Below are 72,089 nucleotides of genomic sequence, written 5' to 3' on the forward strand. Positions count from 1 at the left end.
AACTAAAATTCAATGGTGTAAAACTACCATTTCTTATGCCCACTAATTCTGTGGGTCAGGAATTCAAACAGGACAGAAGGATGTCCTATCTCCTTGCCATGTCTGGGGCCTCCTCTGGAAGATTCAAAGACTGGGAACTGGAGTAGTCAATGTAAGCCAAAACCTCAGTCAGAACATCCACAGAGAGCCTCTCCATGTGTCCCCACCCAAATCTCATCTTGAATTGTAGTTTCCATAATCCTCACTTGTTGTGGGAGGGAACTGATGGGAGGTAACTGAATCATGGGGACGGTTACCCTCATGCTGCTCTTCTTATGATAGTGAGTGAGTTCTCACAAGATCTGATGGTTTTATAGGGGCTTTCTCCCTTTGTTCGGCACTTCTCTCCCCTGCTGCCTTGTGAAGATTACCATGATTGTAAGTTTCGTGAGGCCTCCCCAGCCATGTGGAACTGTGAGTCAACTAAACCTCTTTCCTTTATAAATTACCCAGCCTCAGGCAGTTCTTTGCAGCAGCATGAGAACAGACTAATACACCTGGGCTTCCTCAAGATGTGATGACAGGGTTTCAAGCACGAGCCCTGAGAAAGAGAGAGAGAAAGAGAGAGAGAGAGAGAGAAAGAGAAAGAGAGGATTGAGACCAACTCACGCTAAGTCATTTTATGACCTAGCTTTGGAAGGCTGCATATCAAAGCTCCATTTTGGGACTGCAGCCATTTATAGGGCTTAAATATTATATTTGTCCTAATGAGTCCAAAATTTATTCCACTTTCAAAGATTTACCCTAAGCTTTGATGTCTCCACTTACAACTGATAGGTTTTTCAAACTTATCAAACGTAAAAAAGGTAACCGTAGATTTCCCCTATCATCCTCTAGTCTTATACATTTCAGAAACTAACATGATCAAGCCAAAATCCTGAGAATTGACTTTGTATTTTCCATTTCCCTCTGTTCCTTCCCTCCAATTCATCAGTAAACCTGGGTTCTATCTACAAAATACGCTTCAAATACATTCTGTTTATTTTTTCATCATCACCTTAATCTGAGACACCAACATCTTTTTCCTGGATGACTAAGGTAGCCTCCTAACTTGTAGAAAGCAACAGGAACATGTTTGTGAACATGTAAAGTTTTTCATACCCTTTGATCAGCCTTCCCTCAATGTCATCTAAATAAAACACCCAGGACTGTGTTGGGGTGAAAGCTCCTTGTCTCTGAACACCACTGGCTTCCACCTTGCAATGCCTCTCTGATGATAGGAGCCCAGAGAAATGGCTCCCTATTACGTTTGTCTCAATGGAATTATGTACTATTAGTGAAAAAATATTCAGCTTGCCTAGAAAAGCATGGTGAATGTAAAAGAGTATTACATCTTTTTCTCTGTTAACCTGACAACGTTTTTCAAGATACACAGATCTTGTTAATTAGGTACATTTCCCTTGATTTAATAATTTATCAAAAATTGCTTACTGAATGCCTTTTGTATGCCAGGCCTTATTCTCTAGTTGCTGGGGAAACGGGTAAACAAAACAGAGCTTCAAACAAGGAAAGGGCAGACAACAAAAATCAAATGTGAAACGTGTCAAGAGGTGATAAGAGCTGTGCAGAAAAATAAAGCAGAGAAAGGGAGGTGGAAAGTGGCAGGACAAGCACAGGGTGTGCGCTGGTTTCCATCTGTTGGTCAAGAAATGCATCCTTTCAAGATGACGTTTGAGCAGAGAACTGGATGATGTGAAGGAGCAGTTATGTGGGTATCTCAGGACAAGTGTTCCAGGCAAAGGGAATAACAAGTCCAAGGACCCTGAGGCTGATGTGTGCTTGGCATATTCAAGGAACCACAAGGAGGCCAGTGCTGCTGGAGCAGTGTGACCAAGGAGAGGCTGGTGAAGGATGAGGCCGGAGAGGTAGATCAGAAGGACACTGATGGTTCATTGAGCAGACTGTGTAATAAGGCTAAGAGTATTTTAATGGAAGGGGTGCTCTTGTTTTCCAACCTTTGGTGCATGCCAGAGGTAGAGAGGGTGTGTTATCAGCCACAAAGAAACCTCCAGTGTAGTAGGCATATGTGTGACATTGGTTTCCCTTATGAACCCCAACATCTATTCAATATATGCAAAGCACAAGATGCAATACCTGGATGTAGCAGTTTCCCAATAAATGAAAACTGTTATTGTTTCTTATCAAGTTTGGAGTTCATTGGAAAGTCTAGGTTCAAGTCCCAAATCCAGCACTTACATCTTGTCTGTGTGACCTCCAGCAAATCACCTAACTTCTCTGGGCCTCTCTGACTATGGTGTCAATAAATGGATTGATTGACAAAATACATGGCATAGCATAGTGCTTGGTACATATTCAGGGCTCAATAACTTTCTTATTGTTATCATCAGGGAGTTTCTAAGCTCCTCCCTTTGTTGCAACAGCATGGAAATGAGAGATATCCTACAGACATAGTGAACATTTTTATGGGCATTTCTAGACCCTCTTCCCCACAACTGTTTTCCTTGCTTTATTAGTGTCTCTGTTCACTGGGCCCCCATCACTCTGTATTCCTTGTCCTGCTTTATTTATCCTCCATCACAGTGATTGACACAAAATCTGCTGGACATCTACTTCAGTACCATATGTCTCCTTGGACTAAAATACAAGCTCCCTGGGGGCAAAAGGAGCCTTTTCTTCTTTAGTTCATTGATGTAGCTCCAATGCATAGAATAGTGCCTGGAGGATAGTAAGCTCACAAGTAACATTTGCTGAATAAATAAATAAACAAACACACACACAAAAAACAGATTTCAGAGGGGCTCTTCCATCAGAAAGAATAGGTAACACCCTAAGTCACATACCTTGGCCTAGCCATTTAGCACTCTGATTTTCCTAATACAGAGCGACGTTCCTTTACATCATTATCATGAACATTAGGGAAGCGAACGTCTTGGATTTCAAGTCTGACAATTTGGAGAGCTCTAGAGTTAAACCAATTTACTTTACCAGAACAAGCAGCCAACCCTATCTCTACACCAGCCTCATGTGGCCCCTTGGGGCCTCACTCTGCCAACCACTCTGTGAGCTGAGACCAGGTAGTGAGTGCTGTAAATTTCTTCCATTAGTGACTGCCAAACAATCCTTTCCTCCACAGAATTGGCTTCTCATTTAATTAAGTCACATATTTCTATTTGTAATTTCTCCAAGGGGTCATTTCAGATATTTCACTTCCTGAAATTATAGTGATTGTATATTTTAGGCTATTTGCAACCCTGCCTTATCCACCAGAGATTGGGCGTAGAAAGATGGAAGAGACGTAAGATTTCCTTTGGCTGCATTTGGTCTAATCAGTATGAACTTCACGAAGAACATCTTGCTCATTTCCCCAGAACCAAGAGAGACTTATGGAAGCTGTTCTACAAAATAGCAATTGTATTTTATTTGTCATCACTGTATTTTCTTGGGGAAGTGTGGCCTAGGGTTATTTTTGCACTGGGTGGCAGGTTTGACTTAAACCTTCACACATGCTGCCTGGGGGTAGGGATTTATTCCGGCAAATAGCAAAGAGCAGGTCTCTAACAATTCTTGTGATAAAAACTTCCACTTCGGAGCTGTAACGTTTTGGGTTCTTCTGGTTAACTTGAATGCAGCTGTGCGACCCAGCTGGTCACCTTGTTTTTCCTCTAAGGTCTGCAAGTCAACCACTGAAACCACTGAGAGTCATCGATGGAAATTGCCAGTGTTTGCAAAATGTCTCAGAAAGAAATCTTACCTTTTAATTCTTCCTAAAGTAAAACGAATGAGCTGCATTCCGTTCCCACCTTATTTGAGTATGAAAATTCAGCTTAGCAAAATGCTAACCCTCAGCCCGGTGGGATCAGAAATTTTGTGCCCCGGGAGGTATCCCAGGAAAGCTGCTTTTGGGGGGAGCTCTGGCTGGCAAAGCATGGAAGAGCATGCAGGATGCTGCTGCCTTCTTCCAGGCAGGCAGAGTGTAAGGGATGAGATCAGCTTTCCTGACTAGAGATCTAATTTAAATAATGGCGGATTTATATAATAGCAGATTCATTTGCTGTCTCTAGATCAAGATTGCCAGAAACTGCAAGGGTAAGGTTTGCATTCATAATAAAGCTGGGGGCGGGGGCGGGGGTGGTGGTGGTTGTTTCCACTAAAAGAACTGTCACTCATCCTGGGACAGGAAACGTGGGCATCCCTTCGGAACTGAAATGGAGAGGGACTTCCTACACGCTTTATCCCGGGGCAAGAGGTCATGGGCAGGGTAGGAACAATTCTGACAGGTAAATGTGATCAGTGAAACCTCTGGGTGCACTGGGGATGTGCCCTGGGGACAATGGGGGTGTGTGTGTTGATTTCAAAAAGTTATGTAAGTAAAACACTACAATGCAGGCCCAGGCCCAAGGTGGTGGAAAGCAAGCCCAGGTGAGTGCAGCAATGAGAGGTAGTCTTCCTCCGCCACCCCACCCCTGTGTGATCCAGGGAAGTCAGGAAGGGGTGGAGAGATGGGAGTCATCAATGTGTCCCTCCCATCTCTACTGGAAGTAAATCTTTCCCTTTCTTGATCTCCACAGTGGATAGTGGCCCAAGGGTAACAAACATCCAGGATAATTCACTTAGATTAAGTTGACAGACAGGAAATAATAAAAAGAGATTAAATTAGCCGTAAGGTTGTGAGTGTGTGTATCTGTGTGACAGATAAGGTGGTCAAGAGAGAGCTATGGGGTAGCTGAGAAAGTTGACTGTGCTGACACTCTGGAAAGGTGAGCTCACCTTGAGAGAATCCCAGATATGTATGAGGTTCTTCCTAAATGGAAAGCATGCAGTACAAAACGCAGAAATGGCTTTTAGTTCTCATAACAGATGCCTCCCCCAAGCTGAAACCCAGGCTGGTGCCCTGCAGCTGATACTGGATCTTTTATGTTGTTCTAAATTAAATTCAGAGCAATTCAGCCTCTGCCACGAGTACTATTATGTGGGCTTACTTTCACTAAATCTATGTTTATGGGAACATAAAATACATGTTGCTCCTATCGTCAGATTTTATTATTGATGATGATCTCTGATCCGTGCCCATCAACTGCCCTTTTAATCACTGTCAGTCGTTTAAAATAAGGTCCTTCCTCCACTCAACTGTATTTAGGGCTAATTAAGAGTAAATAACTATTCCCAGCAAGGAAGGCAGAATCCAAGCAAATCTTTGACAAATGCAGCTTTCCCTTTGGAGAAACATATTCTTGTCTGCTGCCAGTAAATATTCCATACAACCAAAAGAAACTCTGCATTTTCCCCCCATGGAGAATGTCATACTGCTTTAATACAGGTAGGGAAAAATAAATACCATTGAAGGCCAGGAAGGAAAACACAAGAAGCATTTAATTGAGAAAAAATATGTAATTCTCCATCTCTTTCAGTGTATCCCAGCTCCATTTGCTTGCCGTCCTCAGCTGTATGAAGCAAATGAATGCAATCACAGGCTTTTAGCTCCCACTCAAGTCTGACATTTCCCCTAAATCTTCCCTCCTCCCTCCACTCCCACCCTCTCTGTGATGCAACACAATTCATTCATTATACTTTGAAGGTTACAGTCGATTGCTCCAAGACAAGAATGCAAAATGGATAGGACCAGACTTCCTGCATTTCGAAGGTTCATCTTGATTTCGGTTCCACAGGCTCTTCGGAATGTATTACCCAAAAGACTCTGTTAAATTTTGCTTTGACTGGACCTTTGAATTTCCCCTTTTCATTTAAAGATGAGAGTTGTGGCTACTTTGCGAATTATAGATTTTAATATTTCTTATATTTCCATTTTCCATTGGACTCTTACAGCTATTTTTGTGAATTTCTTCTAACTGATAAAAGTTAAAATGAAATGCCTTCCCACCCAGGAGACGAAGAAGAAAGGAGTGCATTAAAAGACACATAAGTTCAGAAAAATTGGGCTGGATGAAGAAAAAAAAAAGTACACTTTGAGCTATCCATATGGAAATATAAGAAATATTTCTTATATTTATCCCTATTTATGGAAATGTAAGAAAGCTCTATTATAAAATGTAGAGTTGGAACAAATTAACATAATGAAGAAACAAGCAAGGGTTTTTTTTTAAATGCAAACACATTTAAATAAGAAATTTTATATGCATTCAACAGAGTGGTTGAACAGCAACAATGTAATGCTCTGTACAGTCCTTCTTACTCATTTCTCCAGCTAGTTTCTTTTTTTATTAAACTTTTAAGTTCATGAGTACATGTGCAGGTTTGTTATACAGGTAAACTGCATGTCACGGGGGTTTGTTGTACAGATTATTTCATCACCCAGGTACTAAGCGTAGTACCCATTATTTTCCCTGATCCGGTCCCTCCTCCCACCCTCTACCCTCAGGTAGGCCCCAGTGTGTGTTGTTCCCCTCTTAGTGTCCATGTGTTCTCATCATTTAGCTCCCACTTGTAAATGAGAACATATAGTGTTTCGTTTTCTGTTCATGTGTTAGTTTGCTAAGGATAATGGCTTCCAGCTCCATCCATGTTTCTGCAAAGGACATGATCTCATTCTTTTTTTTATGGCTTCATAGTATTCCATGGTGTGTATACACCATATTTTTTTTATTCAATCTGTCATTGATGGGCATTTAGGTTGATTCCACATCTCTGCCACGTGAATAGTGCTGCAATGAACATACATATGCATGCGTTTTTATAATAAATAGAACAATTTCTATTTCTTTGGGCATATCCCTACTAATGGGATTGCCAGGTTGAATAGTAGTTCTGTTTTCCAGCTAAAGTTTCTTAACTCTTGTTTTTGTTGATTCTCCAAGGAGGCTAGAAACATTAATAATCTTTAGAATTATTTTTAATTGATTCACTTAAAAATCATAGGCAGATTCCAGCTTACTAACTGATAGTTGGCACCAATGTGCTAAGTTTTGCTGCATATTGATTATGATATCCTGGTTCAATTATTCTTTCCACAACTCTTTGTTAAGTACGTATCATCTGTCAGGTAGAGCTCCAAACGCTGAGAATACAGAAGCAAAAAAAGTGAAATACAGACTCAGCCTGCAGAGCTTACATTCTGATAAGGAAGATATCCAGTAACAAATGGGCACATCACATTTCATGAGTCATTTGTGCTATGAATAAAGGCATAGATCTTATCAGGTGAGGCTGGCTAATTTACAGAAGGTCACTAGGAAAGGCCTTATCCAGTAGGTGACTTTTGAACAAAGACTGTAATAGGAAAGGCAGACAGTGGTAAGAGATAGGTTAGGGAGATGAACATGACCAGCCTTGTAGACCATGGCAAAGATTTGGACCTTGAATTTCAGGGAGAATGAAAGGCTTGGCTCATCAAAGTTTCATGATTTCATGAAGATTTCTCTGGCTATATGGAGAACTGGCTCTTGGGTAAGATTGCCATGTAAAACTTAGGATGCTCAGTTAAATCCGAATTTCAGATGAACAACAAATAATTTTAGTATAAGCATGTCCCAAATATGTCATGCGGCATACTTATACTAAAAACAATTTATTGTGAGGCCAGGACCCCTAAAATAAAATGCTGCAGTCACTGACCAACCTGAGAGTAATCCTTGCGTGGTTCATTATTCTCTTGTCTTTCCAATCCCTTTTCCTCCCACTCTCCAAGTAAACTCTTCCAGCCTGATGCTCATGGATTTCCAGTGAAGGTAAGGCTGTGACTTTGGCCAATGACTTTTTCCCCATCTATCTCTCTCTCTTTTTTCTTTTTTTTTAGATGCGCAGGCTGGAGTGCAGTGGTGTGATCTCGGCTAACTGCAACCTCCACATCCCAGGTTCATGCGATTCTCCAGCCTCAGCCTCCCAAGTAGCTGGGACTACAGGTGTGTGCCACCACAGCTGGCTACTTTTTGTATTTTTGGTAAAGACGGAGTTTCACCATGTTGGCCAGGTTGGTCTCAAATTTCTGAACTTGAGTGATCCGCCCATTTCCCCAAAGTGCTGGAAATACAGGTGTGAACCCAGTTCCATCTATATCTTTAACAAGCCCCTGCTTACTTCCTCATTGCACAGCCTCTATCTAGGCTTCTGACTAGTGGCTCTGTCCTCCCTTCATGACATGCTAGCATCTCAGAGTATTGAGATTGTTCTCCTATTCCCAAGGCAATGCTGCTGGAACTTTGTGAGGACACACACACCCACAGACACACACACACACACACACACACACTCAGAGAGAGAGAGAGAAAGAGAAAGAGAAAGAGAGAGAGAGAAATTGGGCCACTAGTCATTGTTTCCTAAGCACCCAGGGCTAACCTGCTAAGTGTACTTGTGTATACTTAGTCAGATCGTGACTCTCCCTGATCAGTAGTAGCTATGAGAACAAGATGATCCTCTACACAATAGCAACATGCATTAATAAATAAGATATCACAAACCATTGCAGACAATGAAGGCTCATTCTTGAGACTACAGGTCAAAGATGGAGAGCCAAGCAGTAGTTTTTAACGAGAAATGTAAGAGGCAATTTTCTGTTTCTTAGCATTTAAGAAAGCCAAAGTTATAGACAGCTGAAGAACTAAAGCCGGTTTCCTAGCGTAACGTATTAGTAGGCTCAGGCCACCGTAATGAAATCTCACAGATGGAGTGATTTAAACACCAAACATTTATTTTCTCAGTTCTAGAGACTGAAGTCCAAGATCAAGGTATGGGAAGGTCTGGTTTCTTCTAAGGCCGGTCTCCCTGGCTTGCAGACGTCTCTCTCTTTCCTCATGTGGTCCTTCCTCTTTGTGCACGCATCCCTGGTAGTCCTTGGTGTCCAAATTGCCTCTTCTTATAGGGACACCAGCCATATCAGATTAGGGCCTACCCTAATGGGCTCATCTTAACTCAATAACCTCTTTAAAGACCCATTCCAAATACACAGGAGTCACATTCGGAGGCACTGGAGGCTAGGGCTTCAATACTTGCACTTTGAAGTGACACAATTCAACTCGTAACAAGTGAAGATACACTTATAAGGACAGTTGGAGTCCCCAACAGCTGAGGGACTGAAAATCCAAATCGGATTCCCAGAACAACAGAATAATAGGGCTCTCTACTAGTGGTCAGGACGAGAAACAAATGAATGGAACACAGGGTCAGATACTCACCTGGGCCTGGCATCCCTCCAGTCTCAAATGTGAAAAGTCTGTTTTCTCAGTGGATGAGTAGTCACCTGCTCTTTTCTCATGGGGAGTCAACTAGTCCATAAGGAATATAGAAAGATTAGGAAAGCGTGTATAACACATCATTCAAAATTTAATTCTAAAGACCCCCTGATCTGTAAAGTTTGATAATCATCAACCATAGAATGTTAAAAGGGTTTGAAGTGGTTTTATGACATGGCAAAGGGTGTAATAAGCCTTTTGATAATGGCAGAGTAGTAAGCACAAAAGAAAAATTTGGAAACCACTATCCAGACTAGTGATTTTAAAATTGTTCAAATAATATTAATCTGATGGCAGAGGAGAGCAAATGCTGGCTGAGAGAAGAATGCCTCAGTCAGCTTGGACTGCCATAGCAAAATACCATCACCTGGGTTGGTGCAGACATTTATTTCTCACTGTTATGGAGCTGGAAGTTGAATTTCAAGGTGCCCAGTCAGGTCCTGGTAAGGGACCTCTTCCAGGTGGCAGTTAGCTGACTTCTTGCTGGTTCCTCCCATGCTGGAGAGATAGAAAGCTCCAGACTCGTTCTCTTCCTTATTTTATTTTATTTTATTTTATTTTATTTTATTTTATTTTAGACAGAGTCTTGTTCTATTGCCCAGGTTGAAGTGCAGTGGCGTGATCTTGGCTCACTGCAACCTCCACCTCCCAAGTTCAAGTGATTCTCCTGCCTCAGCCTCCCAAGTGGCTGGGATTACAAGCACACACCACCATGCCTGGCTAATTTTTGTATTTTTAGTAGAGACGGGGTTTCACCATCTTGGCCAGTCTAGTCAAGTGATCCACCCGCCTCAGCCTCCCAAAGTACTGGGATTACAGGTGTGAGCCACGGCACCCTGCCTCTTCCTCTTCTTATAAGGACACTAATCCCATCAAATGGGCTTCCCCCTCATGACTTTGTCTAAACCTAGGCGCCTCCCCACAGCCCCACCTCCAAATACCATCACATTGGCCATGAGGGCTTCCACATGTGAATGTGGGGAAGGGGACACAAAATTTAGTCCATAATAAGAAAAGAGAAATGGGTGATTGTACTTTATCATAAAAATATATTTTAACTCTACATTCAGTTCTATAACAGTGTTTTTTATTATTATTTTGATAAAAAGCCTATGTTACTTTTGTCTCTCAAGTCCTTCAAGAAAGTTCATGCTCCAACAAGGGGCATCATGTTTATCATGGAACCAAGGCAGAAAGGTCGGAAGGGCTCCCTGGTAAAACTCCAACAGGCCTACGCATTGGCAGGAACGAACAGTGGGATGGAGCCACAGGCCCTGGCCCCTCCTCTTCCAGTGTGCAAACTGAGATTCCGACTACGAGGTGGGAATCACACCAGCAGGGACTCTGGCTTTGCAGATGGTCCCTGTTTCCCTTTTTACCCAATAACACTGTGCCTTACTCACCCTTCAAATTGTCTGCAAGCCTAAATTTTCGTAGCTCTGTGACAAGAACCCCGTCTTTAACTGAACTAAGGAAAAGTCCCACAACAGAACTTTGCCTGACCTCTGGCATCATCTTCTCAGCTCCCTGCTTATCTGCGCCTCAGCTGGAGACTCTTGACCTCACAGGCTTATGTGTCTTCAAATAGAAGGGAGTAAGACCCTTCAGATAAAGTCTAACTCACAACCTCATTAAGCCTTGGCCATGGGTCTTGCTCCAGGCATTCTATGAGTACATGAAGGTCTAGGATCTAGTGCAGACAAAGACAGAATTCCTCTTTTCTCATCCCAAGGTAGTAGCTCTACAAATCTCCCTGAATATCCCAGAAGCTCCCACCATTTCTTTGTTAGTTAATATTATCAGTTGTCTGTGTACAATTAGGATGCATAACAAGCAACCACAAAACCTCTGTGGTATAAAACAATAAACTTTTTTTTTTTTTTAAGCTCATGACTCTGTGACTTGGCTGGACAGTTCTGCCGATTTTGGCTAGGCTTAAATAAGCAGTTCTTCTTCTTTTGGCTAGGGGGGACTCATAAGTCTGCACTTATGAGTCGTGCACTTGCTTTTAGTTCATGTGGAAGGGTCTTGGCTGAGATGACTGGCTTTGCTCCACATGGTCTCTCATCCTCCAGCCAGCTAGGCCAGGCTTGTTCTCATGATGGAGAGAATAGAGAGCAGAGGTGTTATCAGCCCTCATAAGGCCTGGTTCCGAGGCAAGGCCACATTCTATTGACTAAAGTAAATCAAAAGGCCAACCCAGATTGAAGGAACAGGAAAACAGACTATACTCTTGATGGAAGAAGCAGCAAAATCACATTGCAAAGGGCACAGATTCAGGGATGGGTAGAGAATTGAGGTTGTTTTCTCAGTCAAAAAGTAGGCACTCTGAGCCATCTATTTTAGGAGCAAAATTCTATGTTCATTTTATCTTTTTCCATATTGGTTACTTATGAAGGCCAAGGAATCTCATTGGAACTCAGGACAGAGTATTGCTGTGGGAAGATTTTAAGCCCTCTTTGGATACGCATTTTAGCAACTTACGCACACTGGTTGGGAGGAGGAAGGGGTGTGCAGATCTTCTCTAATAATGACTGCCTTGAAGTCTGGTGGTTGACTGCTGACGAATTTGCTCTGTTAGATTGAGCCGAATCCTGGATAGAAGTGAGATAGATTTGTGAGAAATTTATTAGAGTTGTGACAATTTGGCATCTGCTAGGGCAAAGATTTCAATCATGTGGAGAAAGAAAAGATTGTCAAAAATGTGGAGGAAAAAGATTATGTAAGTCAGTGATGCTTAGATATATAGCAGGAAAATACATCATATTTTGGAAGCTAGTTTAAGAAACTTCAGTAATTATGAGTCAGATTTATAGCTCATAAAATGTAGTTTTTTCGGGAGATCACATCTCACAGTGAAAAGAGAACATGCTAAAGAAGTGTATCCCTTCATTTTAAACTAGATGTCATTACCTTAGTCAGATGTTTACTTCTCTTTATCTACAACTCAAGATGAATGTTGGGGAAAGGAGAAAAAGGACTTCTATCATTTTAGGAATAGTCATGCAAAGTAAATTTCAGAATCTATAAGGAAGGGACACAGAACTATGTTAATTGGATGTAACATTTCATATATGAGGCCCTGTGATGGGCACATTCTGTCATTTAATCTCCACCATAATATTGTGGGAGAGGCACTACTAGTCCCTGATTTTACAGGTAAGGAAGCAGAGGCTCAGAGAGGACAACTGGCTTGTCTCAATTCCCACCACTAGTTAGATCCGAAGACACCAATTCAACCTTAATCTCTTGTTATCCATTTTTCCTTTTTCTGACTGCAATTATTCCACTGTAACAGACAACTACTGAGACAGCCAAGTGGGAGGGGAATCTCTGGAAAAACTCCAGGCAGCCTGTGCACTGGGAATGCGCACTGGGGTGGAGTCACAGATGTTCGCGCCATTTGCAGTGGGGAGGAGCCTGACCCCTCCTCTTCCTGTGTGGAACCTGGGATTCAAACCGCGAGACAGCGAGCACTCTATCAGGAACTCTGGCCTTGGGGAAAATCCCTGTTCCCCCTTTCTTCCCTTTTGACCCAAAAAAACTCTGCTTTACTCGCCCTTCAAACCGTCTGTGAGCCTAAACTTTGTGGTCATGAGACAAGGACCCCGTCTTTAGCTGAACTAAGGAAAAGTCCTGCAACACTACCATCTTGGATAACCTCTTTCAAATCTTTGTAATTTGAAAATTTTAGAAGTTATTGAATTGGTTTTGTTCTTTGTGTGTTTGTTTCCTCAAAGACAGAGAAAGGAAGCCTCTTTAATGCCACATGAAGGCCTCACTTTTTCTTCCTAGTCTTGCTCTGGAATGATCTTTGTTAAACTAAAGACAGAGACCCACCCTCAGGGGCAAAAGCCAGCAGGAATGATAAGTACCAGTGATGCTGTGACTCCATAGTTTACAAATTTGAGGAAGAGCTTCGGTCCAGGGCAGACTTGGGGAAGAAAAGTGACAACCACTCATCTAGGCAGATATCCTGGGGTGCTGCTGGGGTGATGGTGCCAGCATCTGTGGTAAGGTAATTCCGAAGAACAGCAGGACTCATTCATTCATCCCACAGGCCTTCCCAGACAGTTAGGGGAAAGACTTTCAGATGCATTTCCTGTTAGCTAAAAAAAAAAAAAAAAAAAAAAAAAAATCCCATAGTGTGTATTATCCAAATAGTATTTTTAAAATTCCTTTTTGTGTTTCCTCTAAAAGTACTTTCTTTTGCAAGAGATTTTCCGGATGTGATATCATCCTAAATATTCTTTGACCAATTTCATCACCAATTACTTCAAATCTAGACAGTTTGTCCAGCTTTACAAGGTAGTTAGGGTCACTCCAGGAACCAAAATAGTGATGACAGGAACACTTTGATTCCATAGCCAGTGGGAGTCACCTGCAATCTGTCTGCTGGATGAACATTTACTACATAACTCAGAGACAGAATTAACTGACTCTGGAGTCATGAGGAACATGTATAAATAAAGCAGTTAAGAAAATTACAACTGGAACCTTGAAATAATGACTTGACTCACTAGTTCTTCCTGAGTTCTTAACAGTAAACTGCCCAAAATTGTTGCAGAAGTTGACATCTCCAAAATTGTCATTTGGTTTCCTGAATAGAGTTCAGAGTTCAGTACTTCCTACTTCCCTGTCTTAGTTTTTCCTTAATGATTCTCAACCAGAGAAAGCAATACCCCCTCAATCCCTGCTCCCAGATTCCCCAAGGTGGGGTGTAGGTACAGAAAAAGTTAAATCCAGCTTTACACAGATTTGCTCTTCTATAAGATTCTTGCCTCAAAGATAAGAGAAAATGAGAGAGAATGTTGGCATCTTGTTGATGAGTCATTAGAGACAATGCTAAGTCATTCTTAGAAAAGGATAAGGAAATAGACATTCAATATTGAAGTTTGGAATTGGAGACAGTTCCAGAACTTATTATGGAAATGACATTTGCCATAGATAAAATTTAATTGAGAAAGACAAGTCTCCTGAGAATCTTTTCGGTCCTGTGAAATTTGGCAGCTTCTATCAAAAGAGCGGGAGGTAGAGACCAGCACCTTCGGCCAGAGTGGCTGGTAATTGATGTCTGTGTCCCTGGTTTGAAAATCCCAGCTTTGTAATCAAAGGAAACCCTGGCTGGCCCTGCCCACTCACTGGACTCAAGAGTCCTCAGCAGTCCATGGAGACACCAGTTACAACCTTAACAGCATGAGGAGGAGGAGAAAAGCCCCCCTATCCATGGATAGTGAGAGAGTGGCTGCTGGAGCCTTTGGAACCACCCTGCCTGGGAAACCTGGGAATCTCCCCTCTCCTGACCAGACCTAGACAACACAGGTAAGATTATAAATGGCATCAGCATTTCACAGACCCAAGAAAAGCTCGGGAGGGCAACAATGAGTGAGATCTTGGCAATATTTTAGGTAAACTGGGGCTAGCTCTATAGCTGCCAAGTGACCGTGATTGTGTGTATCAGAAGAATCGCACCCCACTGTGGAGGCGAAGTTGATTTAGCTCTGGCAGCTGTCTCTTCATTGATCATCGGGCCTGACCTGACCCACGTGGCTGGCTCAGAGGAGGCCCTTTCCCTCCCAGACCAGCAGCCTCTCTTCTTTGACACTTTGTTCCCAACAGATACAACTTCTGTTACTAAACCTCCTGGGATATGAGGCCGTTCCTCCCACCTCCCCGCACCCACTTTCTACAGAAAAGGGATCAGGATCAACCAGGCCTTTGAGCCACATTTCAACTCTCAACAGTGATTTGTTTTTACAATAAGGAGTGAGCCAGCACATGCTCCTTTGGAATTTGAAAGGAATTCCTTTGCCCAGAGGGGTGATGACTTGGGCATCAATTCCCACTTTCCTGCTAAATGCTCTCCTTAGGCAGTAACCCAGAAAAACCATGCTTAGTCATCAACAATCAAATGTTTAAAAATCATGAACTTGTCTGAATCACCTTTCTGGTAAGGAAATAATCAACTAGAAGTCAGTTTGAGGCAGTTGTTGAAGAATAGTAAGCAACCCTCACCTTCAAGTCAGCTGCTTGTTTTAATTAGTGACAGTGGGAAAGCATTAACAATTAAGGCTTACACTAAGAAAAACAAAAGAAAAAATAATGCAGTATCAGGGGGAGATGCAGGAAAAAAGGAAAAAGGAAAAATGAACAAGATTATGAAAGCCTGCTGTTATTCATATATTTAAAAAATTCCACGTTTTTATAAAGTTCAGTTTAGCAAAGTTTTTTTTGGAGTGTTTACTGTGTGCTAGACAATCTGCTAAGTTCAGGAGGTAGCAAGATGAATAAGACCAAGTATTTCTCCTAGAAAAACTATGCTAAGCACATGGTAGACATTCAATAAATGTCAATTCTCTTTTTTCTGCTAGTGAGAAAAATTCCGTATTCATGAATATTTATTGTGATTGCTAAGGGGTTTTTTAAAACAATCTACTGTGGCAGAGAAGGCTAGCTATCCTCCTAAATACATTCTCCTCTTATTTGGGCACAGTGATAGACTACATTTCCCAGCCTCCTTTGCAAATAAATGAACCGTGTGATTATATTCTAGCCACTGCCTTGTGATCAGAAGTAATGAGTTGCTTCTGTGCTTAGGATTTGTAATATATGGTCATAGCTTCACCATGTTCACATTTTGGGCTACCATGGCATAAAAAATAAGTTGTTCTTTATCCTGAGGCCCTTCTCTGAAGAATTCTTAAACAGGAAGATAGGCATGATCAAATTCACTATGAGTAAAATCCTTCTGGTAGCTGGTAGGAGATGAATTGCAGGACCAGCAAGGCCATAGGGCAAGCAGAGCAGTTTGCTGGCTATTACAGGAATTCAGGAGAAAAATAACGAGGGCCTGAAGTAAACTGCCTCTGGGTATGAAGAAGAGAAAGCTAATTAAATATATTATTGTCAGTCCTCAGTTGCTAAAAGTTACTTGAAGGCAGATGAGGATGGAAAATGTAGTAGCTTTGTCTCGATCCCATAACTCACTGGACACAGCCAGGGAGAAAGGCTCCCACCACTTTTTCCACTTCCTCCTCTTTCTCCAGCTTCTCCTCCTCCCCAGCTCTGGTAATTTTCTATTTTTCAAACATCAGGATACACCCTTGAGTGAACATACAAGGAAGACAATGTTAGTGGAAACTCCAAATTATATGATTGCACTCCACAGCCAAACCATAGTCCAATACCGCTACAAATTATTTATAAAAATGCCTTTAGTCAGCAATTCTATGATTAGCCTTTGGAAGGAATCTTGCTGGAGAAAAATACTAATCAACAGAAAGCATGCAAAAGGAATACTTAGCAGAGTGCTTTACACTAGATTGGTTAGACTAGGAGACAGGAAAAAAGATGAGAAAAATAGTTTAACACAGAATTTATAACAATTTTTGTAATAAGAGGAAGATGTGTAATTTTCAATAAAGAACAAATTGCAAAAGGCTTAGGCATCAGATTAATCAGGCACCAGAAAACTGCAAAAGGCTTGATGGTCTAAACCATTGCCAGGATACTGTAGAGATGCATTTACATCCTTGATCTTAATTAGGTAACTTACATCTTTGCAATAGTCTGCCATAGCAAAGCATGCTAACATTGTCAGTCTGAACCTCATAATTGGAAATATCTTTTGACTTTGATTTTATAGATATCTTTTTCCTTAATGAAACTGGGGAGGGAGAAGCTTTGCAAAAGTTCAGAAGTATCTTGTTTCCCATTATGTAGCTTTAATGTCTTTCCTTTGACCTCACTTTCAGCTGTAAGAGTATGGCACATCTTTAGCTACATATGAATATTCCTGGCACTTAATATTTGATTGATTTGTAAATCCTAAATTCACTATCCAAACTTTTAGGAAAAACTACAAGTCTTACTTTTTGACAAATTTGACTTGGGAAAGAGGCAAACCATTTTGGCAGTCTGAGAGGTTCTAGCTTTGACTATAAGGAAAGGAAATTTTTTAAAAAATACTTTTCTGTCTCATGGTGTTCTTAGTAGAGAGAAGAATGTTTATTCTTTGAAGATAAAATGTAGAGTCAGATTAAGAAGGGAAACATCTGCCAATAGAAACAGCAATGAGAATTAGTTATGTGTCCTGGAAAAAAATAAGATTTAGCCCAACTATGTTGATATTACTTAGTAAGATTGGACAACAAAATTGGCAACAATTATTTCTTATTGAACTATTTTATGGAAATCCTATGAAAGTAATTGAAAATTGAAATATTAAATTGCTTCAGCAGAAAGAATGTGTATTTCTTTTCTTCTACCCTCAACATTTTGCAAATCTATAGTAAGAGCTTGGAAGAAGAATACAAAAAAAAAGCACCTCAATATGTGGAACAGATATGGAAGTTAACTGTGAAGCAAGGTTTTATATAGCAAACTTTTTCCCACTGACTTTCTTCTTAAAATGGAATGAATATATTCTACTGCTTCAAAACAAAAATGACTTCCAGATGGAAATAAAAATTGAACCCAAGAATGCAACATCTTTTCTATAGCATACATTTAAAGTAAATTAAATTGGCTCTGTTACTCACATTAACACAAAAGATACACACGCCAAAAGTGAAAATTATAGAAATGTCAAGCCATTGTGAAAGGGAATAATGCCTTAAGATGTGGCATTTCCAAGCATCTAAGTCTTCACAATATGCTCATAATTCCTATAGATTCAAGTCTATCCCACTTCAAGTTTCTTCTTTATGATTTGTTTTTAAGCTTGGTGTCACTTACTAATCTCTATCAATTCAGTTTACATTGAATTTAGGGGTCATTGATCAGTAAATTACTGAGATCAGTTATAACCACTAGGGGAACAATCCACTGTGCCATGATGGTTGTTTATACTTAAGTTGTGGTCGGCAAACCTTTTATTACAAGTCTTAGTAAAGAAACTAAGATTAGGCATCAAGAAACTTTTATCACAATTTAATATTGCTATGATATCTAAGCATCCACTCTAAGTAGGAATGTTTCATTCAATTACAAATAGACCAAAATAATCAGCCGAAAATAGATGGGACTTCTTTTAAGTATTTCACCACAAATAGATTGAGAAGTATTGGTCTACAATGAATTAGGAGATATAATCATCTTCCAAGTGTGGGGACAGGAAGATGCCAGATGGGTAAAAGAGAAATATTTTGATCCTCCCAAAGTTTATTTTTTAAAAAACTAAAAGGTTTCCAAAGAGCAATGGGCACCACTAAAAGCTTAATCCACCTTGTAAATATATAACTTGGAGTATAGTCAGGGGAAAGCCAGACCCAAATTGTCAGTCTGGCAGCTAATTTTCAAAATTCATTATTAATAATGAGTAACACAATGCATAGTCAATAAAATCACTCAAAATTATATTATCCAGAGATAATCCTGCAAAATTTTGAGGAATACTTTCCTCAATTATTTCTCATATCATACAGTTGACTTAATTGATCATAATTATTTTCAAATTCAATATACTTCTCCATCAACATTGTTAATAACTGCAGAATATTCCATTTTATTAATATTCTATAATTTATTTAAACAATCTGCTACTTTTAAGTATTTAGATTATTCAGGTTAATTATATGTAACACCATGTATCTTTTTCCATTCTTTACTTTTAATCTATTTGTGTCCTTATATTTAAAGTATGTTTCACATACGCAGCATATAACTTGGTCTTACTTTTTTTTTCTACCTTTATTTTAGGTTTGGGGGTACATGTGCAGATTTGTTATACAGGTAAATTGCATGCCACTAAGGCTCGGTGTACAAATGATCCCATCACCAATGTAGTAAGCATAGTACCTGGTAGGTAGTTTTCTAATTCATGCCTTCTTCCCGCCCTCCAACCACAAGCAGTGGCTTTTTCAATGCCTATTGTTCCTATTGTGTCCAATGCCTGTTGTGCCAATTCCTTCAATGCCTATTATTCCCATCTTTGTGACCGTGTGTATTCAATGTTTACCTCTCACTTGTAAGTGAGAACATTGCAGTATTTGGCTTTCTGTTCCTGCATTGGTTTGCTTAGGATAATGGCCTCCAGCTGCATCCAAGTTGCTGCAAAGGACATGATTTTATTCTTTTTTATGGCTGCGTAGTATTCCATGGTGTTTATGTACCACATTTTCTTGATTCAGTCCACTGTTGATGGGCATCTTGGTTGATTCCGTGTTCAATGAACATGCAAGTGCATGTGTCTTTTTGGTATTGATTTTCCTTTGGGTATATACCAATAGTGAGATTGCTAGGTCAAGTGTTAGTTGCAAGTTCTTTGAGAAATCTCCACACTGCTTTCCACAATGGCTAAACTCATTTACGTTCCCACCAGTAGTGTATATGTGTTCCCCTTTCTTTGCAGCTTCACCAGCATTTGTTGTTTTTTGAATTTTTAATAATAACCTTTCAACTGATGTGAGATAGCATCCCATTGTGGTTTTTACCTGCATTTCTCTAATAAGTAGGGATGATGAGCATTTTTCATATATTTTTTGGCAGCATGTATCTCTTCTTTGAGAAATGTCTGTTTATTTTCTTTGCCCATTTTGTGGAGTCATTTGGTTTTTGCTTGCTGATTTAAGGTTCTTTTAGATTGTGGTTATTACATCTTTGATGAATGTATAGTTTGCAAATATTTACTCCCATTCTGTAGGTTGTCTGTCTGCTCTCTTGATAGTTCATTTTTCTATGCAGAAGCTCTTTAGTTTAATTATGTCCCACTTGTCAATTTTTGCTTTTGTTGCAATTGTTTTTGGGGACTTAGTCATAAATTATTTACCAAGGTCAATGTACAGAATGGTATTTCCTAGGTTTTCTTCTAGGGTTTTTATTGTTTTACATCTTACATTTAAGTCTTTAATCCATCTTGAGTTAATTTTTGTATATGGTGTAGGGAAGTGGTCCAGTTTCAATCTTCTGTATACAACTAGCCAGTTATCCTAGCACCATTTATTGAATCCTTTCCCAATTGCTTGTTATTGTTGACTTTGTCAAAGATCAGCTGATTGGAGGTGTGTGACTTTCTGTTTTCTCTGTCCTGTTCTATTGATCTGTTTTCATACTAGTACCATGATGTTTTGGTTATTGTAGCCTTGTAGTATAGTTTGAAATCAGGTAGTGTGGTGCCTCCAGATTTTTTCTTTTTGCTTAGGATTGCCTTGTATATTTGGGGTTTTTGGTTCCATTAAAATTTTAGAATAGTTTTTTTCTAATTCTATGAAAAAATGTCATTGGTAGTTTAATGGGAATAGCATTGAATCTTTAAATTGCTTTGGATAGTGTGGCCATTTTGACAATATTTATTTTTTCAATGCATGAACATGGAATGTTTTCAATTTATTCATGCCATCCCTGATTTCTTTCAGTATGTTTTATAATTCTCATTGTAGAACTCTGTCACCTCCTTGGTAAGCTGTATTCCTAGATATTTTATATTTTTGTGGCTACTGTGAATGAGATAGCATTCTTGATTTTGCTCTGAGCTTGAATGTCATTGGTGTGTAGAAATCCTACTGATTGGGCTGGGCACGGTGGCTCATGCCTGTAATCCCAGCACTTTGGGAGTCCGAATGGGGCAGATCACCTGAGGTCGGGAGTTAGAGACCAGCCTGACCAACATGGAGAAACCCTGTCTCTACTAAAAAGACAAAAAAAAAAAAATAGCCAGGCATGGTGGTGCATGCCTGTAATCCCAGCTACTTGGGAGGATGAGGCAGGAGAATCTCTTGAACATAGGAGGCAGAGGTTGCGGTGAGCCAAGATTGTAGCATTGCACTCCAGCCTGGGCAACAAGAGCGAAACTCCATCTCAAAAATAAATAAATAAATAAATAAATAAATAAGAAATCCTACTGATTTTTATATATTGATTGTGTATCCAGAAATTTTACTGAAGTTGTTTATCAGTTTTATAAGCTTTCTGGTGGAGTCTGTAGTGTTTTCTAGGTATAGAATCATATCATCTGCCAAGATAGTTTGACTTCCTCTCTTCCTACTTGGATGCCTTTCATTTCTTTCTTTTTTCTGTTCTGGCTAGGACTTTCAAGTTGAATAAGAGTGGTGAGAAAGGGCATCCTTGTCTTGTTCCGGTTCTCAAAGGGAATGCTTCCAGCTTTTGCCCATTCCCCCAATATTATTTTACATCTCATATTTGTCTCTGAGTATGATGCTGGCTGTGGGTTTGTCATAGATGGCTTTTATTATTTTGAGGTATGTTCCTTTGATGCCTAATTTGTTGAGGGCTTTTAACATAAATGGATGTTGAAGTTTATTGAAAGGCTTTTTGCATCTTTTGAGATGATTATGTGATCTTTGTTTTTAATTCTCTTTATATGGTAAATCACTCTTACTGGTTTGTGTATGTCAAACCAACCTTGCATCCCAGGGATAAAGCCTACTTCATTGTGGTGAATTAACTTTTTGCTATGCTGCTGGATTTGGTTTGCTAGTATTTTGTTAAATATTTTTGCATCTCTGTTCATCAGAGATATTGGCCTGAAGGTTTCTTTTTTCATTATGTCTCTACCAGGCTTTGGTATTAGAATGATGCTGGCTTCATAGAATAAGTTAGGGAAGAATTCTTCCCCCTCAATTTTTTTTTGAATAGTTTTAGTAGGATTGGTACTAGCTCCTTGTATGTCTGGCAGAATTCAGTTTTGAATCCGTCTGGCTCAGGGCTTTTTTGTTTGGTAGGCCTTTAATTACTGATTCAGCTTCAAAATTTATTATTGATCTGTTCAGGATTTTAATTTCTTGCTGGTTCAATCTTGGGAGACTCTGTGTTTACAGAAATTTGTCCATTTCTTTTAGGTGCTCTAGTTTGTGTGCATAGAGGTGTTTATAATAATCTCTGAGGATCTTTTGTATTTTTGTGGGGTCAGTTGTAAAGTTGTCTTGGCCATTTCTGATAGTGTTTATTTAGATCTTCTCTCTTTTTTTCTTCATTAATATTGCTAGTGGTCTATCAATGTTGTTTACTCTTTTGAACAACTAACTTTTGGTTTTGTTGAGCTTTTGTATCTATTTTTATATCTCAGTTTTATTCAGTTCAGCTCTGATTTTTTTTTTTTTTTCCTGCTGCTAGTTTTGGGATTGGTTTGCTCTTGGTTTTCTAGTTCCTCTAGGTGTGATGTTAGGTTGTTAATTTGAGATCTTTCTAACTTCTTGATATGAGTGTTTAGCACTATAAACTTTCCTCTCAACACCATTTAAGTTGTGTCCCAAAGATTCTGGTATGTTGTGTGTCTCTTTTCATTAGATTCAAAGAATGTTTTAAAATTCTGCCTTAATTGTATTCTGAAAAGTCATTCAGGAGCAAGTTGTTTAACTTCCGTGTTATTGTATGGTATTGATAGATCTTCTTGTTATTGATTTCTATTTTTCTTGTGCCGTGGTCTGAGAGTGTGGCTGATACGATTTCTGTTTTTTTGAATTTGTTTAGACTTGCTTTGTAAACAAACATGTGGTCAGTCTTAGAGTATGTGCTGTGTGCAAATGAGGAGGATGTATATTTTGTTGTGGAGTGGAGTGCTCTGTTGATGTCTATTAGGCTCAATTGGTCATGTCGACTGTAAGATCAGAATATCTTTGTTAGTTTTCTGCCTCAATGATCTGTCCAAAACTGTCAGTGTGGTCTTGAAGTCCTGTAGTATTATTGTGTAGTTGACTAAATCTCATCATAAATCTCTAAGAACTTGTTTTATGAATCTGGGTGCTCCAATGTTGGGTGCGTATATATTTAGAATCATTAAGTCTTCTTGTTGGATTAAGTTGGGCCTTACTTTTTCATCCTATCTGACAATCTCTGCCTCTTCATTGGGGTGCTATACTATCTACATTTAATATTATGATTGATATAGTTGAGGTTTGAATCTACCATCTTGCTTTGTTTTCTATTTTTTCCTTCTCTCATTTTTTCTCTTTTTCCTCTCTTCTATTGCACTCATTATTTCTAACAATTCTATTTAATCCCCTTTGTTGGCTTATTAGCTGTAACTTTCTTGTGTTTTTATAGTAATTGTTTTAAGATTTATAGTATACATCCTTTACTTCACATATTGCATAAAAACTTTAGAATATTTCTCCCCTCCTGGCCTTTGTGCTATCTTTGTCATACATTTTGCTCCTATGTATATAACAGCTTCACATACATTGTTATTATTTTATTATTTTTTCTCTAAACAGTTATTTATTTATTTATTTATCTGAGATGGAGTCTCGCTTTGTTGCCATGCTGGAGTGCAGAGGCACCGTCTTAGCTCACTGCAACTTCTGCCTCCCAGGTTCAAGCAATTCTCCTGCCTCAGCCTCCCTAGTAGCTGGGATTACAGGCAGGCGCCACCATGCCTGGCTAATTTTTGTATTTTTAGTAGAGATGGGGTTTCACCATGTTGGTCAGGATGGTCTCGATTTCTTGATCTTCTGATCCACCTGCCTCAGCCTCCCAAAGTGCTGGGATTATAAGCATGAGCCACTGCGCCCAGCCAACAATTATCTTTTTAAAAATTTTCAATAATTTTAAAATGATTTTCATCTTCATTTTCATAAATATTTGGTTTAGTGTTCCTTTGTTACTATTTTTAGTGTTCTTTGTCTACATTTTTAAAACTCAGATCAGATTTTCATTTGGTATCACTTTTATTCTGCCTGAAGGATTGCTTAAACATTTCTTTTACTGTTGGTCTGCTGGTGAATACTTCTTTCAGTTTTTGTGTCTTAAGATGTTTTTGTTTTGCCTTGATTTTTGGAAAATAATTTCACTGGGTATAGAATTCTAAGTTGACATAATTTTTTCTTTTAATACATTAAACAAAGTGCACTGTCTTCTGGTTTGAATTGTTTCTGGTGAGAATTTGCCATCATCCTTAACCTTGTTTCTGTTTCTGTTATGTGTCTTTTTTCCTCTGGCTGCTGTTAAGATTTATCTTTATCACTAGTGTTCAGCAATATGGTTATGAGATACCTTACATTTTTCTTCAAGTTATTTTGCTGGGGTTTGCTGAGCTTCTCAAATACATGTATTTACAGTTTATATCAAATATCAAATGTCAAAAGTTTTCAGTCATTACTTTTCAAATATTTTTTCTGTGCTCCTCTGTCTCCCACATGGACTCTAATTTTAGATAGATAGATAGATAGATAGATGGATAGATAGATAGATTTAGTATATTAGTATATATTTTATATATATGTATATAATTAGTATATACACACATACACACACAACTTAAATATGTCCCATAGTTCACTTAGACTCTCTTTCATTACATTTTTTTTCTTATCTCTGGTTTTATTTGGATAGTTTCTTTGCTATGTTTTCAAATTTACTAATTATTTTAGTCAGCCCAGGTTGCTATACAAAATACCACAAACTAGGTGGCTTAAACCACAGACATGTATTTCTCACAGTTTTGGAGGCTGGGAAGTCAGCTGAGTTCCTGATGGAGGCCCTCTTCCTGGCTTGCAAACAGCTATCTTCTCACTGTATCCACACATGGCAAAGAGCAAGTAATCACCCTCTCTTCCTCTTCTCATAAGGGTACTAATCACATCATGAAGGCCCAATCCTCATGACTTCATTTAACTCTAATTATCTTCCAAAGTCCTCATCTCTAAATACCATTACATTTGGGGTGAGGGTTTTAATATACGAATTGAGGTAGAAGGACACAATTCAGTTCATAGCACTCTTTTCTTGGGCAATATCTAATCTGCTATGAATCCCATCTAGTAGGCTTTTTACCCCAGATATTATAGTTTCCATTTCTAGAAGTTTGATTTTCATGTTTTTCATATCCGATGTCTTTATATCTTTCAGGAGCAACCTTTTTTCTTGTTTCTTGAACATATGAAATACAGTCATAATAACTTTTAATGTCCTTGTCTACTATATTCTATCATGTGTGTCATTTCTAGACTGGTGTCAATTGATTTCTTTTATCATTACAGGTCGTATTTTCTTGCCTTTTCTTAGCATGCCTTAATTAAATAGCTGTCTTTTTGATTTTTAACTTCCTGAGTGCTGGATATTTTTGTATTCCTATAAATATCCTTGAGCTTTGGTCTGAAGCATAGTTAAATTACTAGGAAACAGTTTTTAATCATTTCAGATCTTGCTTTTAAGGTTTGTCAGAAAGTTCCAACCAGTAGTCTTGGTCTAATTTTTCTCAACTGCTGAGGGCTATTTTTAGTAATTTTAATTTAGTAATTTAGTAATTTTACTGAAGCCAAAGCCTTCTGAGTCCTCTATGTAAATGTAAATCTCCATGAATTCTTAAGATTTCCACTTTGGGTCGTTGGAACATGAACTATTCCCAGCTATATGAAAACAGGCAGTGTTTCCCTTATATCCTGTCAGGCAGCTTTTTTTCCTGTTTTCAGGTAATTTCCCCTCATACAGGCCCTGCTCTGTACTCAGCTAAGAACTGAAGAACACATCGTTAATGTGTTCTCCCTGTACTGCTCCCTCTTTTCTGGTACTCTGCCCTGGAATTTCAGGCCAAGATCTACCCAGGCCCTTGTCTGTAATTCCTCAACTCAGGTGGACCCGGGTAAGAAGTCTGAGCTCCTCCAGTTTCCCCTCCCTGTGCTGATTCCTGAAATCTCCATCTAGGCGATAAGCTGGGGTTATCATGGGTCTCACCTCACTTGTTTCCTGTTCTTCAAGAACCACTGTCCTTTCTTGCTTGATGTCTAAAGTCTTCAAAAACTTTGTTTCATTTATTTTTTTCTGGCATTTTGGTTGTTTCAGGCTGGAAGGTAAATCCAGTCTCTGTCACTCCATCTTGACCAGAAGTGCCTTTTTATTGATTTTTAAGTTACTTTATATATTAAGAATCTTAACCTTTCATCTCTCTTATATATTGAAAATTGGAAGCTATATTTAACTCAGTCTCTATGGAGTTAGTGCTGAAGTCCAGGTCAAAAGCAAAAGAATTTAAAAAGTACAAAACTCATAGGGTCACAAACTCTGAGCTAGACATAAGTTAAATTGGTTCTATAATTTGGAAGTTGTATAACGGTGATATGACATATACTCACTTGGATTGCCCTTTGTGGGACTTTGATAAATATACACTGTGGAATAAACTTTCCTGTAAATAAACTAGGTCTATATCTTCAAGTAAATTTCATTTGAAAGAAGCTAAATATGAAAACATTAAATGTAACTATTTATTTCTTCATATAATAAATATATATTAGCATTTACTATGTGCCAAGGGCTTTTCTAGACACAATAAATGTCATTTGATATTAAATATGAATTATAAAATAAATCTTAACACACATCCAAAGAAGAGAAAGCACTGACACTTCCTAGGTTTCTCTACAATATTTGGCAAAGAGGTAGTTAGAACTAACATATTTCAATTCATTAAAGCGCATATCTTTTTAAGCGTTTTTTGCCCTGACAAGTTGAAGAAAAACAAAGCAAAATTGTTTTTTTCAAATGAGGGCAAATAAGAGTTTATTGCAAACATGTCATTCAAATATCAAATTGGATTGACTTAATAAAAGAATATGAAAGGCTGGGCGCAGTGGCTCACGCCTATAATCCCAGCACTTTGGGAGGCTGAGGCGGGTGGATCACGAGGTCATGAGATCGGGATCATCCTGGCTAACACGGTGAAACCCCCGTCTCTACTAAAAATACAAAAAATTAGCTGGGCGTGGTGGCGGGTGCCTGTAGTCCCAGCTACTCAGGAGGCTGAGGCAGGAAAATGGCGCGAACCCCGGAGGCAGAGCTTGCAGTGGGCCGAGATGGCGCCACTGCACTCCAGCCTGGGCAACAGAGCGAAACTCCATCTCAAAAAAAAAAAAAAAAAAAAAATGAAAATATTTGGCCTCTAGTAAATTATGTACAACATCAGTGTATCAGACATTCAAAGAAATTTAGTGCATCACAGATAGCTAATGCTGTCATTTAAATCTCTACAGTGGTTTGTTCAAAATGAAAGTTATGACATTTCTAGAGTTATAGATGATGCAAATAGAGGGTAAAAATGGTTCAAAAACCGTAGGTTTAGATTATTCATTAGAATATGCTTAAAATTCAGCACGAAATCCCAAGGTAAAGTCAGATTCCCAAAATTTCACCAAATTATTTCCATTGCCAATTTAACATAATCAATATAACAATTACCAGTATCCACTATAATAAATTAATCTATTACAAGTTAATGACCACACCTTACTCACTAGGAGACTCGACTTTGGAATATTAGGTTGGTGCAAAAGTAATTGTGGTTCTTGCCATTACTTTCAATGGCAAAAACCTCAATTACTTTTGCACCAACCTAATAATTTTATATTTACAGAAAAATTGCAAAGGCAATACAGACATTTCCCATCTACTCCTCACATACTTTCTCCTGATGCTAACATCTTAACACTAATAACCATGGTACATTTGTCAAAACCTAGAAACAGTACCAATGTTGTTCAACTGTATGAAATCACTCAAACGCTATTTGAATAATGAGTTTTAACATGTCTTCTTAAGAAAAAAACACTATCATTTTTAATTATGTTTTAGAGATGCAGCCCTACATTGGGTCTCTTCAGGAGAATTGAAAATCAGTCTACTTGAACAGAGTTTATAATGAAATCTTGGATGAGAGCTGATGCATCTCATATGTTGGGCTTAACTTTAACTGGTACTGGGCACAGCAGCCCTGTGCTCTAAGTGTCACAAGACTCCAGAAAAGTTTATTTTTCTAGTTTTTCTGACAGAATTTCAAAATGTCTTAGATCTTTAAAAAACTAATTCACTTGGGCCGGGCACGGTGGCTCACACCTGTAATCCCAGCACTTTGGGAGGTGGGTGGATCACGAGGTCAGGAGATTGAGACCATCCTGGCTAACACAGTGAAACTCCATCTCTACTAAAAATACAAAAAAAACAGCCAGGTGTGATGGTGGGTGCCTGTAGTTCTAGCTACTCAGGAGGCTGAAGCAGTAGAATGGCTTGAACCTGGGAGGCGGAGCTTGCAGTGAGCCCACATTGCGCCACTGCACTCCAGCCTAGGCTGCAGAGCGAGACTCCCTCTCAAAAGAAAAAAAAAACAGAAAAAAAAAAACTAATTACTCAAGTTGTATCTAGTCTTAAGTTTTCTTTACAAATATGAGGGCTTATTATTTGGCAATGTATTTTTTCCTGTTTATGTACTAATGCATATGTAAGAGTAATCAAATCACACTTACATTTATATTTTTGTGAATGGCCCTTATGAAAAGAATAAGATTTCATGCAATAAGAAACTATCCTGAAAAGTCCAAGATGTATAGCTTCTGTCCCCATAGCAACCAACTAACTGGTTGCACCTGGCCCTCCAGGGTAATTAATTTCTTGTATGCTGGGATGATCGGCTGCTTCCCAAGGCCAGCAAAAAAAAAAAAAAAAAAAAAAAAAGAGGAGGAACAAAATGACCTTTCTTTAAAACAAAACAAACTTAAATCTCACAGAGAGGAATTAGACATTTGGATTTCCTCTCATTTTACTCTTGCAGTAGATTTTACATTTGAGGAATAAAATGCGAGGTCAGATTTTGAGTTCTGTTGAATTTATTTTTCAGAGAGATCAATCGCATTAGCCATGTTTTTATGATCTTGAAGATTTTTTTCTTGCACATGAGTTAGTTTAGCTGAATCAGTTATCTGTATGGGAACACGTATCTGCACAGTGTCCTTCACTTAAAAAGAGAAAGAAAGGCAAGTATCAGAGGACCTATATACCAAGTATCCAGAGGCCGGTTGTCCTTAACCCTGGGGGCACATTAGAATCACCTGGAACACTTTTAAAACAAACCAGTGTCTGAGACCTACTCTTCTGAAATTCTGCTTTATTAGTCTGGGGGTGGGGCCTGGCTGGCATAATTGTCAAAAGCTGATTAAAATGTACAGCAATAGTAAAGAATCAGGATTAAATAGTATACTAATACAGTAAACTTTGACCCAATGGAGTAAATTTCTTGGCAGATAAAGATTGGGTAATTTATTACAGTTACTAAAGTGAATTACTCTTTGTTCCTAAGGACTCCTGTGCTATAAATTAATGAAAACTTCAGGGAATGTTTAAGATAGTAGATATAGAGGATAATGTCCTTTAGTTGTCTTTTATTTTTTCTAAGTGTGATAAGTGTGTAGGATATACCTTCTCTCTGAGGACGTTACAATGTCTGAATCTCAGTGAGCCTCATTGTAGGACATTTTTTCAGCTCCAAAAGTCAGTTGTTAAATTTTTGGAAATTTTGAAAACTATTAAATTGTTAGTAGCTTGAGATTTTGGTCATGCTGACAGTATTTACACCGTGAAAGTCAGCAAACATTACAGATCAGGTGTTTGTTTCTTCTGGAAAGTCGGTGGTTAAACATCTACCTGCTATGAGAATAAAATCAAAAGGATGAAATTTGACTAGGCTTCCAATATTTTTCAACCCCGTATTTTTACAGATGTAAAACTGAGGCTCAGAAACCTTAAGTGACTTGTCAAGGAAATTGCTGGTGGAACCAAGAATAGAAGCCAGCTTGCTAGAGTGTCACATCTGTCTTGACTCTGGTCTACACTGCAGAGTGTCACATCTGTCTTGACTCCGGTCTACATTGCAAGTGCTTGTCAAACGTAAGCTCAGTGTTTTACACATAAGCATCTGTCCGCACTGTTATTTTAGAGGTACAAGTGAGGTAAGAGGCAGGACTCAACTCCAGAGGCAGGCCTCAGACACCAGACCAGATTGAGGACTAACTAAAACAGGGAAGAGGCGAAAGCACCTCTTCCTAAGACATGTGCACCAAGTGTGCCCTGTCAGTTTACCATCGCCATGGCAACATCTGGAGGTTACCACCACTTTCCATGGCAACGACCTGATAACCCAGAAGTTACTACAATGTACCTTTTTCTAGAAATTTCTGAACAATTTACCCTTTAATTTGCATATAATTAAAAATGGGTATAAATATGACTGCAGAACTGCCTCTGAGCTGTTCCTCTGGGCGCACACTGCCTGTGGGGTAGTGCTGCACTGCAGCGAACAATACCTCTGCTCCTGCTATACACTGCTACTTCAATAAAAGTTGCAAACACCACCAGCTTTCCCTTGAATTCTTTCCTGGGCAAAGCCAAGAACTCTCTCCAACTAAGCATCAATTCTGGGGCTTTTCTGTCCTGAATCAGAAGGTATATGCTGTTAAGGTGCCAAAATTCTGTAATAACTATGATGCATCCAGACAATGGAGTACTATGCACCCACAAAAAGTATGGGAGAGAATTTTGTGTACTGATACAGAAAGATCTCTAGTGTATATTCTAAAGAAAAACAAGCAAGTTGTAGAACACTGTATGTAGTATGCTACCTTTTGTTTATGATGGGAGAAATAAGAACATACATGACTGTATTTGGAAAAAAAAAAAAAAGAAATACTGGAAAGATAAACAAGAACCTAATGAAAGTGACTCCCTGACAGGGTGGAGGCGTCTACTGAAGATAAACAAAGGCTCTGAAAACTGACAGCTGGTAACAACCCACAGTGTTCCCTATAAACATAAACAATTTCACAGAATTTCAACATCACATGAGGTCATACCATGACTATGATAAAACCAAGCCCAAATAAGACCACTCTGTAATCATATCTGAACATGGACAGAATCAAGGAAGCCATGCAATCACAAAAGTAACAAAATATTTTTCTCTCTCTGATGAGTAACTACTGCTTCTTTACCATTGCAACTCAAGCTTCACTTTGTTCCTCTTGGCCCCTAGACAAAAATTAAGATTCTCAATTACTGAATTGCCTTCACCACCTAATAGCACCTAACTGGTCCAACGGGTGAGTTTAAACATCCAAAATAATATACTGAAATATACTGCAATTATGAATATCCAAGAATATACAATAAACTCATAAGAGAGGAAGAAGTTTATTATTCTAATTTTATTATTATCTAATATAATGAGCCAAATAACTGTATTCTCAATGAGCATCAAAAAACTAATTGAATGCAAGACCAATCAGAAATGGAACAAGAAAGATGTGCTGAAATGGAAGTGAGGTAGACAAGACTTATTTATCCACAAAAATTGACTGAGGGCTTGACATTTTCTCTAGTTAGAAATAAGTCGTCTTCGCCTTCAGTCAACACGAATAATCTCAAAATAAGTCTTTGACCTTCTTGCCAAGTTCTTTTTTTTTTTTTTTTGAGACGGAGTCTCGCTCTGTCGCCCAGGCTGGAGTGCAGTGGCCAGATCTCAGCTCACTGCAAGCTCCGCCTCCTGGGTTTACGCCATTCTCCTGCCTCAGCCTCCCGAGTAGCTGGGACTACAGGCGCCCACCGCCACCTCGCCTGGCTAGTTTTTTGTATTTTTTAGTAGAGACGGGGTTTCACTGTGTTAGCCAGGAGGGTCTCGATCTCCTGACCTGGTGATCCGCCCGTCTCGGCCTCCCAAAGTGCTGGGATTACAGGCTTGAGCCAAGTTCTTTTAACTTTGTTTCTATAATGAGTTCATTGGCATTTTTTTCCTTAGTACTCAGTCTCTGAACATCAACAATGTACCAGGCACCAGGGAGTCAACAATGAGTAAGATTTGGTCCCAGCGATGAAGGAGTTTGCTTCCTAAAGGACGAGGCTAACCTGCTCCCCTCCTTCTCAATTCTGTTTAGACCTCTATTACCCAGGAAAGTGTCTGTGTAGTTATTTGATCAATGTCTGTCTCCTGTCTCCACACATGACTCCTCCTGGAGGGCAGGAACTATGCACATCTCCATTACCTGTACACCCCTAGTGCCCAGAAGAGCATCTGATACAAGTAGACACTTGTACTGGGTTGAATAGCATCCCCCCAAAATTCACATCTATCTGAAACCCCAGAATGTGAATTTATTTAGCAACGAGGTCTTTGCAGACATAATTATTTAAGATGAGGAGTAGAGCGAGCCTTAAATCCAGTATGGCAGACATCTTTATAGGTAGACACACAGAGGCTCACACAGAGGGAACGAGGACCCGTGAGGACAGAGGCCGAGCACAGAGTGCTGTAGCTGTCAGCCAAGGAAGGCTGAGAATTCCAACAACCAGAGGCTAGGAAGAGGCAAAGAAAGAAAGAAAAAGAAGGATTTGTAATGGCCTTCTCATATTTTCAAGGTCTTTTTGAAAGTATAAGAATCCATGTCTCTAAACGACTTGAAAGCACACGGCATGGTTTTTGAAGAACAGGACTTCCAGTGAGACTCTCTGGGTTTGGGTTCTAATGCTACCACTTACTATATGGTGAGTCTTAGATCAGTAGAATTAACTTTATGATCACTTTCTGTATCTGTAAAATGGGCAAAGTATAACTACCCTTGAGTGAGCAGAGAATTAAATGAGATTATACACATGAAGTCGTAAGCCAGCATATTGGATAAGGTAACCACGTGCCCCAAGGGGCAATGAAGCACTTGGAATATGGCTCTTCCAAATTGAGATGTGCTGTTAGTAAAATATACACCAGATTTTGGATACTTAGCATGAAAAAATATATAAATATCTTGTTAATAAGCCTTTTATATTAATTACATGTTAAAATGAAGACAATTTTAATAGATTGGGTCCAATGAAAATATATTATTAAACTTAACTTCACCTGCTTTGTGTGTGTCATCTGTTTTTTGTGACTACCAGAAAAATTTAAATTATATGTGTCATTCAAATGTATAGCACTCACATTATACTTTTATTGGCAGTGCTGGAATAAATGGTGCCTGGACGCAAAATTACCTCCATCTAAAAATATGTGCAGTTGGGCGGGCACGGTGGCTCACGCCTGTAATCCCAGCACTTTGGGAGGCCGAGGCGGGCGGATCACGAGGTCAGGTGATTGAGACCATCCCGGCTAACACGGTGAAACACCGTCTCTACTAAAAATACAAAAAATTAGCTGGGCGTGGTGGCGGGCGCCGGTAGTCCCAGCTACTGTCCGGAGGCTGAGGCAGGAGAATGGTGTGAACTCAGGAGGTGGAGCTTGCAGTGAGCCGAGATCGCGCCACTGCACTCCAGACTGGGCGACAAAGTGAGACTCTGTCTCAAAAAATAAATAAATAAATAAATAAATAAATAAATAAATATGTGCAGTCATTAAAACTGAGTGTTAGACACTGATTCTGAAGCAGGATGTGAAAGGTTCTATCGTGTTGTTGGTTCACCTTGATGGCTCTTCAAGCCATTTGACTTTCCTTCTTCAGAATCACCATTTGGTGAGCACTTACTGTGTGCCAGGCTTCCTACTAAGTATTGTGCACTCACCATTTTAACATAATCCTATAGTTTGTGAATAACATATACAATTTGTAATACATAATGTGTGCTATTTTGAGCTGACATCAAGACTTCTATTATGTTAATACACATCACTTGCTCTTGAACTATGACAATCTTTCTGGAGTGAGAGAGAAATGGTAGTCACAGCAAAGGTGCAGGACTTACATGAGTCCACGTCACAGCCATAGTGAATACACCTGACCAGGGTATGTCCCTAAAGGTGTGACACACATCCAAACATTATATAATTCAACTTGGTGGGAAAAGTGCAAGGATCTTTTTTGGAAAGAGAGAAGACACCTGGAAAATCTATTCAAGCCTGGAATTTCCAGGAAGCACCAGTAACCCCTTTAAACCTTAAAACTTCCTGCCCTCCAGACATGAAATATGAACCTATTTAAATAACGTTTCTTCTCTTTTGAGCTGAGGTGCTAAAAAAACCCTCCCCACCCAGCTCTTTGACATTTCAATTGAATTAATCCCTAAGGGAATTGTAATTTTCCATTATGAAGTGATCTAATCCTTGGCATCTATGAAGAGGAAAGAAAACGAGAGAACTAAGTGTCAGTCTTGTTACTGCTGGGGTTACGTTTATGTTGTGTGCTCTGCAAAAACAAGAAGGGGCATGAGATTTTTCTTGGCACTGACTTGTAGTCCCTGAGCCAAAAGGAGGAAAACCATTATGAGCTTTGGATAAGGCCTTAACCTTCCCCACCAAGAATTTATTTTAGGACCTCGTCTATGGAAGATACAAGCGTGATACTGCCTCTTTTTCTTTTCATTAGGGGCCCAAATGACTTCTTCCTTTTTATAAGAGTGAGAGGGAGAGAACTTGTTGAGTCAGGTGCAGTGAGAGGTGAGAGTGGGTGAGGGATACTGGTTAGATGTCTCTGCATTGTCCAAAGATAAGATATAAGCAAGTTTAGGACTATGTAACAGGAATTTGAGAGAGTTTTGCATTTCGGCTGCATATTTATAAGAATGATATTTCCAACCTAGAAACTTTCTCAAATTTCTGTGGCCAAGTCTATACACTACTTCATTTTCCCTCATCCTCATCCTCATTCTCCCCTTCTGTGTAATAGGAATGTGTCTCTCCAACCACGAAGACTATGGGGTCCCACGTGCAGGCACATCCTCTACAGCGGGGTCTTCCTCCTTAACTCGACTTCCTTTTCCAATAGTTGTCCTTTCTCACTCTATCCCTCATGGCTGAGGTGTCTATGAAAGCTGTTTCTCTTTCCTCAACTTCTACATCTCAGTGTCCTTAACCACATTTCCACTGACTCCGCCTGAATCATTCTCACTGAGAAAGACCGGGTCAGCAAATCCGACGACATGAGAATGGTTTTGCCATTCTCATGTCATTTGGAATCCCAGTAAGCTTCCACTCAATCCATTCCCACCATCTTGTAATATTCTCTTTCCTGGTGACACAGAACTGTCTTAGCTCTCCAGCAACCTCTCTGCCCACCCTCAGTCTGTTATGCTGGACTTTTAATGTTGGAGTAATACAAGGCTCACTACTAGGCCCAGTTGTCTTCTTCTTTGATAACCATTTCCAAGACTATCTCATCCATGCCTGGGGCTGCAATCGTCCAATTAGACCTCTCGAATTTTGTCCCCGCCTCAGGTCTCTTCTCTCTTCGAAGTCTAGGCAAATGATGTATCTGACTGCCAACCCAGCTCTTCCGCTGGAATATCTCACAGGCACCTTGGGCTTAATGTATTCAGAACTGGGTTCCTAAGCTCTCTCCCTTCCCTGCTCCCCACCACACCCCTGGTCTTGGCCTTCCTAAATCTGGTTTTCCTCCAGTGTGCGCCACCCCAAGACAATGGCCGCACCATCCACCCAGCTGGCTGCACAAGTAGGAACCCAAGCCTCTTATTTTGTACTTACTTCTTCCTCACTCCTCTGTCTAGTCGATCACCAGTTTCTAATTATTATTTCATCTCTACTGCAACCACCCTACTGGGTTCATGCAAAAGCCTACTTACTGCTTCCCACACCCATACTCACTCTCCTCCAAATGAAATTCCACAATGCAGCTCAGAAGGCATCTCAACATGCTCGTCACATTAATTCACTGTTACTTCAAGCTCTAAAATCACCTTCTATTTCTGTTTGAATATTTCCCCAATCCTTAGGACAGCCCACAAAAATCCTGTGTTATCTGGCCTGCCATCATCCAGCCTTGTTCCCACCTACATCACCCCCAGTTCCTCTCTCTCCAATCACACCAGTCCTTTTAGATCCTCCACAGAGTCAAGCTCGTTCCTGCTCAGAGTCTTCACTCATGTTTCCTCCTCTGTCCTCCCATCTTCCTCCCCATGCCTTTGCAGCCTTTAGATCTCAGCAGGATTTTTTCTCCATAAAGTAGGTTCTCCTTATCCTCCAACAATGCCGGTTCCCAATGATACATGCTGATAAAAGAAAAACTTCAGCCGAATTAAATTTAAAGGAGTTTATTTGAGCAATGAATGATTCGCCAATCAGGCAGCCCCCAGAATCACAGCAGATTCAAGGAGACTCCAAAGTAGTGACGTGGTGGAAGAAGATATATAGACTAAAATAAATAAATAAATAAAAGGGAAATGACATACAGAAATTGGAAGTGAGGTACAGAATGGCTGGATTGATTACAGCTTGGCATATGCCTTATTTGAACACAGTTTGAACACTCAGCAGTGTATGAATGGTTGAAGTACGGCCACTAGGACTGGCCAAGACTCAGCTATTGTTACAGGCACATATTCCTAAGTTAGGTTTTCAATCTTGTCTGCCTATTAAGTTAGGCGGCAGTTTGTCCACAAGGACTCAGATATAGAAGTATCGAGTCCTTCTCAGGCCATATTTAGTTTGCTTTAACAATGCTCTTCCATATAATGTATTTGAGTTTCCACTCTTGTATCATTATAAGCATTATAAGAATTGTAATTAAATTACTAATTTTCTTTGGGAGGCCGAGGTGGTCGGATCACGAGGTCAGGAGATCGAGACCATCCTGGCTAACACAGTGAAACGCCGTCTCTACTAAAAATACAAAAAATTTAGCCGGGCGTGTGGTGGGTGCCTGTAGTCCCAGCTACTCGGGGGAGGCTGAGGCAGGAGAATGGCGTGAACCCCAGAGGCGGAGCTTGCAGTGAGCCGAGATCGCGCCGCTGCACTCCAGCCTGGGTGACAGAGCAAGACTCCATCTCAAAAAAAAAAAAAAAAAAAAAGAATTGTAATTAAATTACTAATTTTGTAATTAGCACTTTTAAGCTCATTTCACCTCTCCATGAGGGCAAGGGGGAAACTGCTGAACCTCTGTACATTGCATATAATCGTTGCCTAAGAAATACCTGTTAGTTAACTAACATCCAGATGGCATAGGGAGAATATGAGAATTTTATTAAATATATTTCTTTAATACTACATGTTTTATTATCTGTTAAAATGAGTTTAAATAAAGTTACAAATATTTGACTTTAAAAATTGAGTGATTAAAGTATCTCTGAAGTCAATTCATGATTATGTAAGTTTACAGCAAGTTAATTTGACCTGTTGCTGTCTATCACATGATGCTAAGCAGTTGAGGCCAACCTAGCAGAATAGGGACCAAAGAGAGAATTAAAGAAACCCAATAATAGAAGCAGTTGCCACACTGAAGCACTATTGATAACTTTGCAATTATGGTTATCTTCCTGAGAGGTACAAATACAGATATTGTCTATCAATCCCTTTCAATGAAACTAGAGCTGTGGTTTTTTTTTTATTATTATTATTATTGCCCATTTAAAGAGACATTTTTAGACATTTTCCTACCCACTGCCCCCCCATGAAATTCTTATACCACAGATATATTGTATATCTGTGCTGTATACATTTAAAAAGTAAAAATTTTTCATTCCCCAAGGACAAATTGTGGTCCCTTTGAAGGTGATGTTGTCCCTGCTGACAATGTATGAACTAGACTGATTATTTTAAGATAATAGTGCATAATCAACAAATTAATAGGCACCTTTGAAATGACTGTCAGGTGATTGAAATGAAGACCATGTCTTTGCTATCCTCTCACTGCTAGATATTGGGCTCTGGTTAACTGGCCTGTGCTATGGAGTAAATTATCTCTCGTTACAGTTCTACTCTGCTCTACTTGGGCACTGTGGCTCAACCCTTTTGCTTTCAGGGACAGTATTTTGTCCAGAACCAATTGTTCTATATAGGATCCCCAAATGACTGCAAACTTTAGACAGCCTAGACTATTATTGAACACAAGAAATCTTGAGAATAGAATAATAATATTATCACAAAGGAAAGAATTTCTGGGTAGAAAGTAGTGGGAAGTTTTTGCTTTGTTTAGTGTTAGTTATAAACTATGGAGGACATATCAAACATTTTAAGTAAATATACTTTTACATGTAAAACACTCTATTACTCACCAATGATCATATTACTAAATATATAGCAATCAAACACAGTTATCGTTTGAGTCTCTCTCTGCAAGTGATACATTTGCTACATTTCCACTGCCAAAAATATTTCTCCTTGGGGTTTTCTTTTATTTTTTAAGGAAATCTTTCAAAAATTAAGAGTTGCATGGTTATGAGTCTCACTTTTCATTGACCAAGGCTTAAGGCTTTGAGGGACTTTGGACTGGAAACCATGGTGATGACTCTTGTAAATATCACATTAGCATGATAAGCAGCAGATTTTGATTTTGCAGTGCGATTATACATTGCATCCATTACTAAAATAGATTATTGAGATTATATTGAAAGTAACTTCAGTAATCGCAACTTATAAAATGAATCTTTTGGAAAGATCTTGTGTTCCAAGGGTGTTTACTGCTCTAAGAACCAAGCTGGTGTACTGCTGGACACCTCATTTGACTAGTATTCGGACCCCCTACATAAAAGAGTTTTTTTTAATGAATAAAAAAATTCACAAAAGAAAGTAATGTCATCTCACTTGATTAGCTGAAACAACATAAACTTCTTGGAAGAAAACCAGTAATGACAACAGTAAACAAATGGTACATTTTATATGCATCATTTTTTTTTCTGTGCTGACAAGTACCTTTTTAAGGTGTTCTGTTTTAGGGGAAAGCACCAATGATTAAATACTAGTGAAGATTAAATTGCCTACCTATCACCTGCTTAGAGGTATTTTGTATTTCTTGTCAATAACAATATCAAAAGCAATTTATTAGTTTGTTTTTCTCTTTTTTTGTAGGTCTTGGACAGGTCACAACTGTGTTACCTTCAATGAAAACAGCAGACAAATCTTACTTGTAATATTTTTTTGTGATTCTCAGACTTGCCAAGGATCAATAGAAGCATTTGCCTCTTGTCACATTCAGGCCACTGAACAGGTGGTCTGAACAGCCTGGGCTACTGAAATGGCATTGAACTCAGAGCCAAGATATCTGAACATTGCCGAAGAAAAATACTACAAAGAAAATGAGACAAAAGTGTAGGTGATCGAGAGCAGGATTGAGAAGTGTAAGAAAGATATTAAAAGAAAGACTGTGGGCAGAGTGTAGTGGCTCACGCCTGTAATCCTAGCATCTGGGGAGGCCGAGACAGGCAGATCACTTGAGGTCAGGAGTTCAAGACCAGCCTGGCCAACATGGTAAAACCCCATCATTACTAAAAATACAAAAATTAGCCAGGCGTGATGGCAGACACCTGTAATCCCAGCTACTCAGGAGGCTGAGGCAGGAGAATCACTTGAACCTGGGAGGTGGAGGTTGCAGTGAGCCAAGATCGTGCCACTGCACTCCTGCCTAGGCGACAGAGCAAGACTCTGTCTCAAAGAAAAAAAAAAAGAAAAGAAATACTGTGATTGTTGGTGGTGTCTTTAAACTTGCTTTCTTTTCCCCTGAGAATCTGAATTTCTTAAAATAGCTAAAAGAATGTCTCCAGTCTAACAAGGAAATTATTGAAAACTTATTCTTCACGTACCGTATTTCTAAGAAATTAATTGTCATGCAAATCTATTTGATCTGCTGAAGTTATCAGTTCCTTGACATAGACCTAAATTTTTTCTGACACGGCAAAATAGCATCTTCATTTGGTCTGTGTGCACGATAGACTTCCTAACTTTGCTAAACAAATGTGTGTTCTCTAGAACTAGCCTCCAATGAACATAATCAAAATTGCATAAAGAATGGATTTTTAATGTTTTCACCACAAAAAAAGATAAGTTGCTGAGGTGATGGATATAAATTACTTAGTTTGACTGAATCTCTACAATGCATAAATAGATCAAAACATCACATTGTATCCTATAAGTATATGCAATTATTATTGGTCAATTAAAAAATAAGTTTGTAAAAAATCTTGAATAGAATGTAAGCAGAGAGAAGAAAGAAATCCTTTCCTGAATCAAAAATGCCAGTTTCCAAATGTGTGAATCACTAATGCTGAATAAGAAGCACCGTGCTATCTCATTTCAGCCATTTCCTCTTTCTCTATCTCACTTCTTTCCTTAAAAACTTAAAATGGGCTTCCTAACCTTTCCCATTATGCCTTTCAATATTAACAGTAATTTTAGCTTATTTGATATTTTTCTTAAAAATACAACTATTTGAACAGTATTGCATTATTTAAGACTAGTAAAATTCCAAATATTTTCAAGACAAAATAACAAGCTGTATTGCAGTAGGTTTTCAAGTAGAATAATAAAGTTTACATGCAAGAAAAATAAAACTTTTGGCTTGGTTTGTAAATATGTGTCAAACTAATGTATTCTTGCCCACAATATTTCCGATAATATCCCATTCTGTTGGGCTTAACTAAAAGTTATTCATCTGTTTTTAAAACTTAGATTCTCCCACGCATTGGAAATTGTTACAGATGTATTATGGGGAGCTTTGGGCAGAGGTCCCAGGAATACCCACACTCTGTCCTAGCCCAGCTACTCCTCCGATGAGATCCTATGGTAAGTAGGTAAGCAGGGAGGAATGGAGCCAGCACAATGTCTTTCCTAGTGGACCCTGGGGCGTAAACCTGAATGCAGAGTATTAGTGAGAGACACAATAGACAATCGTCAGTTGCCTTTGTCTCAAGCCACCTATGGCCTCAAAATAAGGAAACTGGAGAGGCCTATTCTTGCCTTCCTATCAAGCCCACACTTGCAACTTCCCTGTAGACACAGTGGGAGGACGAAACCTCAGTGCAGAGCATGCCAGCCTCCACAAGGAGGAAGAGAGTAGTGGGAGTAATGAGAGAGGCTGCCTCCAGTGTCCAGAGATGCCCACTCAGGCAAATCTACTGGGTAGATTTGAATCTGGGTTTGGTCTAACCCAGAAGATCTGAGAGCCCCATAAAACACTGAAGAAGGTAGCTAAGGAAGAAGCAAGATTTCTCCTTCCTGTATCCTAGGAGCAAAAATATAGCCACAGGAAACGAAGAGTGGAAGAAACAGATTGGCCTTCTCCCAACTCTGGTGGAAGAGACACAGAAAGAAGTGTGACTACAGTGGGCGTTAGTCCCAATACTGTGCCTTCATCATAGACACCTTAAAAAAATGTGGCCCAATTAATATCCTAGACTTTGGGCCTGGCGTGGTGGCTCATGCCTATAATCTCAACACTTTGGGAGGCTGAGACAGGAGGATCACTTGAGGTCAGGAGTTTGAGACCAGCCTGGGCGACATAGTGAGACCCTGAGGCTACAGAAAATTTAAAAATAAGCCAAGTGTGGTGACATGCACCTGTAGTCCCAGCTACTTGGGAGGTTAAGGCAGAAGGATCACTTGAGCCTACTAGGAGTTCAAGGTTGCACTGAGCTATGACCTCACCACTGCACTCCAGCCTGGGTGACGGCAAGATTCTGTCTCTAAAAAACCTAAAACTAAAAAAAAAAAATCCAAGACTTTGGCTAAGTCATAGCCACATTTCATTAGGAAATTTGGGGGTTAAAGGACTTTGATAGGAAAAACTATGGACTTCAAATCTAAATTTTTGTCACAATTTTACTCTAAAAGATATTTTTACATATTACATACAATATCTTTCCATCTTCATGTATGATATGCCTGCCTACACACACACACACACACACACACACACACACACTGATGAATACTCCTCCTCCCCCAGTTTTGGGTAGGAAACTACCTTTAAAGTTATTCAAATTTATTAGCTTCTGCTTACAGTGAACATTGAGGTTAGAAACCATCTATTGCTCTACCAACCCAGTAAATATGAACAAAGGATTATGAACCAATAAGAATGAAGTTGACTCAGGGTGATCTGTCCTGCTTCATATATCCAGCAAATCTTGGCTAATCTAAAATTCAAAACAGATGGACAACTGAAATTCTTTTTTTTTTTCTATCTTTGCTACATTCCTTGTTTCCATGTTTCCAACTATGTCCATTTTTCCAACTATATTCCTTAATTAAATTTTTCAAAAAGCATATCAAGTACCTTCTTTGGAAAAAAGTATTAAATAAAGTAACCTAGTAATGCCAAAATGTAAGAAGGAGGCTACTAGTGTATTTATTTTTATACATTCTCTAGAACAATAAGTATTTCCTGGCAGATGCTAAATGAGGTAGTCTTAGCAATCTAAGGTTTTTATCCTACATATATTATTGGAATATTTTGAATTCTTAAACTTCCATCCAGAAGATTTCCCCCTTAATTTTTCACCAATTTAGGGGTGGCCAATTTGGTGACTATAATCCCCCCTTAAAAACGGAAACAATTTACAATCACGAATTCTAGCCGCAAACAGAACCCAAGGCGGATCTTTTACCTCACAGGGAATCCAGGGAAGGACTGTTTTTTGGAATTCGTGTTTGGAAAAAAGCCAAACTCCATGCAAGTCTGATAAATCCATTTTCTGGCTATAAAGCAAAACATTAACCAATGTAGCCAGTATGATGGTTATTAATGTGTATCAACTTGACAGGGCACAGGGTGCCCAGGTGTTTGGTTAAACACTATTCTGGGTGTGTCTGTGAGGGTGTTTCTGGATGAGATTCACATTTGAATAGGTGGACACAGTAAGGCAGATTGCCTTCCCATTGTGGGTGGGCCGGATCCAATCTGTTGAAGGCCTGAATAGAACCAAAGACTGAGTAAGGGAGAATTCCCTCACTTTTTCACTTTCTCTCTCTCTCTCTCTCTCTCTCTCTCTCTCTCTGCCTGTATTTGAGCTGGAATATCCGTCGTCTTCTGTCTTCAGACATGAATTCAGATGGGAACTTATGGCATCAGCTCTCCTGGTTCTCAGGTCCTCAGACTTGGATTGGAAATATACTAGCAGCTCTGGTGGGACTCCAGCTTGCCAACTGCAATCTTGAAATTTCTCAGCCTCCGTAATCACATGAGTTAGTTCCTTATAATAAATCTCTTTATATATATATATATATATATATATATAAAGAGAGAGAGAGAGAGACAGAGTTCTTTGTATCTTTATGTACAATATACCTGCGTGCACGCATGCGCACACACACACATACACACACACACTCTCTCTCTTTGTCTTTCTCTCTCACGAATAATCCTCTTCTCCCAATTGTAAGTAGGAAACTACCTTTAAAGTTCTTCATATTTATTAGCTTCTGTTTACAGTGAACAATTCTCTTTCTCTCGCTCCCCAGATATGGTTTTTTGAATTCATGTTTGGAAAGAAGTCAAATAGGAATAGAGACAGAGAGAGAGAAAGGGAGAGAGAGATTGAGAGAGAGACTGAGAGAGAGAGAGAGAGAGAGAGATTGAGAGAGAGAGATTGAGAGAGGGATTGAGAGAGAGATTGAGAGAGATGTTCTGTTTCTTTTTCTCTGGAGACTCCAGGCTAACACAGCTGGAAATGACATTTTTGTTGATGACCAAATAAGATGTTTTACAATTTTTAAGTACTCTAATTTACACTTTACCCATACCCTCCTAGAACAAATTTGATCTCTGTGTTATCTTAGTGTTATTTTTAGTCATGTCCAAACTATTGCCACACAGAAGTACTGAAACTATGTCCTATGATCAGGCACTGTCAAGGCCACCACGTGCCCTTGAAGGAACCCCCCACTCCTTCCTGTCAGCACTTGGATCCATCACTTCTTCCCCCTCTACTCACAGTCTGCTGGAATATGTTCATTCTCTCCGCACCCTTCTTTATTTAACTTCTCAGGATCTCGCAGGTCTTTCACAGTAAAGCTTCCTGTAGGAAGGACACAAACTCAGTGTCTCTGCTCTTCACCATTGCTAAACCCTCAGTTACTTTGTAACTAGAACCTCTCTTCCAGAGGTCACCAATATTGGTTGGATGACTAAATCAATTAATCACATTATGAATAATAATTTAGAAGTTTGGTTCCTTGAAAGTCTATCAGCTATATCAAAAATTTTACACATTATCATGCAATTTAGTTACCAATTTTAAGAACCATTCATTTCATAACAGCGCCAATCATAATCCCAAAAGACACAGCTTCAAACACCATAATCCTGAATGTTGAGATTCCTAAAATCTAAATCCCTAAAGTCTAAAATCCATAACATCTACTTGAATTTCCCAACCACAATGATAGATTTAAAATTAGGTGTGCTCAAGGCTTCTGAAAGTGAATTTCAAGGTGTTACCAATAAAGTTGGGTTTTTCCATTCAGCCCAATGCATTCAGTGGAAAAATCCAGAGGAGTGGATTGGCCACGTAATATGGCAATGACGAAAATTTCAGTTTAAAAATGTGTCATTTGTCTGCATTGGCATTCCTTCCAGCTGACATAATTCCAGAAACTTTTTTTTTTTTTAACTTTTATTTTAGGTTCAGGGGTACATGTACAGGCTTATTACATAGCTAAATTCTTGTCACAGGTGTTTGGTGTATAGATTATTTCATCAGCTTCAGGAGCTTTTAATGAATTAAAGCCAAATTTTCTGGAAGAAGCCAGCAAAGATACTGTCTGGTTCCAAAATAATCATGAGCATGGTAGGATAAGAAGACACTTACACAACAGTGTTGGGTTCCATCACCAGGATTGTTTCTGCCAAATTTGTGGTCTGTGTATGAGTGCATGCAGAATGGAGTCCCGTGTACCCAAAACAACATAGAAATGTGGCACAGAAGATGGAAAAATTTAACAGGAAATGTTCATGTCAATGTATATTGAATCATAGAAGAACTTCAAAAAGAGCAGTGCCACCTAGAAAATGAATGTGAATGTATTTTGAGAAAAGTCATGTCCTAAAAGACAAAAAGCAGCTATTCATTGTGATGCAAGACTTCAAAATGTGGTTAGTGATGGTAAAAGTTGACCAGCTCTTCTGTGCTATCTCCATGCAATTGCCCATAATCTATCCCTTTAATACACTTTTTCACATGTCAAATTTTTATTTTAGTTTTTCTGTTTGTCTATTTTGGGGTTTGTTTGTTTTTAGCTCTTTTCCCCACTGTTTTAAATTGTCAGCATTACTTTTTACAATTTACTATGCTAGGTGTTTCATCTTCACATCATTTCCAAATAAATTGTGTAAAAATTTTTAGAGAGCTCTAATTCTTTTTATGCACTTTTATTTTGCAGATTTGACTCCATGAATGTGCATTATCCAACTTTAACTTGGTATGTAAGCCTTGTGCATGTATTTTAAAATATTGAAACTTCCTCAATAAATGAAGAGGTTTCTTTTTTATACATCTGCATTTTGGAAAGGTAAAAATTCTCCAAGATCTCAGTTCTTTGAGCAACTGCATATGTGGTGGTGACTCATCAAGGTTTTCAATCAATCTCATCAAAAGACTTGGGTTGTACATCTTGATATTTCAGATGACCACAATAATATAAACTATTTCATTATTAATAGAGCTCATCTGCTCATAACTGTGACTGGCATTAGTATGCCTGAGTTATCTACTTGTAAAACTATGTGTTATTATTGCCTGTTTTACTGTGGAAAGTGGCCTTTGAAGTGTCCTGTCATGGTTTTCTATGTTTTTCAAATAAATTCTCTTTTAAACATGTAAATAAGATTTTTAAATTAAAAAAAAAATTTTTTTAATCATGTTTTCAGGATTTTGATCTTTTGGGATTGTGATTTTCAGGGTTTTAGGCTTTAGGGATTTTGATCTTTGGGGATTTCAACATTCAGGATTACAGCGTTTAGGATTTTTGCTTTTTAGGATTATTGCCCAAAGCCATGTCATAAATAGCTTGAAGTTGCTAGTTACATTGAATTTCAAGCAGGCTAGTGGAAGATAACAAAAACATTTAGAATAGGAACATTAGGGGACTTCCTTTGGCCAAAACTACTCCTGAATAGTAAAATTACTTCTCTGGTAGAGAAGCTGCAAGTCAGATTACAGAGCCGTAGGTGAGCTGTAGAGCTAAGAGAAGCAATAGTGATCACCTTAACCCTCTGACATTGTGTAGATGTTAAGGTAATGGCCCAAAAAGTTAAAAACATAATTGGGAATAGAATTATGGTGTTAAGAGCACACAGAATTGAGAAATGATCTAAAAAAAAAAAGTCTACCTTTTGCCTAGGCTGGACAATTTGGAAGATTTCATATGATCTAAATAAATTAAAGAAGCTAAAATTTTGTTTTCCTGGCCTAATTCTTTTTCTCTCTATTCATCTTTTTAATACATAATAGAAATGTACAATCAAAACATTTAGTCACTGCGCTAGTGAACAAAAACTTCTATAGTCTGACCATAGGGACACTCGCATTTACTACACATAAACCCATAACCACAGTAGCTCCTAGTCTATGAAAGTATATGTTGCATTATAACAGGTGTCTGTTGTCTTGGGAATTGTCAAATTCCCATGGTAGAAACGTGTGCTGTATCTGACTGGTCACATCAAAGAGGTCTGAAATCCAGGTTTTAGCCTCCATCTTTTCTCAGGGCCTGAATCTCTTCACCAAACATTTATCTACTGCCTATTCTATGCCAGTCATTGTCGAGATTTTATGACAAACTAAACACTATCCCTGCTCTCAATAAGCTTACAGAATACAGAAAGACAAACGGAAATGCAGGGCCTGAACCTGACCTCTTCCAATAAGCCTTTTTTAACTTAAACCATGTGTTAACATTAACGCCGATCCCTTATTCCACTGGCACTGGTTGTCAACTCCAAACTCCCTTTTGAGATCTCTTTTGAGGTATACTACACTCTCACTGCCTTCAAAATTACTTTGAATTGAATATTCCAAGAATCTATTAACATGAAACCCCTTTTAAGATTTTGGCTATAGAGGGCTCCTTCACGCCCAAAAGCTAAGTGAGCTTTTCCAGTAGAGTTGGGCTTAATCCTAAATCCTCAAAGCTATATTGTGATAGCACATGTCAGAAGTTAGCAGGAAAGAAGCCTTAAGCATCAACCTCCTAAGGCATCCGAATTCTGATAATTATACAAAAGAGGCTTTCAACATTTACCACATAGCAGAATCACAGGAAAAAGTTTCAAAACTCCAGATCTCCAAGTTCCACTCTCAGACATTCCAGTTCAGCCTACCTGAAGATGACTTCAGGTGGTGGTGGTGGTGTGGTTTTAAAACTTTTTAGATCTCTCTAGGCCATTCTAGGGTACAGCCAGGTTTGAGAACTGCTCTATACAGAATTTGAGTAGGGTGAGATGCTTTCTTAGCCTCAATAATGCTTGATTGATGACTAAGAGTACTAAAGGCTCATCTTTCTTTACTCTGCTTCTTGAAACCCTGAGAACTCGATACTTCTGTCCCTTTTATCAAAGTGATTTAATTTGTACATGGCAAGCTCCTCAACTCATTCACTCTCTCTTTCCATTCTTGTGTAAAACCCTTACCTAGTGATCCTCTCATAGTGCTTTATCATGCTTAATGCAGCCACACAATTTGCAGAGTGTTTAGTGCATATCGTTGATGTCCTATATTCGCATTTCACAAAAGGAAAATTCAAAGTTTTGCCAAGCGGCACTTTTCCTGCTCCCAATTTTTGCTGGTCCCAGAAGGATCAAATGAGGATTCCATGAATTGATGGTAATTTACAGAAAGGCAAGACACATTTTCCTATTGGAGTATTTTATTTATAACTGTTATATATATTTCATGTGGCAAACCCAGTGAGGTGTTAGTTACTATTGCACAAAAATCAGTGTTGACCTGAGACCTCAGTATTCTCTATAAGAAACAAGATGCCAATTACCGTTAAAATAGTATACATAGGATGACTTTTGATTTCTAACGAAGTTCATCTGAAAAACTTATTTTAAATGCCTAAACTGATTGCTGTTATAAAGTAAAGTGCAAATCCTTTGGTGACTTGCCTGGAGATCAACGCATAAAAGCTATCAGCTCATCCAAGTGGGTTGCAAGGCCTATTTGGAGTGAGTTAATATCCCTTGTACATGGCACAGAGTTCACGAAAGCATCAGTTTGTTCAATAGATTTTTGGCATTCAGTTAGATGTTTGATTTGGAAGGGTTTACAAGTAAGAAAGCCTTAACTGAACATCTACTATGCTGTCGGCACAGTGCTAGAACCTTTGGGAGGTGCAAAAGATCGACCCTTTGGGAAGCAATGGTTGAAGAAGACAAAACACATATGAAATGAAAAGCGTAATGAGTTTCTAGGGGAATTCTGAAGAGAGGGAGGAGGTTAATGAGAACAGGAATTATGAGGAAAGGCTTCTTGAAGGAGATAGGAATTGAGGTAGGTCTAGAAGATTGTATAAGATTCAGGAAAATAGAGATAAAAAGAGTGCATCTTAGGCCAGAGGAACCCCGTGTCTGCAGAAGTAGTGGCAAGGATGTGTGGGGCCCACGAGAATGATCAAGCAGGCCTCTGACGTGTGACCCTGAGCTCGTTACATAACCACTCTGAGCCTGTCTGATCATGTGTTCGATGGAGACATTAAGAATAAGCTGGCCGGGCATGGTGGCTCACGCCTGTAATCCCAGCACTTTGGGAGGCTGAAGCGGGCAGATCACGAGGTCAGGAGTTTCACACCAGCATGACCAACATGGCGAAACTCCATCTCCACTAAAAATACAAAAATTAGCTGGGCGTGGTGGTGCGCGCCTGTAATCCCAGCTACTCAAGAGGCTGAGGCAAGAGAATCACTTGAACCCGGGAGGCAGAGGTTGCTGTGAGCTCAGATCACGCCACTACATTCCAGCCTGGGTGACAGAGCAAGACTCCATCTCAAAAAATAAAAAATAAAAATAAGCCAATCACAGTAACTCATCAGCTTGTTGTGAGGATTAAGTAAGAGCGGCTCTCAGAACAGTGTGTAGAACAGGGGCCAAGCATGTTGGCTTATGCCTGTAATTCCAGCACTGTGGGAGGCCAAGGCGGGCAGCTCATCCGAGGTCAGAAGTTCGAGACCAGCCTGGCCAACGGGGTGAAACCCCCATCTCTACTAAAAATACAAAAGAAATTAGCTGGGCATTGTGGTGCATGCCTGTAGTCCAAGCTAATTGGGAGGCTGAGGCAGGATAATCGCTTGTGCCCGAAAGTAGAGGTTGCAGTGAGCTGAGATTGCGCCACTGTACTCCAGCTTGGGAGACAGAGGAAGACTCTGTCTCAAAAAAAAAAAAAAAAGAATAGTGTGTAGAACAAAATGCATTCAATACAAAGTAGCATTGTTACTATACCTACTATCACTGTTATCATTATTATTTAGTCAAGATAAGTATCCATGAAAAAAGTGGAAATAATCATTGACTATAGAATGTGGCTAGATGGTAGAATGTGGCTAGATGATAGAATGTTGTAAATTTGAGAAGATGAAATAATAAGGAATAGTAATAATGTTTTTGAACAGGGTGGGGGCAGGTTAATGAAATAAAATAGTCAAGGACGATCAGCTCTGCAGGTATGTTTGGGCTGTATTATGGGACAGAAAGGGACATTCTGGCATTCTGTTACTGACCAAGTCATTGATGTAAAGTCACCCTTTCATGAAGGAATCACCAACTGCAATGCCATCACGCACCTGGAAAGGGATCTGGGCAGAAATCCATGACTTTTCTTACCTCACATGTTAAAAGTCATAAAAGTCCCTTCTGAGTTATTCTTAGAAAGAAAAATACATTCGCTAACAACATACTCATTAGGAACTGACAGTGCCTTCCCTGAACAGCCCTTTTAGCAAGGAAGTTACAGCATTATGACACACTGATATATCTATTTCTAGAGTTCTTGAGGGGTTTTTGTTTTGGATTTGGTTCGGTTTTGGTTTTTGAGGAGGGAAAGAGAGGAAGTGACTTGACAGTAAAATACACCTTCATGACAGAAATAGACCACGTGGTTTTAATGAGGGAGGAGCATAGTGTCTCTTCAGCTTAGCAGTAAATCAGGGCTTTGTGGGGCCCGGCCGGCTCTGACAACTGAAGCTCAGCCTTCCCACGTTGGGGAGAAGTCAGCTGCTAGTCTTCATATTAACTGCAGACTAAACTGCAGAGTACAGCTTGGCTTTCCAATCACACTCCACCCTACTTCCACCAGCAAACGCAGAAAAATAGAACTGACCCCCAGGGAGGCTGGGAAAGGCTCTGTATTACTTTCCGGCTTAATAATTCTCTCTACCCCCATCATCTCAATTCATCCAGCAGAAAGGCACTCAGATCAACGTCTCTTATCTCCAGGGGAAAGAGTCTCAGAAACTACAAAGTACCCTAAACCAATTTCCTATACTACTTTTGTATAGAAAAAAAAAAAAACAAACTCTCCTGGACAGAGGAATGCAGACTGGGTTCCTGCCCAGTTGTATCCAATGCAATATTCCTGATGGAAGCCACGGAGGCAGGACACACACACATACACCAAGAATCCTCACGTTTTTCCTGTCTCATCTGACTGCCTAAAGTGTACACTTTTCTCGATTATTAGCATAAGAAGAATAAATGGCCTTTGTAGAAATGTCTTTAAAGGAGTCAAAAACCCAATATTTCAAATTTGCTGTTTTCTTAAAATCTTTGAAAGTTTTACTGTGGATGAAGGTCAAATGCATTTGCTAAATTATATATTTTTTACTTCTACTGGTTGAATCATCTGTGAACTTGGGCATCCCTAATGGTAACTTTGCAGAGAGAATCTGCAGCTGACTCCTAATACATTAAGTGTTACTGGAGAAACAGAACATGATGAAAGAAAATGTACTCATCTTTTATGAGTCTGTGTTCTTACATCCAATAAGACTTTCTTACTGTGGGATTAAAGACAAGATAAGGATAGACAGGAGTAGTTAGTACAGAAGATAGGGTCTTAAACTCCACTCTGCAGAAGTATTGCCTGAGGAACCCAATTCCTGGATCCCAGTCAGAGATTCTGAGGTGGAAAGGAACTGCATTTTCAACATAAGTCCCAAGTAATTTTGTTTTTGTTTTTTGGGTTTTTTTTTTTTTTTTTTGACACCAAGTCTCACTCTGTTGCCTAGGCTGGAGTGCAGTGGCGCGATCTCAACTCACTGCAACCTCTGCCTCCTTGGTTCGAATGATTCTCCTGCCTCAGCCTCCTGTGTAGCTGGGATTACAGGCGTACACCACCATGCCCAGGTAGTTTGTTGGTTTTTTTGTATTTTTAGTAGAGACAGGGTTTTGTCATGTTGGCCAGACTGGTCTCAAACTCTTGACCTTAAGTGATCCGCCCGCCTCTGCCTTCCGAAGTGCTGGGATCACAGGCATGAGCCACTGTGCCAGGCCCATCCCACGTATTGCTGATGCAAATTGTCCTTGATCCACACTTTGAGAAATTCTGGTGGAGTTTAACCACTTTAGATGCTGGTATTGAAAGGCAGGACCACCTCCCAGCACATGGCCTATATCATGGCATTTCAGGGGATTCAGCATAGCTGAGACCTCATTATGACAAGGCACGTATTAGGAGTATTTGCTTGAGTGAGGGAAAAAGCCTCAGAAAAATCCATAATTTGTCAAGTGTTGGGTGTTACATGACATCATATTAGGTATCAGGGAATTAATACACATTCTTCACTCCTACCTGGCTCTTCAAAGGACAAACATTAATTTTCAACTAGAGCTATATAACCACCTGCCTTCCCGTAGGGCACATCAAAATCCCACAAATCTATTTCTGATCTCTTCTCAGAATAAAAGATTTTTTACCTAAGAAATTTCCATGCTGTAAAGATTTTAAATTTGTAGTTACCAACCCACATATTTCTAAGAATGTTACGAGATTTCAGTCATGAAGCAAAAGGTATAATAAGATCTCTTATAAATAACAACAACCTTGGAAACTTAAAAAAAAAAATAGGCATCAATGAGAAAAATCTATCCTTGACCATGCCTCTTGCTACTGCTCCCTAACTCCAAAGCACACCCCAAGAAATTATTGGGGATGATACATTAAAATCAACAAGCCAACAGGTGCTATGAAAAAGAATCTGGAGTGTGAAGAGTAAGGTATGAATTTTAATGAGCTCATAAGCTTCCTTTAAACGTTCTTCCAGGAAGACACTTTTGTGCCGTCATGTTCAGAAAAGGCTCACATCTGCACTCTGCTTCATATGGGCTGTGTGACTTCGGGCAGGTGAGTTGGCCTCTCTGAACATCAGTTTCCAGATCTTTAAATGTGAAGCTAATAATGCCCTACAAGTATGGTTATTAAGAGTAAATAAGATAAAGAGGGTGGATGGTTAGTAAATCCCATATTTTGCCCACGATGGTGTGAACATTTAATTCAGAAAGAAAGAAAAGAAAAGAAAGCAAAGGGGATGAAGTAATTTAATAAACTTAAAGTCTTCTTTTTAAAGTAGTTCAGAAAATGTAATATATGAGATCACAGTGGTTAAGACACAGCTTTTAGTCAAGGAAACTCAGTTTTAAATCCTGATCCAGTCCCTTAGTAACCTTGTGGTTTTGGGCAAGTGATTTAAAATCTTTAAGCCTGGGCTTCTCATCTTAAAATGTGACTAAGACAGATATACTGTTGAGAATTTCTAGGAGAAAGAGTATAAACTACTTAGTCTGAGGTCTGGGAGAAGATAAGCCCTTGCTCTGTGATAGTCCTTATTCATATCATTGTTTCACTATTATCATTATTAGTCATTAACAATAAGAGACAGATGGAGGTCCTTGAATGTTCCTCTCCTTGCAAGCTTATTTTGGTGCAGGTCCCATAAGTTTGCAAAAGATCAAATTACATGACCTTGGCCTTCTGGCAGAACAACTTTATCAGTCTCAAAAGTAACCTCTAAACTCTTTTTCCAGATCACTGGAGGCTGCCCACATAATATTTGGCTTCTAGGTCTTGGAATGATTGTCATTTTGCAGAGAGCTCCTGCCAGCTGAATTGTAGACCGGGCATGCTAGTTACAAAGTCAGTGAATCTTCTAACCCTTTAAATAAGAAAGTGATTTAATCTTCACAGTTTAAATCACAGGGGAATGCCTATATCCCTAAGAATCCATTGAAATCTGATAAAATGTGGGCCTTGCATACTGTTAGAGAGATAAAAATGTATATAGATTCAACTCAATCATTCAGGCTAATAAAAGAAAGACTTATAAATGATATGCAAATTAGGTAACACATACGCAAATCATAAGCCAAGCTTTCTGTGAGTTAAACAATCAAGAATTGTCTCTAACAACGATTTCCAAAGAGAATTAGGAGGAAAGTATAACTGTCATCTGGTAACATGCAGGTAAAATATCCAGGTGTATGGGGAAGGGGGAGGGGAATAAAAGGATGTGGATGATTCTGCCCTTTCAGCTCCTTGGAAAGTGTGTTTGGGGAGAGGAGTTGGGAGTTTCTGCTCCCAGCCAGACCGTGTTATTCCCAGCACATGTTGTCAAGAGTTAATGGCAGCTCCTTTCTCAGAATGACTCTAGCTTTCAGATGGTTCTGAACTCAACATTTATTTTAGATATTCTGAAGTGTTCACTAGTCCGGGAATCTCTAATTCCTTGGAAGATAGCCATATTTACAAAACCTGTTTTCTCTTTTCTTGGAAAGACCATTTTCCACCCATGCTTGAAGACTTTTTTTCATACATGCTTCCTGTGCCAGGCCCTATGGGAGGCACTCCACATGCAGTATTTTACTGAATGTCCAAGACTTAGGCACATGAGCCTTAAGAGACCTGCAGGAGTAGGGAGACTACAAATCTCTCTCTTGACTCCAAACCCATGTTCCTTCTCCAAACATTAATGAAAAACTACAAGAGAATGATGCAGAGTTCCGCCCTCTACAGAGGCAGGCACGATCTAGTAGCGGAAATAGACCCATCTGACGCCAAATGAGATGGAGAAGATAAACACTGCCAATGAAATACCGGCGGGGGGGGGGGGTAGCAATTAAAGGAAGGAAAATTGCATCTACTTGGAGCCATCAGAAGAGATTTCATGGAGGAGGTGGTACGTGAACTGTGCTTAATGTATCTGTTGGAGGGAGAGATGGGAGACATTCCAGAGAATAGAGCAACAAGAGGTAAAAACATGCAGGGGAGTTCCTGAACCACAAATAGAAGACTTTGGCCAGAGCATGAGTTATGGACATTGGAAGGATAGGACTTTCTAGAGTAGTTACTAAACATATGTTATACTAGTTAATTCTGTTGGTGAATAAGAGATTTCTAAAAGCTCTTTATCAAGAGAAGCGGTGACAAGAACTGTGCCTGAGGAAGATTACCCCTAGAGCCGTGAAAGGAAGGAGTGGATTGGGGGAGATGGTAGGCTGGAAGATTCATCAGGTGGCTTATTAAGGGTCTGATGAGGATGGCAGAGAAGGTGGGAGAGATGGCTGGGTTGTGCGTGAGGGCCCCACCACCACTGGCCTCACTAATATTTCCAGCACACAGCACGTCACCCGATACTACATGAGTACCATTGTGGAATGGATGGAAACCAGGCAGGAAAAGAGTAAGCAGGTGAGTGAACCAAGGAAGGAGGAGGAATAGAGCGAGGGAAAGTATTAGAGACAATGCTAACTAGGACTTTGGGAACTTGGGTTAAATATTCTCAACTTGTAAATGTCAATCCAAAAAAAAAAAGAGTGTATATAAAAACTAGTAAAATCTGAGTGGGATCTGCTGTCTAGTTCATTGTATTCTGTCAACGTCAATTTCCTCGTTCTGATAATGTGCTATGTATGTAAGATGCTAACATTGAGGAAAGTTGGATGCAGGGGACATGAGACTTCTCTGTACACTTTTGGCAGCTTCTTGTGAGTTCATAATTAGTTCCAAACAAAAAGAAATGTTTTTTAAGTCAACATAAGTTGCAAAACACTTTCATTGCCTTGTTCTATTAGACGGCTGTCCTTGTTCTTGTTTCCTCTCTTTGGCAGCTTCCCAGGCTAAGGCAGGACAGGATAACCTGACGGGTGAGATGGCCTCCGTTAGGAATCTCAGAATCAGTGACATGCCCATGAATCTCTGATATTCTTCGAAAACATTGCCTTAATCTCTCAAAAGAGTTACTGTTTTTTTCTGGATGTATCAAAGTTTACAAGTTTTCCACTTCAAAACCTTTCTTATTCCATGACCCAATACATTAAAAGAGCTTTAAAAATGTATTGTCTTTCTATTAAAACTTTCTTTTATATTTCCAGCAACTCAGAATTGTTCAAATTATTAAAATTCCCCATGTCTTACTCTTCAGTCCAAGTAAGACATAATTCAATTTTTTTCTATTTACTTATAATTGTTACAATGAAATAGGTCGAGTTTGAAATACTCATACTTATTGAAATAGCTTTTTTAAATTTTTTAGATAAAAGATTGTAATGAAATAGTTAAATTCCATCCTACAGTGAATCTATTATTCTGAAATAGCTCCTAAGTATATTTAGGATAAAAGATGAGAAAGAAGAGGAAATTGTGGGCAACAGACATTTTTCATCATTGAATTTGGAAGAGCTCTACACTGAACAAGTGCTACTCAAAGACTAGAAGTTTGAACATTATTTAACTATAAGGAAATGCTACACCACATATCTTTGTCCATAATAAATCTACAGCATCTAGACATACAGTATACACCTAGTAGAGCTTTCCTTTCTCCACTTTTCACCATCTCTTTTTCCCCCTTCTTCCTTCAATTTCTTATCTTAGAGAATGTGTCATCCTTATTATACGGGACAACTTCCAATAAAAAAAACCTGCCACGTTTTCTAGGAAGTAGGTTCATCTGTTTCTTAATTTCAAGAGGTGCATATAACCTGTAGGAAAGAAAACACATTGAACCTTCACGTCACTTGAGCTTCAAAACCTAAATGTAGAAAACAGCTCTAAATGAATAGACTCTAGATTTCTTCAAAAAGTTGTTACTGTGGAAGGGGTTATGGTCACTACTCTAAAGTTTTCTAAACATTTTATGAATCTAATTCTGTTCAGCATTTGTATAATGCTTCTGTTTTCCAAATGCTTCATTTAAGCCAACTCATTTAACCACAAATGTCATATGACCATCCTTAAATCTTAAAAAGATATATTAGGATTTAAAAACATTTTTATACATTATCACTCAAACAGTATAGTGTGTAAAAAAGTTTGGAGTGCCATTGATCATTGATCAATATTCATGAATTTTTCCTGAAGTTTATTTTTTTAACTGAATAAGTTATATAAGTTGACGTTTTATGATACTATGGTCTTAAAGAGACCATAATACATTACTCTTTAAATTTTCTCTATGCCATTATTCCTCCCTGATTCTTTTTTACATCTGTGTGATCATTTCAACCACCTACTTTGCCACACAAAATCCATGTTTCCTAAAAACACAGAATGCTGTTAATTCTTAATTACTATCTCCTTTTAAGATTCCTTAATTATATGCTAAAATAAGTGTATGCAAATAAAATGCTTAGAAGAGTGCCTGGCTCACAATCAGTACTTAATAAATTATGGATACAATTATTATCATTAAGTTATATTTGCTACCTCTGCTTTATGCCTTTTCGAAGCATGATTTTAAAAATTCTTTGAGACTTCTAATTTTTATTTTTTGGCATTATTTAATATTTTGCTTTGTAAATCTACCACAAGGAATAAGCGCAAAGATAAAGAACACTAGAAGACAGAGAAAAACCAAGCAATCCCCCCTGTTCAAAACTGGTTTTGAGAAAAAAGCATTTTAGAACTTCTCCAACCTTCATTGCCTACTGCCTCTAAATAACGGCCGGAAAGATGTGTTGTACCTCTCATTATTAGTCTGCAATCTATCAGGCTACGTAAACTATATAGTTCAGCAGTTCTTCTAGTTCAGAACAAATTAGCTTACACAAACAAAAAGCTGAGTCACTCCATAAGAAAACCAAGCCTTCCATTTTTATTTTTGGCATTGAAACCCCGTTGCCTAGAGATTATGTTTACTGTAGAGTTAAAGAACGTTCATTTTCTTGGAACACTTCAGAAGAGGGGGTAACTCACTGGGATGATGAGGTCATTTCTGAAGTTAACTGGGAAAGAAGTGAGTCTCCTGTAAAGGGAAACAAGAACTTAGACGGAGCCCACGTGAGCCACAGAAAGGATCTTTCTTGGGTTTTTTGTTTGTTTGCTTTTGTTTTTGTTTGTTTTTGAGACAAAGTTTCACTCTCGTTGCCCAGGCTGGAGTGCAGTGGCATGATCTCAGCTCACTGCAACCTCTGCCTCCCGGGTTCAAGCAATTCTTCTGCCTCAGCCTCCCCTGTAGCTGGAATTACAAGCATCCGCCACCACGTTCAGCTAATGTTTTGTATTTTTAGTAGAGATGGGGTTTCACCATGTTGGCCAGGCTGGTCTCGAACTCCTGACCTCAGGTGATCCACCCACCTTGGCCTCCCAAAGTGCTGGGGTTACAGGCCTGAGCCACCGCACCCAGCCATCTTTCTTGGATTTCACCATGTAGACAGTAGTTTCCAATAGTTCAGTTTAGGCCATTTGCTGACTTAAGGTCACACACATGTCCTGAGTTTCTGGAAAACCTGCAGGTCAGCTTAACTTTGGGACGTTCATTGTTCCTATTTATGCCACCTAAACCACCTAATAGGCTGTGACCTATATAACCAATAGAACTCAACAAAGATCAAGCAATCGAAACTAAGCAAGTTTGAATCCTTCATTCACAAAAGAGGACCTGAGAGGGAACCTAGGTGGGCACACTCTCTACAGAAGATAAACTCTTTTCTTGTTATCTGGAATGCACTTCCAGTTTATACTGAAGCTACATCTCTGCAGTTTGCAACTTTTCACCGGAATAAAATCTCTTTTTTCTAAATTTCTTTTCAGGGAACTTGTTCACCGGGTTAAACTGTATCCCCCCGCAAAAATATAGTGTACTGGAGTTCTAGCCCTTAGTACCTTAAAATGTGAACTTATTTGGAGATAGGATCTTTACAGAGGTAATTAAGTTAAAATAAAGTTATTAGAGAGGGCCCTAATCCGATACGACTGGTGTCCCTATAAGAGAGAAAATGTGGACACAGAGAGGCAGAAAGAGAGAGACGTATTGACAGAGCATGACGTGTAGGCATGCACACAGGGAGAACATCATACAAAGATGGGCTGTGCTGCCATGAGTCAGGAGACTACCAGAAGGTAAGAGGGAAGAATAAGACCGATCCTTCCGTGGCACTTTCAGGGAAAGCATGGCCCTGCCAACACCCTGACCTCAGACTTCCAGCCCCTAAACCATCAGACAATACATTTCTGTTGTTTAAGCCACCCAACGTGTGGTACTTTGCTACAATAGCCCCAGAAATACATTGGTGAAATTAGGCTGAGTCAAGTTCTCATTGTCATTGGCGTTAGATTCTACGGACCTTGCTTTCTTCACTGCAGTATCAACCACTGATCATCTGTGACCTTTATGGCTGATTGAATCAAGGAACTCCAGGCCTCAAAAGACGGAAGACTGAACGGGACCAGATGGACATTTCAGAGAAGATCTGCACCAGAAACATTGATTGTGAGGTAGCAGGGAATGTCATAAGGCCAAAAATACAGAGATGACAAAATTACAGAAATGGAGAACAGATCAGTGGTTGCCAGGACTTAGAGAGGGAGGGAAGGATGTGAGCATAAAAGAGTAGTGCTAAGGAACTCCTTCGTGGTAACAGAGCAGTTCTGTGGCTGTTAGCTCTGGTGTTACACAGATCTATACGTGGGGTAAAATCATAGAACTATGCACACAACATGTAAAAAAAAAAGAGTGTATTCAAAATCTGGTGACATCCAAGTAATATCTGTAGTCTAGTTCATTGTACTGTTCTAATGTCAATTTCCTAGGCTTAATAATGTATTACTGTTATATAAGACGTTAGTTAACACTGGAGGAAGCTGGGAGATGGGTACGCAGTGTCTCCTGGTAATATTTTTGCAATTTCTTGTGAGTCTGTAATTCTTTCAAAATAGAAAGTGTTTTATCAAAAAGAAAGCTTGGCTGGAACCTAGAAGCTAGAGGTCTTAGTTCATTAATTCCTACTACTGCTGTGGCTTCAGCCTTTGACCTTGATGGCTCTTACGTAATTACTTGTTAACTTAACACTATAGTTCAGAATGTGATACTTTAATAATCACAGCCAGTTTAAAAAAATAGATGTCAAGGGTAGAGAGAGCAAAATGTTAAGCATGTACGGTGGAACTTGTTAGAATTTCGGTTCTTAATCTGAATCTCATAATTTCTGATCTGATTCGAACCCTGTTAAATAGCTAACACACGCCAAAGTGGCATCCGGGTTTCATCAGTTGTCAGCTGGTGGCTGCTGCAGTTTTCACATTGAGATTATCTAATTCTGTGCCAGCATGATTTTCACTTAAAAAAATGAGTTTGTGAAATGTAATCATTGATTCTAAGAAGTGTTCCAGACTTAATCATTAGTATCTTTTAAACTTCTCCCTGGTGCTTCTTTAGAGATGTAATTGAATCTGATGCTCTTCAGTAAAATTTTCAGGAAATATTCATCTATTTCGTTTTCAAAATTTATTTTTTAAATGGTGATACTTAAAATACATTGGTAGCAGAATAACCATCTATGGAACAGGATTATGGATGATCCCATTGATGTATGAAATATCTATTTGTGGGTACATGTGCATTTATTTTAATATATGAATAGGAAGAATAGACATCGCACTGTTAACGATGGTAACCACTGGAAGAATAAGATTGCAGGAGACTCATTCTCTAAGGAATAAGTATATTTCCAGAATATTTAGTCTGGAATAAAGACTAAAGTGATATTTGATGCCCTTCCCAATCATACTGGTCAATGATGAGCATGTGTCCATCGCATTCTTCTATCACTACACACACAAGCACACACACAGTGTCTATGAGCAGATCATTCACTCTACAGTAATGATGCTGAGGAAGTCTTAGATGGTAGGGAAGAATCCCAGGTATTATTTTCTTTTGTTTCTTTACCTCTTGTATTTTAATCCAGCCTAACTGTAGCTGTACATCTCAATCCAGCTAAATCATTATATCCTGTTCCAGATTCTTTAACCACCACCCACCTTTTTTTTGGCAGCAGCTTCAGAACCCTCCATCTCACCTCTAATGTAGAGAATGTGGTGTTTACAAGTAGTCTGTTGTGTTTGAACCTTAGCTTGGTTTACTCCTATGGCACAGAGTCTTCTGTGGGAGTCCTTCCTCTCAGCTTCAACCCGATCCCTGTGTCCCTCTGTTCTGCTGGTGATGGCCAGGGCAAAGAATGCCCTGCTTAGCACTGTAGGTGAATTGTGAAGGAGAGAGGAACCTAAGTGCCAGCAGCCTGGAAAACATGCAGCAGGGACTGAATATGGTTATACTTGAGCAGAGCAACCAGATCACAGTGACATCAATAAGGACATAAAGAAGAAAGAATAGGAGGTTGCTGCCTGATGTGGTTTTTGTACATCCAGGTTCCATATACATGTATTCAAGTCTAAGAAGTAAAGGGAGACCCAGAACTCTCTAGGAATACAGGAAAGAGAAAGACAACGTACATGATGAGTCACTAATCTCCTAAATAGGCATGCGTGGAAAAGGAATGGGTGCTACCTTTGCAGATAAAGCATGGCTGGACAGGGGGCAGGCAGTGCTGCATCTGGAGAGGGTGCCACAAAGTAGCAGGGTCGTAGAAGTCTTCAAAGACCGTGTCACACTGAGAAGTTGACCCTCTGCAGTCACTGACCCAGGACAGAAGATAAGTTTGTTGACAGTCTGAGCCCTCTTCTTTTGAAACCCTCCCTACATAGAGAACAGGACCAAAGTCAAGACACAATCATGACAAAAAGCCCAGGCCCTCACCCTTTATGCCAGAAGCTGAAGATCAGTTCATCAATGACCAGCAGGATTGTGGTGAGAGGACCTCAGCTCTGAAAAATTCATGCTTCATAAACTTGAACTCTGATGACAGATACCAACCTTGCCCCTGGAAATTGTGTCTGGGAATGCTCACGCAGGTTTTTGCAGTCTCAGGGATTTCAAGAATCCACTTTAAGGACTTTGCTACATGGCCGGGTGCAGTGGCTCATGCCTGTAATCCCAGCACTTTGGGAGGCCGAGGTGGGTGGATCACGAGGTCAGGAGATCGAGACCATCCTGGCTAACGCGATGAAACCCCATCTCTACTAAAAATTAAAAAAAAAAAAAAAAATTGGCCGGGTGACGTGGCGGGCATCTGTAGTCCCAGCTACTGGAGAGGCTGAGGCAGAGAATGGCGTGAATCCGGGAGGCGGAGCTTGCAGTGAACTGAGATTGTGCCACTGGACTCCAGCCTGGGAAACAGAGTGAGACTCCGTCTCAAAAAAAAAAGAACTTCACTACATTTCCTCAAAAAGAACTTCACTACATTTCCTCAAAGAAGGTTAAAACTCCGTAGAAAAACAGGAAGGTCTTAGTGTGGAATTTAGAATACTTAAGAAAACTTTGGGAGACGTGAAGTTAGAAAAAAATTAATAACAAGCGAATGCCAAAATTAATAGGCTTAGTAAAATAGCAAAATCTCTTTGGACCAGACTTTTAACAGAAAATTCATCTAGTGAAGCTCAGTGTTTCTCAAAAGAACAATAGAAAGATCCCAAGAGTTGGGGGTGGGAGATGGGAAGCTACCCTATATGAAAAAGTGAAGAAGGAGTGGGAAGAAGCCGAATTAATTATGCAAACACTCAAAATACAAATTACAATTATAAGAAAAAACTTGGTCAGCTCACCCAAGAGAACACTATGAGGTAGCAGGCAATTGTGCTAAAATGAGAAAAATAAAAGCCAGAAATTAGATGCAAACTGCAAGCCACAAACAAAGACATGTACAAAGTTCTTCAAATACATATGGGATGAGAAACAATTAGAGGGATGTTGGCCTTTCAGATTGCTTTCTAATAAATGATGAGAAAAATCTCTTATCACTGCACAGGGATCCAGTTGCAAAGTTTCTGGCAGTCAATAAACGATAATGGTAACCATCATAATTATAATCATAATATTACCAATATACTGTAGGTATGAAATATAGGCCGGCCTTCATCATAAAACTTTGTATTATTCATTCATTCCCTCAACACCAGTTTTCTGGGCATTTCAGTGCACATCTTAAATTAGTAAATGCAAGCCAGATACAGTGGCTCACACCTCTAATCCCTGCACTTTGGAAGGCCAAGGGGGAGGATTGCTTGACACCAGGAGTATAAGACTAGCCTGAGCAACATAGTGAGACCCCATCTCTACAAAAAGTACGAAAATTAGCCAGGCATGATGGTGCATTCCTGTAGCCTCAGACACTTGGAAGGCTGAGACGGGAGGATTGCTTAAGTCCAGGAACTCAAGGCAGCAATGAGCTAGGATTGCACCACTACACTCCAGCCTGGGTGACAAAGCAAGACACTGTCTAAAAAAAACCCACATAGATCACTGCATAAATATAAGTCATTTATTAATGTTTCTCCTTGCCCAGTATTCATTCCCCCTGTTCTGATCAGAGAATTCCTTTTCTCCCTTTATAAATCACTCTTTATATGGGTCAGGTGCGGTTGACCTCTGCTCCAAGTTTTTGGAATGTCTCCCAATCCTGACTAACGTAGTCAGAACACCAGACTCTTCAGCCATCAGGGGGCTCATGGATGAATCCACGACCCAAGCAGAACAATGAAAACCCACTTTGGAATATTTGCTGAATCGATACCCCTGTGAGACATGGGGTACCAAGGATCAGGTAAGCCTGGAACAACCGGAGTCATCTTGGCCACTACAAAGACAGAATATATTGAAGAGTAAAAGCAACAAGAGGAAAAATCATCCTAAGGACAAAGCTTGAGTCTAGGAACACAGCCGTGATGAAACAACCCACTTTTATCTCTACACGTTTTAGCTCCGTGAGCCACTGGTTCCTTCTTCCTGCATAAGTTGGTGTGAGTTGTAACCTTGCAACCCAGAGTCCTGACGAGAAGAAATGCTTGCCATGTGCATGCTACATGCTGGAGAGATACTGGGGGTCTGAGACAGATGGGGTCCCTGCCTTTATGGAGTCCAGAGTCTACCAAGGAAGACTGCCATGAACAATTAACTACAAATGCATTGAGAGTTATCAGGGAGGAGCATGGGTTTCCAATGCCAAGTTTTAACCACAGGTGCATCTCACTAGGTTTGAAAAATGAGGGAAGACTTCCCCAAGAAACTGACGCTTATGAGACTTAAAGGATAAAAAGAAGTTCATCTAGTTTAAACAGATGACATTGAAAAAGCAAAATTCTTGCATACGTACAAAACCTGTGAACAAATCCTTACTCTGTATTTTTAAAAGGGCAACTTTTAGTTCACTAATAAAACAGACAATACCAAAAATGCAAAGTCAAATATATACATTATATAGAAATCAATGCACCTATAAATCAAATATATGAGATACGTTAATTTCTTTATATAATAAAAAATCATATATTAAAAAATAGCTAAAGAAATGTAGATGTCCTCATGAATGCACAATTTCAAAAAGTATTTCAGTGATGGGTACCATGGGGGAACTAACAGTACTGGGTCAGTTTGGATGGTAGGATGGTAGGATGGTATTCTGCTCAAAGGTTGATGCATTAGTTCTGAGGGCTAAAAATTACTTCTCTGGTCTTAGTCATGTAAGCTTGAACCATCAATATTTTAAATCCAAAAGATGATGAGATTGTAACTAGATGATCTCTAAAAGCTCTTGCATTAATTAAATTCTATGACATGACTCCAGTCTGGTTTGTCAAAATTTAATTTTGACATATTAAAATATAATTCAGACACTAACAGCTCACTTTCCCAAGTTCATATTTCGCTAAGCCCTTTATATTGCTTATTCTCCACTTGTAGCATTGTAACCTATCTACAGAACTTAATTCTTAAAGAAGGGTAGGACCTAAAGTCCATGTTTCTCATTGTGGAATGCAGAACTTGGGCATGGTGTGATGCTTTAAAAAATCAAACCACACTCCCAAAGCTCCTGACAGAAGTATATCTGGATTGATAAATTAAATGAATGAGGTATGGTATAAAATAATGTGTCTAGTTTCAAAGCACACATAACAAGTGGGTATGGTCTTTTCAAAGAAGTGTCCTTGAAAGATGGCTCCCTCATCCCAGAAGTGTGCCTTGGCCATATACAAGTTATTTTTGGAAAGTGCTTTTTTGAATTGCCATTAGAGACGTTGCTCACTGCCATTAATAGTGATAAAATTTTTCCTTAGTATGTTTTTTTTAACACAGTGAAAAGTCACTTAGCTCCAAGTCAGATGAGTTAAAGTGGGCAACTGAGCCATAGAATTCCACTTTGATCCCAAACGTGAAATGGTTTCTCCAGTGTGCAAACTGACTCTAGAGCAGTTCCAAATAAGATCTAAGGAAAGTAAGTGTTTTGAATAATGACAATATTATAAGAGTAAGTATGTCACCTGCTAGGATGATTACTCAAGTACACACTCTAGGCTGACTGACACATAGATATTTTTTTCATTTTCTTTTTTTCTTCTTCAACTTTTGTTTTAAATTCCAGGGTACATGTGCAGGATGTGCAGGTTTGCTCCACAGGTAAACATGTGCCATGGTGGTTTGCTACACAGATCAACTCATCACCTAGGTATTAAGCCCAGCATCCATTAGCTATTCTTCCTGATGCTCCCCCTCCCCCAACATCCCTACAACAGGCCCTAGTGTGTGTTGATCCCCCCATGTGTCCACATGTAGATAAGTTTTTAACACCTAAAATACCAAATTGAATATATGTGGAATTAAAACTGGGGGCCCCTCTGCTATGGTTTGAATGTATGTGTCCTTCCAAAATTTATATGTTGGAAGCTAACCCCCAACGTGATGGAATTAAGAGGTGGAGCCTTTGGGAGGTAATTAAGCCATGAGGGTTCACCCTCATGAATGAGATGACTACCCTTACCAAAAAGGCTTGAGGGAGTGAGGTTGTCCCTTCTCCATCCCTTCTGCCACACGGTCATGCAGCAACAAGGAGCCATTGTGGAAGCAGGAAGGAAGCCCTCACCAAACACCCAAGTCCACTGGCACCTGGATCTTGGACTTCCCAGCCTCCAGAACTGTGAGAAACAACTTTCCACTGTTTGTAAGCTACCCAGCCTCAGGCATTTTGTTAAGGCACCACAAACAGACTAAGACCTTCTCCATTACTATAATTTTCTGTGAAATTCGTCATTCCACAATATTTTAAAGCCTCCATCATGAGCCATGCCCTGCATACAACAAGCACACAAAGAATAAAGACAATTACTACTAATAAAGCCAGACAGAAGCAAATAAAAACTGGGCCAGTCCTTGAGTTTAAATTATCATTGTAGGGCCTCGAAAAGAAACCCTTTGGTAATAGACAGTGACAAGAGGCAGAAAATTCAAGAGTATAGTTACAGGGCTTTCAAGAAATAAAACTTAATTTCTGAACAATGTTTTGAAAAATTAATAGAACCTAATTAAATATATTAGTTCCATGCTTAAAAGACAAGAAAAGTTTTCTAAATTATATTTGGAGTAACATCTTGAATAATGTGCCATTTATTATTACCTCTAAAGCCAAAATAAAAGCTCTATAGACATTTAAGAAATTTAGATGTTTATCTTTCTACATGTTTACTGCCACTAATTGTAACTCTTTACAATTAAATTAATGTTCAAATCTCTCACAATCTATTTTTACCCTTGGGAGAAAAACTACTTTGTTAACTTAAGTCGTTATAAACATTCAAAGGAACTACTAGTTGTCAATTTTTGAAAATACGATAAAAATAATCTATTTTAGTATCCTAGCCTTCCCAACTTGAGAAATACTTGAAAATACACAAGGTGAACAAAAAGTTTCCTGAATGATTTTAGATGCTTAAAAGTTTTGGGAAATAAAACTGCTAATATACATTACAAGCTTTTCTTTTTTGAATCTATGTGTGTACCGAGATGAATTAGAGAAAAATATTTTAAAGTAGGAGAAGACAAAAGAGAACAGTACGGGTGATTACATTTTACCATTAACAGAAGTCTCTCAATAACGCATTGCACACATTTACTCCGGCAAATATCTTTAATTTCCACTTAAGAGAATTTAAAGGCCCTCAAATAGAATTCACATTAGGTCAGAAGTTTCTCTAAATTTAACTTAACTTTAGTTATTAGTGTTGAAGCCAACATGACTCTTAAGTCAAATATGGAAAATACCAACAAATATGAAAAAATTATTTTCCCTAAGACAAAGGAAAGCACATTTTAATTCATTCATTTCATAAAGTGACCCAACTCAAAATTGTAACTCTATCAGCAAATTCTTTTACCCAATTGTCTGTTAAGAGATTAGGGGCATGCATTGCAGGGTGTAACATCTACAAGGGAGCTTTTATTGCTCTGCTCATATGGAATTGATTTAAGCAAAAAAAGATTTTACAAGACCACAATTCTCATATTTTCTGGGTCAGCACAATCCATACAGTAGAGTGGTCCTAGAGGTGCGGCCAAGGTCTCCGGGAAGTGAAATATGGCCATTGAGAAATGGATTTCTTTCCATTGTGCTTTTTATCATTCCATCTCCTCCCAACTCCTAAACTTACGTAGAGAAAAAAAAAACGTATTTCTAGAACAAAGATTGACGCTGCACTTGATATTTTCTTTTGCTACTTGATACTCTTCTGTGGTTAAAACACGATAACAATCTTGCACATTTTCACAATTTACATTTTTCTCATGTGTAATCAATTGAGAAACATTAGTCAAGCCTACCATGTTGCCCTTGCCTTTGCTGGATTTGTAGTTTAGTTGGGAAGACAGAAGATGCAAGGAAAGAATTGCAAAGCTTGCAAATAGGTGCTCACTTGGGCTCAGACTGCATGTTCTGGGGGAGTTAAGAGACAAGAGAGATGCTTGGGAGCTGTACTGTGCAGTGAGCAAGGAAGGTGGTCTATGCAGAGGGTGACAGAGGTCCTTGGTGAGGCAGAGCATGCTCAGACCCCACGGTCTATACTCACTGAGAGATGGTTAGGTTAGCAACCTAATCTTGGGTTTCTCTAAGCCTTTGTGCCCTTGGCTGTATAATGGGGTTAAGAACAGCAGCTCCCTTGTGGGCTATCATGAGGCTTGTCTGAGTGACGCTTAGCACAGTGTCTGGCACATAGTTATGAGCTATTATTTAGTCAGGAGATAGGACTTGATCAAAGTTCTGACTGATGGATAGAATTTTGCTAAGACGAAGGGAAAGAACATTCCAGAATATGGAGCAACATGTGTACAAACCCAGAGGCAGAAATGATGACAGGGTGTGGAGACAAACATTACTGAAATTTTCAAGCTTTATACCAGCTTACACTAAGAAGACACGTAGTCTCATAAAATGAATATTGTGTCTATGTAACCAGAGAAAGAATGCAGTTTCTAATCCTGTTTCCCTGGAGATTCTGAGTCAGTAGGTTTATGGAGACCCAGGAATCTGTATGTCAAAACATATCACATGTGAATGTATTTCTCAATTTTGGGGTACAGTAAGCCAATAAACTGATGTTATTTATGTATTCATAGCACTCTAACACTCTAACTACTCTATGATTCTATGAAAACATATTTTAACATAAATTGTTAGAGGTTGATATAAAAACATTTTTAAAAATAATTCAGGGAGGCACATGCTGGAGACAGAATTTGGAGCAGTAGGAGGAAAGCAGAGAGAATCCCAGAATTTGGGGGTAGTGATATTAGATAATACCCCTTTATTTTACAGATGAGAAAACTCAGACTAAAGGAATTAAGTTCCCTGTTATCATAGTCACTATATAGTGCCTATGCTATCAAGGCCTTGGGTAAGAAAAAGCTAGTCTTTCATTTTGCATAAGCAATTTAAGGAATTAAATATTGCTCCGTGGTGGTAGGTAGGTAAGCTATTCAGTAGGAAAGCCTTGAGCCTGCAGATTTACTAAAAGGTGGACCTTTTTCATTAGGCAGCATAGGCATAGTTCAAAAATCTAATAAAGCAGACAGAAATTGATTTCCTTTGGACTCAATTAAAGGTATATAAAAGGTGCAGAAAAGGAGTTGAGTCTCAGTGGACAAACGGGTGGCCTTGGCATCCACATGAGATACATGGATATCTGCAACTTTAGTCCACTGTGAGAATGAATCCGTGATTTCACCACCTCCTCCAGCCAAGTTGAAATTGGACAAAATCCTACTTACTGGGCATAAAATTTTGCCCTCCCAAAAGTACAAAAAGGGACTTCAGCAATTCCGTACATCTATTTGAACCCAAATTTTCTTAACACTGAACAGTCCATCCCATAAGACAAGTTTGCTTTGGGCATTTATATTTAGTCTGGTTTTGCTTGGAACATTTGCTCATCCAGTGTAGGAATTTGATTACAAATGCAAGTGTCTTATATATATCCTGAAACTTAAACAACTCTGTCTCTACCCACTTTTGATTTATAACTCTAAAATAGGAATTTTTCTATTAGCTGCTTCATTTCTAGAATGTGTCCATGCAAAGGGAATACTTACTGTAGTGTTCTGAATGTTGCTTTTTTTTTTGAGGGTATGGTGACCTTACTAGACTTGGGTCATGTCTCACTCATCTTTGTAACCCCTGTGGTGCTTAGGAATAGTAAAGACTAATTAAGTGTAATTAAATTGCACTTTTTGCCAAAATTTGGACAAATTCATTCCAGTTATATAAGCCAAAATGTCAGGAATTATTCTTAACATCTACCTATTTCTCATACTGTATGTCCAATTCATCACTGATATTTATCCCCTAAGTCTTTCTAAAACCTCTTGCCACCTCCAGAGCAGTACTCTAGTCCAAGTCACCATAATTTATATGGAAGTCTGTTCCTTGGTTTGCCTTTCTCCATATCAACTCCTCTCCAGTCCATTTCAGCCCTGCAGCCAATCTTTTTTTTTTTTTTTTCCTGACAGAGTCTTGCTCTGTCACCCAGGCTGGAGTGCCCTGGCTCAGTCTCAGCTCACTGCAACCTACACCTCCTGGGTTCAAGCAATTCTGCCTCAGCCTCCCAAATAGCTGGGATTACAGGAGCCCGCCACCATGCCTGGCTAATTTTTGGTATTTTTAGTAGAGATGGGATTTCACCATGTTGGCTAGTCTGGTCTTGACCTCCTGACCTCAAGTGATCCAACCTCCTTCCTCCTTGGCCTGCCAAAGTGAGCCACTGTGCCCAGGCCAATTGTCCTTTCACAATGAAAATATAATTATGACACCCCCAACCTCCCCGCTTAAAATCAGCCAGTCACTTCCCATCTCTTTTTTTTTTTTTTTTTTTTTTGAGACGGAGTCTCGCTCTGTCGCCCAAGCTGGAGTGCAGTGGCCGGATCTCAGCTCACTGCAAGCTCCGCCTCCCGGGTTCACACCGTTCTTCTGCCTCAGCATCCCGAGTAGCTGGGACTACAGGCGCCCGCCACCTTGCCCAGCTAGTTTTTTGTATTTTTTAGTAGAGACGGGGTTTCACCGTGTTAGCCAGGATGGTCTCGATCTCCTCACCTCGTGATTTGCCCGTCTCGGCCTCCCAAAGCGCTGGGATTACAGGCTTGAGCCACCGCGCCCGGCCTCACTTCCCATCTCATGTTCAGCAAGGTTCGGCAGAGGCCTGCCTCCGACTAACCTTCCAACTTCCTCTCAGAAATGCTGCCTCTTGCTTTCTGCTGTCCAGCCACTGGCTTCCATTCAGTTCCTTGAATTACAGGGCATTTGTCCTCGCTGCTCTCTCTGTAATACTCTCTGCTTGCCTCTCTTCGACTTTAGATACATTAGAAGGCAGGGCAAGGGTCACATCCTTGGGGAAGTCTACTATCCTGCCCTCAAGCCAAGATAATTTCTTTCCTTTGTTCAAAATTTATTTTATATATATATATATATATATATATATATATATATATACATACATATATATATTTACATATATATATATGTTTGTATCGAGACAGGGTCTCACTCTATCATCCAGTCAGGAGTGCAGTGGCACAATCATGGATCACTGCAGCCTCCACCTCCTGGGCTCAAGCAATCCTCCTGCCTTGGCCTCCTAAGTAGCTGGGACCACAGGCGTGCACCACCATGCCTGGCTAATTTTTTTTTTTTTTTTTTTTGGTAGAGGTGAGGTCTCACTATGTTGCCTGGGCTGGTCTCAAACTCCTGGGCTCAAGCAATCCTTCTGCCTCACCCTCCCAAAGTGCTGGGATTGCAGGGGTGAGCTGCCATGCCCTACCTAAATTTTTATAGAATCTTATTCATTCTTTTCTTAGAAGGTTTACCTTAGGTTGTAATTGCAATTTTAATTCTTACTGTTTATATCTTATTTGTGTCCATTTACATGTCTATCAATTCCATGAAAGCCAGAGACTATGTTCATTTTTTTCTTCCTGTTGTATCTCCAGTGCCTAGCATGATGTCTAGTATGGATGGATGGATGGATAGACAGATAGATGGATAGATGGGTGGATGGGTTGGATGGATGGTTGATGGGTGGATGGGTGAATGGATGAAAAGATGGATCAAAAAGAGAAGGAAAGAAAAAAGGAAGCAAAATGAAACTGGGTATTGGCAAGTCGTGTGTAAAAAAAAATAAAATAAAATAAAAGGCATCTCCAAGTAGCATACTTTTCCAACAAGTGGTTCTGCTTAATATCGAGAATAATAATGGTTAATCAGTGTCCGCTTAAATAATGAAGTTCCACAAAACTGCAATTAATTGAGAATTAACTTTGGTATAATTCAATGCCTATGATAAGATGATTTTGATTAAAAATATTATTGAATTGAAAACCAGAGACCACAGCTAGTTCCTGGGTCTGTAATTTTGGGCAAAATCACCCAAACTCCCCATTTTCTGGCATCATGTATAAAAGCAGAAGCATAGCCAGGGGATTCTCTGAGTAGCTTCTAGGATTCTGTGAATTTACCAATTATTATGAATCTTCTTTTAAAATATCCAGCTCTATCAAACATTTATTAATAAGTATGTATTGTGATTGCTTTAACCAATAAAATATATGTAATCCACCTTTTAAGCTAGTTGAATGTATTCACATCTAGTAAGATATTAAAGTTTGGGAACACCGATGCTACCAAGACCATGGTACATCTTACCTCCTAGATGTTGAAGATAACAAATGACCAACTGTCAGGTCAAGGTTCTTATGTCTTGGCAGTAATGAGATCCCAGTGAGTTTTCCTTTGGGAAGTAGAAGGAAGAGGTAGTATTGGAGACAGGAGACATTGGGCAAAGGTAGAGTTTTAAAAGCTCAGGATTTTGGAATGTCAGAAGAAATGAGAGTTGCTGAGAACTTTTACTTCGCTGTATTGCCCACGCCCTGAGAACAGATACTGTGCCCCTGAAAATCTCCCCTCTGTTGCCAGCCTGGATTGCCAGTGCCCAAGCTGGGATGTCAGGATTTGTCATTATGCCTGCAAACACTCAACCTTCCATTTCCACTGAGTCCTCCCATCCATCTCAACCCAGCTCAGTCTTCTTCAACCTGACATTGATTCCCTTCCTTACTCCATCCAGGAGGAAAATGAAAAGGGGGAAAAGGAAGAAAAATATCAAAGAGTAAGAATATAAAAGAGAAAGATATATCTATGCCAGTGTTTATCAGTGGAGAGGAAAGCTTTAATTCATCCTGTTACCAACTTTTATTTTCCTTGGCGGAATTACTTTTTCCTTTACTACATTTACTTAATATTTAAGCCTTCCTTTTCCAGGGACTACATTTTTCTTGAATCTGTCCCCATCTTTCTGTAATTCTCAACCTCGGCCGTGCCCTCGAATGTCTTGGTGAGCTTTCTAGAAATACTGACGTCTAATCCAGTGTGTCTGTGGTGGGAGGAGTGGTACAGAGCTCTGTATTTTTGAAAAGCATCCCAGAGTCCAATCCCTATCTCGGGCTGAGAATTGTTGCCTTAGTACGTCAAGGGTCTCTGGAATATTTTATTCTAGATAGAACAAAGGAAGCAAGAACAGAAAGAAAAAGGAGAGAGCATAAATGGTATTGGAGGAAAATAATAAATGAGGAGAAAAGACAAGACGGTTTCGCTTGGAGTCCTCGTAGCATTTAGAAAAGCAAAGCGCTTTGGCATGAGTGAGGCCTGGGCAGCATCTTGTTTAACTCCTATAAGCACAGCCCAGCTCTTCTGAACCCTAATCCACTGCTTTTGAACCTAGAGGGCTTTGAAGGGTAAACCAAGCTCAAGTTAGATTCCAGGTCCAGGGCTTAGCAGGGCAAGGACTAGTGGC

The 72,089-nt window shown here is 39.3% G+C and overlaps 1 long non-coding RNA gene across 2 annotated transcripts; it reads right to left on the reverse strand.

Annotated features, from left to right (window-relative positions):
• Positions 1-7,882: 7,882 nt before the first annotated feature.
• Positions 7,883-60,221, reverse strand: LOC103876564. 2 transcript variants are annotated; one of them, XR_004176726.1, is made up of 7 exons: positions 58,160-60,221; positions 56,790-56,838; positions 43,542-43,625; positions 13,058-13,291; positions 11,667-11,776; positions 9,126-9,215; positions 7,883-8,805 (listed from the first exon to the last, which is right to left on the reverse strand). It is a non-coding gene; the product is annotated as an uncharacterized LOC103876564 (long non-coding RNA). The 2 variants fall into 2 exon arrangements; XR_002516452.2 differs by lacking the exon at positions 13,058-13,291.
• Between the last annotated feature and the right edge of the window lie 11,868 nt (positions 60,222-72,089).

This window comes from Papio anubis, chromosome 10 (genome assembly GCF_008728515.1).
Source record: "Papio anubis isolate 15944 chromosome 10, Panubis1.0, whole genome shotgun sequence".
NCBI lineage: Eukaryota > Metazoa > Chordata > Mammalia > Primates > Cercopithecidae > Papio > Papio anubis.